The following is a 60948-nucleotide window of genomic DNA, read 5'->3' as shown; positions in this document are numbered from 1 at the left end:
GATGTTTTATCACCGAAATCAAATCATGTTTATTCCAACAAATAGTACTAGAAACATAGCATTTTATAAATATTGTAGGGGTTGACATGACTAGCCTTGAACATAGCTCTTAATCGTGTAAAATTGAAAATTTACGCGTAAGTTTTCCTAATTTCAATTAGTAGGGACTAAATATGTACTAGTTGCAAAAATACCACATACACAAAATATGTAATTCACCATTTTTATCCCGACCTTCACTGCTATTCCTCTTTCGCCGCCGCAAAAAACCACCAACGGACCACCGTGGTTATACACACATATTTTCACTATACATATACATACATATAAATTCATTTAATCAAATATTGTCATGTCTCAAATAGCAAGAACAAAGGTGAAATCCCTCAATCAGTTATTATATTATAATAATAATAAGGTATCATCTTGTTATTTCATTAAACCCCATTCTTCATTTCTACTTAATTATAATAATAATTATTATAATTATCACACTAATTCTTCTGCAGCAGCACTTAACACTAGTGACACCTTTGCCCCTTATAATGATACTAATTATAATAATAATAATATTAGTAATAATCATTTTGCTTATCAAAACCCTAATTTAGTCAATTATAATAATAATAATAATAATAATAATAATAATAATATTTATAATAATACTAATTTTAATGGGATGTATCAAGAAACACAAGGGAATTATAATATGAGTAGTGGGGGTGTTTCAAGTAATGAAATTTATAATGGGAATGTGAATTCGGATGAGGCGGGGCGGGTACGTGTGACAATCGAGGAGTTCGATGCGTTATGCAAAGAGCGGAAATCGAAGGAGGCGATTGAAATGTTGTGGTTACTTGAGGAAAAGGGCGTTTTGATTGATGCAGATAGGTGTTTCGTGTTGATGAATGCGTGCGGAGAGGGACAGGCACTTGAAGAATGTAAACGGGTTCATGAGTTTGTTGAGAGGATGACGAAGTTGGGGGCGATGAATGGTGGGAGTGCTCTTGTTTGGAATAAGGTTTTGGAAATGTACTGGAAATGTGGGTCGATGGAGGATGCGTATAAGGTGTTTGATAAAATGCCGGAGAGGAATTTGACTAGTTGGGATACTATGATAACGTGGTTGGGTAAAAACGGATATGGTGAAGAGGCGATTGATATGTTTACCGAGTTTAAAAAGGTGGGGTTGAAGCCGGATGGTGAGATGTTTTTTAGTGTGTTTAGTGCTTGTAGTGTTGTGGGAGATATGAAGGAGGGGTTATTGCATCTCGAGTCGATGAGTAAGGATTACGGAATTGTTCCTACTGCAGATCATTATAAGAGTGTTGTGGATATGTTTGGGAGTGCAGGTTATTTTAGTGAAGCGTTGGAGTTTATTGAAAAGATGCCCATGGAGCCGAGTGTGGAAATTTGGGAAACTTTGATGAAACAATGTAGGGCTCATGGGGATACAGAACTTGGAGACCGTTGTGCTGAGTTTATCGAGCTTTTAGATCCTTCTCATTTGGATGAACAATCAAAGGCGGGACTTATACCGGTTAACCCTGCAGATATTGCTAAAGAAAAAGAAAAGAAGAGGTTGTCAGGGCTTAATCCTCTAGAGATTAAAACGAAAGTTTATGAGTATAGAGCCGGAGATACTTCTCACCCTGATCACCTGAAGTTGTATAGCCAACTTAGATGTTTAAGACAACCTATGAAAGAGGCGGGGTATGTTCCTGAGACTAAATTTGTACTCCATGACGTAGACCATGAGAGTAAAGAGGAAGCGCTTCTATCACATAGTGAAAGACTTGCTTTATCTCAAGCCCTTTTGACCAGCCCAGCACGTGCACCCATTCGGATAATAAAAAATCTTCGTGTCTGTGGTGATTGTCATAATGCACTAAAGATTATTTCTAAGCTTGTCGGAAGACTAATTATTGCAAGGGATGCCAAGAGGTTCCATCACTTTGAAAACGGAGCGTGTTCTTGTCGGGACTATTGGTGATAATTTTACCTTTGACATTCAGTTAGTTTTTGTTAATCGTAGTGAGCATTATGGAATTTTAGTTATTTATATGTATGTGCTGATAATGGAAGTATTATGTGGTGTTATGCCTTGACATTTTTCTCAATGTTTTCTGTCCAATATTAGTTGTATATAATTTTCATATTACAAGGCCTCCCAGCATCATACTTTTCTGTTGTTTCTATAGCAACATTAATAACAAAGTAGACAATGGTTGTGGTTGAGGTTGGATGAAATGTGGACTTCTTTCTTAGTTAGATACTTAGATGTGGTTAAAACTTAAAACTGAAAAGCTTACTACATATATGACATGATAGTTTGTCTAGTAATAGCATCGTTTATATCATATTATCTCAAGACATAAAGATTTTGTATCTACTTTGTACATTATAGCTTGATTCCTGATACGATGTATTAGGTTTATATAAAAGGTTGTAGACTTTTTAAATCTAATTGACTGCAGGTGGCATCCTATTATAATCATTGTATAAACCGTTGAAAACACTACTTTCAAAGGGGATATATTATGCGATACTATCTCAGATATTAGACTTATGATGTAAACAAAAAAAAAAAAAAACAGTGGCATTGTTAACAGGCAGGTTGAGGAATCTTATTCGTGATTGCTCTGAATCTAGATTTTTCACTCCGGGATGCAGAAAGTGAGAAACTATATTAGATCAGTTAACGGCATAGGAAAAAGGATCACCAAAGAGCTGGACCATCTGGTGAGTCTCCTGAACTTGTCAAGCATACTAATTAGGTAGTTGTAGTTGTATATAGAGGTGTTTCCTTTTAGCTTATGGTGCCCTGGGGGGTGGGGGAAAAGGGGTAGTTTTTTTACAAGGCATGTAAGGTTGGGCAGTTCCGTATAATTCATGGTTTTTATCACTTATATGTGTGTCCCATTTGATAATAAAAATTGTTATTTCAGTTCTAGGAATAAAATAATTTAGGAGGTTTTATGCTTAAAAAGTACATTTTCGATAACTTTCAACCGGTTTCGGTTCCCTCTTAAGACAATGTTTTTTTTCTTCTTTTGCTTATAACCATAACCGGGAGCTGTCTCAGATGCTATCTGTCCATTGGTTTAACTTACTATGGAAGTATAGATATCATTGCTGGAACATACAAAGAGGTTGAAGCCCAATATGCTGACTCATTATTTGATAGCAAAAGCTGTAAGTTCGCAACTTTCGTTTGTCTTCTGTATAGAAATTTGGTAGTAAGAGCTTTTGATCAGTAATCTGATTCAACACTTGCCTTGGTCTCATGTGTCCATAACCCAAGAAGATATTATGAAAACCTGCTTCTATGACAATAATTGATTTGTCTCAAACCGTTGTTATGTAATATGTTGGCAACCAATTGGTTGATCATGTATTCGACACAAAATGTTGGCAACACTTTGTTCATGTCTTTAGTGATCATACATCCAATCTTATAAATCGCTACATATGTTATAATTGTTTGAACCCGACAATAAATGATTGAGTGGATCACAAAATAACTCTATATAGCTTGATTGTTATCACTGTAACTAAAGCCATGTATGTAATGTGTGCTGGGAAACACAAGACTCAAAGAATATCTATGGTTAAGTTTTGACAGATAGTTTTGGAAAAAGTAATTTTGGTCTGAGTTGTTGGATTAGTAGTCATCACTCATCCATAAGTAAATACGAATATGTTTCCCGCAAGTATTGTTATATTCGTAAATGTTCTTTTGTCAGTGTATCAGATTGGAAAGCCGTTTCTTTAAAGTTTCCGAACTTGTTTTGCATCCCTTTTCATATGCATTTTGTATTGGACTCGATTTATTTGATTTGATCCTGCAACTTGTTTCCTGTAATCTGCTTGTATGCATAGGCAATTTAGTGAATTTATATGCAGATCTGAGATAGTTTTATTATATGCGATTATATAAGTGCCTTAACTAGAAGAGAAAAATGCTCTTGTGATATATCACATGTGGTTAATCCGTCTTTGTTCCATTTCACATTCTTATAACTAGAGTTGACAGACAACATACAAGGCAGGAAACATTTTTTTAATGAAGTAGCATACATGAAACCATGCAAAACAAACTTGTGCACCGCACTCAAAATTTACCTATTTTTGAAATATAGTTATTTTTGAAGTGAATGCATGTCATGATCTTCTTCATTGAGGACTTTGTCCATTAATATTCAATTGATGTCAGAGGTGTTATTTTCAACCCATCTAAATATGAATGGGCTGATGCTGGCTGATAAGCTAAATTAGTGAAATAAAAAAGAGTTAGCTTAAAAGGAAACATGTCAAATGGGACGGAAATTACCTAAAGTTCTTTTTAACCTGCAATACTATCTTATTGAAATATTACTTTATCATCATTAGAATAATGTATATTTCGTAATCATATCTAACACACCAAATATAATAAAAGTTTCAATAAGTTGAGCAAATAGTGTTTCAGGTTAATTCACCATGACCTATTTACCCATATTAACGTTGACTAGATTTGACTCGTTACCCGAGCCACCCTTTTGTCACCTCTAACATATACAGTAACTTCTGTTTTTGGATATTAATGCAGCTATATGTTAAGTTGCTTCATCTTGTTGATCGATTAGGTCTAACATTGATCACAATCAACCCATTTATGTGTTAATTGGGCTAAACTTCCCACATCTAGTTTGTATTTACTTAGTAATGTTCATCTTTGTTGGGATGTTCAGTTACTAATCATTAATTATGTGAGTGGGTATGGCAGTCTATTAGACGAGTATGTGAGTAAGTACTATATAAGGAAATAAGGATGTAGGACCCGATATAGCGACCCCTACTTATAACATGCTTGCACACGTGGAAAATCTCACAACCTAAAAAATACATAAAAGTGAACAGAGAAAGTAGGATCGCCCAAGTTTCGGTTTGTTCTGTTTTAGGAAAACTATATTATTACAATAATAATCTAATTTGGTTGAATGAAGGGATTGGAGATTGCAAGCATTTGATTACACATAGCAGTTATACTTTTACCTTTCTGAAGGCATGTCCGGGTCTAGAGTTCTCTTAATACTGATACCTTGTGTAGGTTTTAGAACTCAGGTAACAAACAAGTTCTTTTGCAGCATTTGGGATCTCGTAATTACCTACAGCTCATTATGTATCAAGTCCAAGCCATGCTGTAGTAGAATGTTAGCGGTGGCAAAATGGTCCATGCGGGGTGACTTTGTCAAGGGTCCATGCGTTTAATAGGCCAAAGACATTTCCAGTATATTAATGGGCCTCGTTTAAAGACACTCCAGTATCTCATACAGCCTGGTTACCTGGTTACTTTCTGTATCTGCTCAAAGCATCTAACTATTCTTGAAATTTTATCATCTTTTGAAATGAAGATATCAAAAGCAGAGCTAAGATATAAAGATGTTCCTTACTAAGTTACTAAAGCATCTTAAACTGGGATCTATCTGCATCACAATATAGAAATAAGTTACCATTCGCAGATAATCGACTAGTTCCCCAAAATTGGGGAACCAGTTGCACCAGAAACTGTTAGACCCAAAGGGATATTCAGTACAATTATTGTTCAATTATCAATGATTGGTACAACCGAGGGAAAAGTTGGAAATTCTGTTGAAGGAGTCAGTCATAATTAACATAGGTTGGGAACTGCATGGTTATTAATATAAACTGCAGAAAAATGCACTCTTGGATCATCCAATAGATTGAAGTTGAACCCTAGAGGAATCAAGTCTTATTTGGGATGGAAGTGGTCAAATGGCATCAATTGGGACATCAAAGCTACAATGGGAGGATGAGTTGGCCTATTAACTTATTCTTTTCACGATCAATGATGGGGAGGCCCTTTCAAAGGAACATGTCAAAAAAAATCTCAAGCTTGTTGCACAAGGCAATTTTGGCGGCAATTACAACAAAAAAGCATGTGAGTGGTCAACGACCTCGTTTTTTCTTGCTGGCTAAATTGCATGTACAAAGAATCCATCTCTATTTTTGGGAACAAACCTTAACATAAGAGTTGGCAATTGGGCGGGTCAGTCGGGTTACATAACATATCAACAACGAACGAGTAGTGTTTTGGTACCGGTTGGGTTGACCCACTACAATTTCTGCCTGATTCTTTATATACAGTTGCTTCCAATGTGACTGCGAAAACCACATTATCTCAATCTACTTACTTTTATGTACCTAATTAGTTCAGTAGGTTCTATTCACTAAAACTGGATGCGACTGTTGACCCGTTTACTTTGAGCTGATTTTTTCCTTCCATTTTTCCCATATGACCATTTAAGATCAGCCATGACTTGTCTAAATTTCCACCTCTGTTTCAAATCAATGGCTAGAAGGTTATAATTTAAATAATGGGTAACCAGGTCAGTCTCTGATATAAACTTGTAAGTTGGGCCCTTAATTGTTGGCTTTGAAAGTTTTTCCTTGGACTAAAGCGTTTAGGTGAATGTATGTTTCCTTTTACATGCACTTGGTCTTCTTTTTTTTTTCGTGATCAAACTGATTTGGGATATTCCAACAATAACAATTAACATGATGCTGTTCAACCTAATGCCAAAATTGCTAAAATTCTTTTAGTTTTATGAATACAGGATTACGAATCTGGTATCAGGATCCGGACATGGCGGTTGTTCCTGTTAAGAAGAAATCCCAGCAGAACCGCAGGGAGAAGGTAACCTCTCAAAATTCTTGGCAAAATAATTTTTCTTTTTTCAAATGGTACGTGTGCACTTTTGGTGGCAAAACGGGCTGGACAAGTGATGCATCTAATATTTTGTCTGTCAACTTTCATAATAATACCAAACTTTTATATTCCAGATGTTTTTTTTTAAGTCCAGAAGGCAACCAAAATACATCCATTTTACATACAGATTATACCAAATAGAAAAAATGAGAGAAAAAAATCTAGGTAAAGCCGCGATACATGAATTGAGTTCAAACTTCAAACAGTTCAATGCTCCAACGGCTCCAATGAAAACAACCGTTCATGTCTCTGTTCTTAAGCCAAAGTAAACTCAGCCTTTGAATCAAATCCTCATCTCTAATTCCATCAGCCTCATTATCATTCGCCAATCGGAGCCTATACTGCTAGTTCCATATGTTCCAAATTACAATATAACACACTCCCTGAAAGCGCTTATCAGCATCCTTAATAGCAGGACCGATTTTATATCCACTAAGAATGTCAATCAAAGAAGTAGGACTCGAAAAACTTAACTTCCACCACTATAAATTTTATACCAAACACCAAGGATTCTAGTGCAGTCCAACAAGCTGTGACCCATGGTTTCAGGACCCAGTCCTCAAAAATCACATTGGCTTGAATCGGTAGGAACCCCCTACGGCAAATTGAACTTCTATGTGAGCTTCCAACCTAGCACACCCTTTGATGACATTCGACCAAACCGTTGCCTTGTTTAGCCATTGACCGAAATGAGAAAGTCCTCCATCAGGTCCATAAATACCATGTATTACTTTCCTCCAAAATGTATTACTTTGCACATGAAACCTCCACGCCCATTAACCTATAAGAGCCGAATATTTAACTTCAAGTGATCCAATTCCTAGAGACCTAGACGGCTAGACCACCTTTTGACTTGCAAGTTATAAGCTTAGATCATCTGACACAAACTAATTCAAGGTAGTTATATACATATGATTGTAAATCTATTGTCAAAAGAAACATCCATTTTTGGATTAACATTTAATCACGTCAAGAACTACTTATAGTATGTTTGACCCATTTATTAAAATGAGGTTCTAATTCTTCTGACACTAATTTAGGGATGAGCATAGAAACCGAAAACCGGCCCGAGGGCGAACATTCTTGTTCTTGCTCCCCCATATATTTCGTTATTTTCGGTTTTGGTTCAGTCCGATTCACCCCTGGAAAGATTTGGGCCAACTGTAAAAGACCAGAATATGTGTTGTTATTTTGGGTTTCTGAAAATTCCATACAGTTCATTAGTCCTTCCTTATCTGCTACATAGTACCTTTCATAATATTGTTTGACTGTACAAATCAAGGAAAGCTACTCTAACTTTGTCACAGGGGACTTGAAATGGGTCATGAAAAAGAGTTCTTTTGGTGTGAAATTGGCGAAGTTTTTGAGCACTAATAACCAAAACTGATCCACCCCTTCTGACCGAACCAAACCTAGTTTAGACCAAGCCCGATCCAGCCTTCAATGGGCCGTTGTTTGAACTGAGGCCATCCCTACTTCCCAGTTTGACCCGTGAGTGTTAAATTTAATCCAAAATCAACCTGTTTTCACATACGCGGGTTGAAGCTGCCACCAATTGTTATCCCCTTCTCTGCTGTTAAAAAAAAAAAGTTTAGGCCTTGGCTAGCCAGGTTGGACAGCAAGGACACACAGAGGATTATTTTTCTTAATCCCCTTCCACTGTAATGCTGCCTTGCTGGTGAGCCATTGACTAACACTGGTGGCACAACAAATCTGACCATAGAGTTGATCTACTTAATCCATTTTTGGACGAACCACATTTCTGTCAATAGTACCCTTTCCGAGTATGACAATTGTATCGAGTCAAACTTAGCCCACTAGCTTAATTGGACCACCCTTAGCCCACTAGTTTAGTTTCTGTATTATCTTGTTAATTTTACAGTACGGCTCCTAGTCAAAAGCTTCTCTTTCTCAAACTTGCTTTCCTAGTCCCACATTAAACAATATATCAAAAAGAGTTTGTTCTCTTAACTCTCAAAGAAGCCTATCTAAACACGGATAATGATAAAACTGTTTACATCTTCACATAACTCATACCTTACTAATGACAGGATTGGGTAACATTGAGTTGAGTTTGTTATCAGATATAGTAATCAGTAAATTTATTAGCTTATAGATCGCTTTTTAGGTGACGCTGGTTGATATTCCTAACCTTTTTCATTTTCATGGTCATTTCCTATATAGCTAAGAAAATGAAATTTTCATATGTTCTGTTAAGCTCGTGTTCATCTAGAGATGAAATTTGCTTTACCCGACGCTTTTTAATGATAAGACAGAAAGCCTGGACACAATTCTATGAATTGATGTTTATGATGCATATTCACTTGTAACTTATATAGTGTGTTATCTGACATACAATCACATGCCAAATGTATTTGAAATTATGATTGAATATGTTAGAGTGTAGCAAATTTTGATTTGTCTGCACTACCTTTCTACTTTTCCTTGTCATCTACAAGTATCAATCGTTTTTTCCTTTGATGTTAGATTAGGTCACTTAAAAGGCTTAATCAAATTTTGTTACATGTGAAAAGTATAATTAATCATCGGGGACATTTGTTATTCTTAGGGCCAAGTTGATATTTCTTCTATTTGGACAAAATCATGTATAAAATATATCAAAATTCTATTGTTCAGTTACAAGTTGTTGGGGTCAGTCTCCTCTTCCTAGAGCATTAGATCTGCCAAACGACTGATCTAAGACCAAGCGGCTTCGATATCAATCACTTCAACAAAGGGAGACAGCTCATTTCCATCAAAACTTTGAGGAAAGTTTATACAAGATATTGCATAAGGAAATATAAGTTTCAAATTCATTTAAAGTAGTTGGGTCTGCAATATGAAATGTCACTTTTTGAGACGAGATTGGTTATGAATCATAACTTATGATGTATCAATTTTTAAGATCGTTTTAGGTCAAAGTAGGACCGATCCAAACATGTACACATACAATATTGTTACACTTCCCTTCAAGGCAAGGCAAATGATTTAATGAAGTATGATATGTTTCATCTACGATCACAAAAATTGTATAATATATACCGATCGCGACATCAAAAACGTATTCCTGTTCAGGAAGTTTTGAGGGACGTGGTGTGGGTATGCATCATTTGTCATGTGATCATGTTTTGTTCGATTGAGAAGTTCAGAATCAAGTTTGTTACACGTCTTATGTATGTATATTGACAGATGATAAAGAGAAATCGGTTAGGTGTTCATGTACAATGTATTGCTTGCTTTTTATTACAACTTCAATTATAGCTTTGCTTGGACCTACATTGGGAATTATTTGTTACATTTTTTATTTAACACGTGGTTTTAATGTTTAGGAATTGTGATTTGATATTCTTTGTCAAAATGTCCAAGAATGGTTATAAAGGATAAAGATAAAAGATATTAACTCAACTTCTTTTTGTTTCAATTGGTTAGAGCTAGTGAGTATTGACACATATATTTTACTCCGTATGAAATTTTTGATTGGCAAATAAGAAAATATTACATTATGCTTTCAAACACTGTAATTTTACATTAACTTGTCTTCGATTAGATCATCTCATCCTGATATTGGCACGTTGCCTTTAGGGAAATCGGTATGGACCCCGTTAAGGACTGGAGGAGGAGTTAAGCACACATTTAGGCTTTTTCCAATAACTCAGTTTGTCCAGACACACCGGCCACATTAGGAAAACGGTCAAACACAATGAGTAAGTACATTGAACCTAGTTTGCTTTTACACCATCATACTGAATATCGCACACGGACCCCATTCCACATTTCCACCCCCCATTCTTCGCCGCGCTCCCAATCGCGCCCGGCTCGTGCGTCAGGTGACTCGGACTTGCTAGGGACCGCTGCGCTCAAGTCAAACACACCACGTCGGTCTTAGGAGAGGGTACCTGCCAAGGCCATTGTGCCATCAATGAAGGAAAGGAGCTTGGTCACCACAGGAAAGAAGAGAAAAAGTTAGGGTTAAATGCAATTTTTAATATATATTATAAGTGATAAAAAGGTGTGACAATACAGAGGTGCACGAATACAAAAGGCTCTTATCTCACTAAATTTATTCTGAATCTAAAGCCGTATTTTGAATAAGGGACCCATGATATATGCAATCTTTCAATTGAGAATCGACAACGCCTCCTTACTTAGTGAAGCCCAACCATTTTTCCCAAAGTTTGGTCCTACAAATAGCTTTCAAGATTTGGGGACATGTATCATGCTCGATGAACCTCCAAAGTCAAAAAGATTAAAAGGAAAGGCTAGCTACATTATACACAAAGTTGCGATTCGGTGATATAATGATATATTTCCAAAATGGATCCAATATATCCATTAAGTAATTGCCGCATGAAATTGACATTGACATTAATTACTACTAGCACGTTACCCGCGCAATGCGGCGGTGGTCGTGATAATGCCGTTGTAGTGGGGGGCCGAGTGTTGGTGGTGGAGACGGCGTCGAGTGGTGTGGATAATTGATGTAAATGGTTAATGGAAATATATTAAAGAATAAAGGATTGGTAGGGTAAATTAATCATTAATGTTATGGGGTAGTGTATGTTGAAATATTTTAAAGTGTACTAAGTGAAAATATTACATATTTTTAACACTTCCATAAATAAAATGAGCTATTTCTTTTATAATATAGTATAGAGATATGTTTTTCTTATTAGATTTAACTTTGTAGCATGTCACATTTCACATTTCTAATTCTTAGTTTTATAGTCGAGTTTTTAGATTTATTTATTAATATTTTTCTAAAGACGAAATTCTTAGAATTTATGTAACAATACAACATGAACAGAAAATACTCAACTGATTTCTTAATTAGTTAATTAATGTAAAAGGAAATAGCTCTCAGATAGCGTTGATTAATTTGTGTTGACTAAATGTTAAAAAAAAATAAAATAAAAATTGTGTTGACTAATACAATATTCCAACTAATAAATATTTAATATAAGTGTTAACTACTAAAATGGTTTGCACGACATTGCTGGTTTCATACCTAATGTTTCTTAATTACTTAAATAGTACTTAATGTTTAGTTATTAATTTTTTTTTTTTTTTTTTTCAAAAGATGAATTCCGCTTTAAGCCAATGTCTTAGAAACTGGTATTTTAGTCATACTGGTGTGGAAAAAATTCTGGTAGTATCGGTATTACCAGAAATACCGGCCAATACGACTATTTTTAATTTGTTTTTTTTTTCATTTATGAAATTTTTCCAAAACTTGTTACAATTTAACAAAAATAGTCAAAATACACTTATAATCCAATAAAAAATAATACCAAATAGGTTTTTCATAACAAAATATAAGTTTAATGTTCACAAATAACCAAAAATAGCAACAAAGTATCATAATAATAATTTTATAAAATAATCAAATTTCCTTTTTTGAAATTATTGGGAATACCGTAACGGTAATACTAGAAATATCCAGGAATACCAGAAATATCGGCCGGTATTTACCGGTATTAAAAACATTGTTTTAAGCTCGTGTCGCAGTAAATACTGACCAGTATTTTTGGTAATCCTGTAATATTCCGGTATTACCATTGCGGTATTTCCGGTATTTTCGAAAAGAAAATTTTAATTTTTTAAAAATTTTTTCTTTGATACTTTATTCCTATTTTTGGTTATTTGTGAACTTTAAACTTATATTTTGTTGTGAAAAACCTATTTGGTATTATTTTTGAGTGGATTATATGTATATTTTGACTATTTTCGTTAAATTGTAACAAGTTTTGAAAAAAATTTTATGAAAGAAAAATAAAACAAATTAAAAATAGTCGTACCGACTGGTATTTCTGGTAATACCGATAATACCATAAACTAAAATACCAGTTTTTAAAACATTGGCTTAAAGCGGAATTCACTTTTCAAATAAAAAAAATATAAAAAATTAATAACTAAACATCAGGTACCATTTAAGTAATTAGAAAACATTAGGTATGAAACCAGCAATATCGTGTAAACGTTAGGTACCATTTAAGTAATTAAGAAACGCGATATTACATCTTTACCCCTCACGTGCAAGTCACATTTGGGGGGGGGGGTTGACGGTCACGTGACGGCGTTAGCCTCCAGTATGGTCCGGGTGGAGATCTGCATACGTTGGAAAGGTATGAAACCAGTAATATGGCGCAAACATATTATGTACGTCAACGTAATTTCGAAATGAAAGATATGAAACCAGTAATATGATCAACGTAATTTCGAAAGGAAAGGTATGAAACCAGTAATATGATCAACGTAATTTCGAAAAGAAAGGTATCAAACCAGTAATATGGCGCAAACATTATGTACCATTTTAGTAATTAACTCTTAATATAATAAACAATGTTGACCAGTTTGTTAAATTCCATAACATTCTAGTCGAGTCAGGTGTATGGCACGTCATACCTTACATATGATCCGAGCTTTGACCCTTCATGAAAAAGAATTTGGTTCAATAATTATGTAACTCATTCCATCCTTGTACGTCTAAAGTTAATTACCTCAAATGATCATTCTTATATATCTAAAAAGTTACTAGTAGTAAAAACCTATAAAATTTTGTAAGTCAATACATGTAGTGTTTATCACCTATTAGACTTATGTCCGCGCAATACAACGGCAGTGGGATAGTGATGGTGATGGCGGAGGTGGTGGTGGTGACGGTGGTGGGGGCGGCAGCGAGGACGGTGAGGGGACAACGATGGTGGTGAATGTAAAAATAATTTATATTAAATGTGGTATTGTAGTTATTCTAAGTATTGAAGAATCTATATGTAAATTATTTCATTAAGAGTATTATAGGTATATTAGATGAAGATGTTTAAATTAGTGAATAAAGAAAAAAGGTATTTTTGGTTTTTCAAAAGCAGAAAGTTTAAGAAAAAAAGAGGTGATTTGTTTTATTAGATAGTATAGATAACTTAGAACTTGATAAATGATATAGTGAATTTTCAATTTTTTTATGACAGCAGAAACTTTCGAAAACTTGCAAGATAATTTGAATCATAATAACACTTCTAAATTACCTTAGTCGGTACGTTGAACACTTTTCAACGAATCATTACATTTTTTTAATAAACAACCGCTCAAAATAAGAAAAAAAAAAACTTACTAAGATTTGATCAAGAAAGTCATTAGTGCACTGATTAATTGTATGTTCCGTATATAAAACAAATCTCATGATCGACGATCTATAGATATGCAAGAACTACTTTTTAGAATGGTGAAGATTCACAACCATTATACACCTTAATACAACTTAACTTGATATATATATATGGGGATGGTAATATAAAGCTGTCGGGTATCTAAGCTTAGGTGTGAAACACTCACATACTAATTTTTTAAACCATAAATATCATGAGGGCCTAAACATTTATTCATTAAACAATAAATAATAAAATATTGGTATGTGAGGGGTTCCACACCCAAGCTTAGATGTCAGACAACCTTATATTCCCTTTTCCCATATATATATATATATATGTTATATATATATAGGACCCTTATTTTGAGAACCCATTTTTTTGTAAGAACCGTGATATCTCCTAAAGTTTATATCACATGTGAAACGTTATAAAAATATATGTTGTTAGAGAAATTTTTTTTCAAAACCTTATATATAGTCGTTTGTCAGATGTGAACAGATTATGTGTACAAATTTATTCACAAGTTTACAAAAGGCTACTTTGAATGTTTTTACAAAAAGTTTCTTCTACAACATACATTTTTATATCATTTCACATGTGAATAAACAAAAAAAATATGTGAACAAATATATAATTTAAGAATTCTTATGATTTTAACAAAAAAAAAATTGGTTCTCAAAATAAAAAAACTCTATATATATATATACATATACTTTTTTTAAAAGACCAAAGAAAATATGCTCAACACATGCATAGGATTATAAACATGACTAATCCATGTTACATAAGTGCACATTGGATCACACTAATTTTAGTTTATCATCTCTACTATTGATCTTGTCTTATGAAGTGATATTGTTTAAACGACAAACATATAATATATATATATATATATATATATTATATGATAGGCCCCAATCAAAACTGAATAAAAATAACAAAAAGATAAATGTTATACTTGGAATGAGAACAACCACAAAATTTCTTAACAATAATTGTATACCTTTCATTAACCTTTGCATTAAGATTTAATACTAAAGTTACAATAACCTACTAAGACTAGTAACCACGTGAAGGGATTTCCTCAAGCAATGGAAAAGCTAGAAACTTTTGAGTGGGGGTTAGGATTTAAATTTTTTTTTCTTAACGCTATTTTTCAGGTAATATGTTCAGGTCAGTGATTCGATTCGGGTCGGGTAAAAAATTAGATACTATTACTATAAAAAAAAGTTTCAATCACGGCAAAACTAAACATTTGTCCAAGACAAATAAACATTAAGAAGGAGACAAACGGTTGGTACCTGGTTCGATTCACTGAAGAAATTAGTGTTCAGTCTTTCGACCTTTAAGAACCTTGAATTCAGTGGGCTAAAATTAATTAAGTAATGAGTTTTAGTTTGGGCTAAGTAATTTTGTTGGCTTATGTAAAATGTAATGGATCAATTTTATTGCTTAGTATATAAAAAAAATTTCACAATTAAGATGGGGGGTCGAAACCGAATATATCAAAAATTTTCTACACGAAAACAATATACCCCCTACATCCTAAAAAAATTTCGGGGGTCGGGCGACCCTCCCGGCCCCTATGTAGCTACGCCCTTGATTGATTTCTCAATTTGAGTCAAGTTGGGGAAATCTTGACTCTTGAATGAAAATTAAGGGTTAAGATTCAAGTATCATCTTCGAATCTTGGCCCTTGATTTTTATCTAAGGATTAAAATTACCTTAACATGTTAGAAATAACTTGAGAGAATCTCCTCACATTAACCACTTATGTTGAGTAATTGTCATACAAATAAATAGCAACTAAATAATATAAAGTTTATGAGCTAAAACAAACTAAATTTAGTGGAGAATTCATGCATGAGTATACGTGTGTGAGAAAAGTACTTTGTGCTTATGATGTTCAAAGGAGGAGAGTTTAAATTGAAGTTCTGGGATGTTGTCTTCAAGCATTTATTGAAGATTTACCCAATTAAGTTTTCAACGATTGCCACTAAACTAAACTTTCGGCTATTAGGTCGTAGCCCATTCTGATTTGTCAATTGCCGTGGTTCAAATGCAACCCAAGTTTTTGACAAAATGCTAAACAACCAAAATTGCACCATTGTGGATTTGGAAAGGTAAGACTCTTGGTTAATTTGTGTCAAACCGTTATATTTTGAAGGTAATTATTGTTGTTATAAATATTACTTTCAACAATTCGACCGCTGTTATTTTTTGAAATGACTATTTTCATTAATCAAACAAAGAATGTACAACAATCTAGAAATGCAAGTACATAATATGAGTTTACATAAAACTAAAATTCCAATTCTTCCATTCTAACCATATTTTTGAGCATGATTTAGATCCAAAAAACCCCAAGACATTGAAACACCCGTTAAGCAATATCTCTAGTCAGCTTAATTATAGGCATAAATTCCCATCTAAGTCCCTAGTAGAAATGGCATAAATCGATGGAAAATTGCACCAAACCCCAATCTTATACCAAATCACTAATGCTAGATTACACGATGCTAATAGGTTATCAATGGACTCGTAGCATACCGGGCAAAAATTACATTTGCATTATAAAAAAAAGTCATTTATTCACACTTACTTATAAAAAGTGTGAAGACTTTTCTTAATTTATTCACACTTAAAAATGTTTAAAAAGTATTTATATTTAAAAGTGTAAATTTTTTTGAAAAATCATAACTTTTTCACACTTATATATGTGTTAAAAAAAAATTAACACTTCCAAGTGTGTAAAACTATATCAATTGTTCACACTTAGAAATGTAAAATTTGGATAATTAAAATGGGTCGGATGGAGTATTAGTATAAGTATGTAAAATTTCCAGCGCAACAACAAATTAAAGATATGGTGACGACCTAGTGGTAAAAGTTTGGTCTTCAAGGATGAAATATAGAGGTCTTAAGTTTTAAAACCAAAGAGCAAAAAACTATACCCCTCAACCCTCTTACGGTCAAGACTCTGAGGCCTGAGCTACTGGATTAGCCAGCCAAACGGTGACCTTTCGACGATGAGCCACTATCACTTCGTAGAGAGTACTTAGAGTGATTATGTTAGTTAGCCACCTTAAATAAAATTTTAAAGTTTATATAGCTTTACTTTTTTAAACAAAAAACGACAGCTTTTTTTGCAAAAATAAAAGAAAACCACAAAGCTAAGTTGAGAAGCACTCAACCAATTAAGTGATAAAAGTTTAGATCACATATAAAGAGACAATCTTTAATCCATTCATCTTTCGAAAGTTTATACTCGTATGTTTTTTTGCTCGTATAAATTACCAGAAAAACTAAATATACTGACAATCGGATCAAATTAAATAGCTCGTTATTTCGTTGGATTCCTGGATAAAAAAAAAAAAAATTGTACTGGTTGCAGCTATTACAATTGACATATATTTTTCTAAATTGAAGCTCGTGGGAAGAAATTGTACAAATTTATTAGTGCTGAACTGCTGACCTTTTTGAAGGGGGGCTTACTTAATCCTATTGGCCTTTAAGGGATGGGCTTGCATCATAAATGGGTGTAAAGGAAGTTCACACTTTCATATTTAGCTGGGCCCGATATCTTTCTTTTGACTAAATATCTATGATTAATGTTTAATTGTTTATAGAATTCTTATTTGACCATTTAATGTAGGCAATAATCGATTCACCTCAACCGATCCCAAAAAATTGGGTTTGGGTTGTGGAATTTTGACATGTTAACCCATCAACCTAATTTTGGGCCGGGTTTGGACTGACTATTTGGGTTAACAAGTCGATCAACCCGAAATTACTTTAAAGTTATATAATTTTTTTTTTCTTCATAAGTTGACCCGTCAACTCATTTGACTCGCCAACTAAAAAACCTATTTAACCTGAAATTAACTCGTACGTCAACCCAACGACCTATTTGACTCACCAACCCATGTTTTTTTGTTCATTCTTTTTGTCAGATTAAGCTTAAATGAATAAACATAAACAAGTAAAAACTTGTCGCTTAAAATCTACATGCTATGATTTTATATTTCTAGTTCAAAGCAAAAGTTTAATTGAGTTTAATTAGTTTCTAGAAAATCCTAATTAAACTCATTTTACTATCTATATAAGAAACTTCGAATCGAAATGACTCAAATATTGATCAGTGTAAGCCAAATATAATGTAAATGACCAAATGACATATCGAGTGGCTTTCTTTAATGTCGACCTTTCTATTGGATGGCCATTTGTGATTTCTTTCAAACTTTAATTGCTTTATGAAACCAATTTTACAAAGTCAAAATATGCCCCTTTGAAGAATTATGTGGCATAGAATTGTTTGATTCGACTCTAGTATAGGTTTGGGCTTCCTAGATATACTATATATATAAGTGTACGTATTCTAAGGAATCATATCATATCCTTTGAAACTTATAACAAATTCTTTAGGTCTCCTATAAATTCACATACATTCTTTCTAACTGCCATATATTTACCTCACCTACAATGTCAAGAGCTACCACCATCTTCCTTATATTGTCCCTCCTTCTCCTCTCCTCCACCATCTCGTCTGCACGTCCAGAGCCTACTACTAATAACGTGGCGACAAAAGCACCAAACACCGTAAGCGCCTAGCCAACTCGATCTTCTTTATTAATAAGAACCATATATATCAAGTTAATTAACAAATTTCATCATCATATCAATTATTTAAATTATGCATGCTAAACTTTGTGTTTTATGTTATTTGTAGGGTGTTGAGATTGAAGAAGGGTGTGAAGGAATTGGTGAACAAGAGTGCTTAATGAGAAGGACCCTTGTTGCTCATCTTGATTATATTTACACTCAAAAGAAAAATCCTTGAAATTAAAGTAACTCATCATATGTATTGTCTGGTTGTATTCATGTAGATTATGCATGTATAAATGTTTTTAAGGCTATTAGTTTGGAAAGGTATCTAACTACGTCAAAAAAAACTTTAACAGGTATCCACTTTTAAAAATGTCTAAATTGAGATATAACCTATGGTAAAGCTTTAATCTGGGTTTTTTGATACCCATATTAGAGATTTTATATTATCCACATTAAAGTTTTTTATGGTTGTATAATATCTACACTAAAACTTTTTTGGTTGTTATGTCATCTATATTAGATCTTTTTGTTAGTTTATATCATATCATAAACGTTTTTAGAGGATGGATACCTGCAAAAACTTTTTCGGGATAGTTATATGCCTTTCCAAGTCAATAGCCCATGTTTTTTACGCATTTATTTTGTTTAAGAGTAAGGGAGATTTTCATCTATCATTTAAAAGCGTGTAAATAGTATATATTGATTTGAGTTTGGCATGCTTTTTCAACTCGTTGTTGTTATTGTTATTGTTATTGTTATTTACAATGTATATACAAGTCTTCACACTATACCTGACAATCACAACCCGTATCATTAGAATTGTGTAAGTTTTGGCAAATAGTTTTTCACAAATCAGAAAGAAACACATGCAAAGAAAAAGAAAATTTAAATTGGGCGACCCGCATTGAACAGCACCCGTTTGACCCGCTTCCCTAAATTGACCCGCATAGACCTCCACCTGTTTGGACCCGGACCTGTTTTGACCCGTTACCCAAACCCGCCCGACCCGCCCATTTTGCCAGGCCTAGTTCACACATAATCCTTTCGTTCCTATCAGGGAATACGTATTTTGAGAAGTTAAAAAGTGTTTAATTAAGTGAATTTAAACTAGCTAGCTACATATGCTAACAAAGTTTATATATATATATATATACTCGGTATTACGTAGGCATTTTGTCTAGCTAGCACTTGGTTTGGCAGGTCTTAAGGTCTAGAACCTAGCTTGTTACGCCATGTTATGCATCATGTATTATGTTTGTCCATATAAGGATATATATGAACAGAAAATATAGGACCATTTGGTAGTAGAGTAATTGATGATTGAGAAAGAAACGTTGAATAGAACCAAGTAAAGGTAGTTGGCAGTTGAATAAGTTTGTTGGTTAATTTGTTGTATTTATCATACGTTTGTAAGATGTAAATCTTAGTAAACCTTATGTCTAAGAACAAACATAAACATGTTTTTTTATCAAATCTGTATATATTTATTTTCGTTAAACACTTGATCGAAGAACCAGCGTACGTAGTACACTCTAAATTTCATTTGTAGTACACTCTTAAATCTCATTTGTAGTACACTTAGTTACACTCTAAAATTTGGGATGTTTAGAAATTAAGTGATCGAAGTTCAAGAAAGAAGACAATGGGATGGATAAGATGATATTTATTGTTTAATTCATATTACATTTAGCAAACCCAGGCAACCTGCAGATGCATATATATATATCAATCCACTGTACCAGCACATAATAAATACATGCATATACAGGTATCTATGTCAAATCTAATCGATGTGTGGTTTCCTTCACGCCAAGCTTCACACCTCAACATGTATCACGAGTCAATAGATCGATGAATGCTAATTAAGCTTTTTCATCTTTGACCATGATCTTATGATGTTTTAAATTAAATTTGAACCCAAAGGGATAGGGATTAATTCTATGGTTCTTTAATAATGTCAAACAAGTATATATTCTTGAATGTGATTTTATTTTTTTTTTTGTGACATTCAACCTTTTTAAATGCCTTTTGCTAATTATTCTGGCCACTACTTCAACATAATAGTATGTGGTTTATGTTGACCTAATTATCCTCTTCAATTTACCTAATAATAAAACAATGCCTTGCATTATTCTTTTGAGTGGCCGGTTGCTATCAAAACAATTTTGTATAGATCATAATAGATATAACCGTTTAGAAAATCTTTCGAACCTAAATTAGATTAATTTTAATTTGTTATAATGATGACAACAGAAAGCTAGCTTAATGAGGTATAACTAAGCCACAAATAAATGAACAAGAAGCTAGCTAGTCTTCCCAATAAATCATGATGTTGTGACAAACTAATTGATATCCCTTTGGAAAACATAACAACCTCGATAACTAATTAAAACACTCAGGTTTTTTCCCTTTAAACCACAAGCTGAAACAGAATATATCTTGTTCGAGAATATGTTGTACTATATACGGAACTCTGACTACCAAATCTTTAAAACAGTACAACTTTTATGGTTTAGGCCCAAGTGAGGAAAACTGGAGGAGTTTTTTTTTTTTTTTTAATTTCTTTGTGGAGTTCTAAAATCGCATGAGTAAAACTATAGGGTTTTGCTAAAATGACTATAACTTGGACTACAAGATTTCCGATTTACGGACTAGTCAAAATGGACTTCACAAAGATTGAAACAAGGAGATGTGCAGAATTTTGTGGCAAGGCCTCGTATCCAAAACGCTGCATTTTATGAGTTTTTGTTTTTGAACGGTCATTTGAGTAACGACATGAGAAAACATCTCTCCATACAAGGGTAAGGCTTTTGCCAACATTACTTTTTCCCATAAGATTCAAGATATCGGCAATCATTTGAGAGGAAAAACCTCAGATCCAAAGAGTCAAATCCAATAAATGTGGATAAAAACTTGGGATGCATCAACCAATTGGACTGGAGCTTTATGTTTTGATTCATGTTTATTGGACTTTGTTAATGGCTAGTTTTTGGTCCGTTTGTAGTTTTAGGCCCATTTGAAGTTTTAGTTCTATTTTACTAAGGCTGCTCATCATTTTCTAGACAACCAATTCTAACTGACAATTGCATAATGGATGTTTACTATTGGCCTATACTTTGCTGGCACAACTTCATTATCCATAATCGTAACTAGGTTCACCAACACTTCTATCCTTCATTACATCTTAAGGGATTATATTATCTACCAAGACTTGGGTGTTTGTAGTTTAAGAGGACTAGAGGTAGTCAGGTAGATGTTTCAACTAATTTAGGAGTAGACGATTGATTTAGTGGATCAGTAAATAATTATGAAAATCTCAAGGAAAGTTATAGATTTCTGGCAGATTCAGCCATACCCAAACTGTTTAGACTTTCGACCCATGCTAAACATTTACACCCTTCCATTTCGTCACCTCAGTATTTAAGCTTTAAGTGGTGTCAGATCTAATATTTTGATTTGTGTGCATCTATTCGAGTATAACCGAGTCAGCCATGAGTCGACATTAACTTCATGCGACCTATCCATGGGAACATGGTGGTAATAAGGATGAGTTAGGCGTATTTATTATTTTTCGACGTAAATGTTAATTGTCCATCCAAACTCCATTTCAGAGGCTAGCAGATTTGATTCTAACAATTATGTCAATTCAAAAAGATTCGTTCTCATCACTAGCACCTTTTTGTACTTAGCAATTTACATCATTCACTACTTTGATGCAGGTTTGTTATTGGATTAAAGACGCTTTCCATTTAGTGCCACAGGTTCCCCTTTGTGGTTGTGTGCGTTGTCTTGATGGGCAAATCCGTATGAGCATTTTCATACAGCATTTGTTAAGTTACATCAGGATCATCTGCAACAGATGTTTCAGATTCTATGGCTTTCTATCCTTCTCCAGCTTGAACAAGAGGATTTTCCAGATTTGTGGGTAGCCATTAAAAAGCAGTGACATTTGTGAAATGTGGGCATCGTATATCAGATTACTTTTTGGTGGTTCAGAGATATTTAAGCATCCAATTCATAAATACAAACAAGATTTGTGCAGCAAGGTTATGTATATATTGAATAATTGCAAGTATTACATGCGTTGACTTCTACAGTTCTACACACATGTTTAAGCATAAAAAATCATTAATCTTTTCTTTGGCCAAAACGATTTTTTCAAATCATGTCCTATCATGAAGGCAGGTATATATAGACATAAAGTATATCGACGTTGTTACGCGTATACAGCATCTCTACAAAACTACATGCATATGTTCAAGTATGCATATACATATTGCGTATGTACACACACAAAGAAGTCGAGGGATGAAATTTCATAGATTATAATCAATGTCTCTGTAATCTGATACAAAGATACAAGCCCTGGTCTAATAAAAGCTATATCGCGAAAAAACAACTACAACAGAGACAATCAGACAATGAAGACTCTAAAGAGTTCATTTTTTTCAATTAACAAAATATATACACACATTTGTATCGTATTATATGAATTCAGGCTAAAAGATTTTTGTTGCACGCTTATGCTGAAACAAAACTCCATGGACTGCTTAATACGTGTAACCATACAGACAGACATACAGTCATGACAGTAAAAGATTTTGTACTCACGTACCTATAAACTTCACGCCCTTTGTCAATCGCCTCTTCGTGAACCACATCAACCTTTTTCTTCATACCCGTGGATAACTGGTCCAAGAAAAAATCCAAGAAAGATCTTACAGTTGCAAATGTCACCCGTCCAGTTACATCAAGAACAAGCCTTCTGTTACTAGGGACTGCTAAGGTCGATGAAATCCTGCTCACAATCCCATTGCTCTGGTTTTTCTTCAAATTCTTTCCACTCAACATCACTTCTTTTCCATTAGAATTCGTCATAACTTGATGAGAAGTTTTAACAAGTGTTTCTATAGCACCATTGCAAAAAGTAGTCAACAACTCCGTTACTTTATCTTCATGTTTAGGATTTGTCAAACCTTCTAAGATCTGATCATACGGGTTAACATCCATCGTCTTATCAAGATAAACCGTCACCAACGTACTCACAAACTGCTGAATACAATCCCCAATTAGTCTCTTACATCTCTCTTCCGCTATCACATCAACCCACTTTTGCACCGAACTCTCTGAACTCGTCGAACCACCATCAACAACCTCCCTACCCATATAAACCGCCATAACCAAATTCTTAGCAAAACTCCCAACAACAACAGAAACAAAACCCGACCCAGCTGGTGAAAACACCTTCTCCAAAACCTTATCAGTCAAACCGACCCCATTATCCCCTTTTCTCGGCCCAACCCTATTATAACCCTTCAAAATCCCGACAGTCAAAGCTCGAGTAACGCTAACTATACTGTCACAAACCTCATCAGACCTACTAATTTTCGACAACTGTTTCAAACTATTCGGAATTTCATCAGAATCAGACTGTATAAACTCTTTCAAATCCTTAGAAACAATACTAATTGTCTCTGCAGAATCACCCAACAATTCTGCAATCGAAACTAAAGCGCCTAAAACCCGAACCAATCTTTCCCTCTTTTTAACAACAGAAGGCAAATTATAAACCCTAATAGCACCATAAGTTGAAAACCCTAAAGCTGTTAATATAATTATCCATTTTTTTCTCTTTTGACCATAATCCAAGCTTTTTTTAACAATACCCAGATCCATAAATCTACTAAATTTCAACAATTTTGATTAAAAATTAAGTCTTTGACTTAACAGCTAAAGAATTCAAGAATCTTGGAAATAAGACCTAAAGTATGAATCTTTATTTGTAGACTTGGGATATAGATACAGATAAAGGCGTATGTATAGGTTTGGGAGGAATTTACGAACCTCGAGAGACAGTGCGCAGAATATTTGCGTCGTCGAGTTTTAGTGTGAAGGGAAGACCAGACCAACCAACCAACGTTTTCGACCGTATCTCTCTCGATCCAATCCACTAGTAAATATATATCTGTCTTTATATTTGGTTGAGTTTTGCTTTAACCGCCTATGGTTTTATGATATTACACATTAGGCCCTTTAAGTATTTACTACTAATATGTTTTCTATTTTTTTTTTAAACGACAAATTTGGCTCAACAAAACAAATTGTTTCTCTGTATACAAGGAACTTTCATTGGACTTCCATCTTAGAACCCAACTTTGATTCCGGGGGATACATATTCTGGGGAAACCCCACTCTACAGTCTTCGAAACATAAGCTCACGTCAAGATTTGAACTCGGAAGTTTTAAGTCTTTCCCACAAATACTAATCTATTTATTGATAGTTGGTATAAACATGTTATATGATCAAAAGATTTAGATGGCAGGGAAACCTTAATCGGGCATTAAAAGACATTTATTGTTACTGGACGAATCATTGTTATCAAAAGAAAAGTTTTGAACATTTTGTTTAGGAATTTTTGGTTTTTCTTTTCATTTATTTCATGTTATTACACAAGAATATGAAGATTCAAAGCACGATCCTTCATTAAGTATTTAAGATGTTAAAATATGTGTTTAGTTGTTAGTATTCGTTGCGGGTTGTTTTTGAATTGCCGTAAACAATATTTAGCATAATACTCCTAGTTTGTGTGTAAAAATTTCAAGTTTAGTGAGTCAAGCTCATCTAGTTGTATTAATGTTGCCTTGATGATCATGCCCACGTACGTAGCAAGGTTCATAGTCTAGATTTAGCCATAATGTTTCATGGTCGTTATATGATTTTTGAAGATCCTTGCATTATATGTTAAACATAGTCTAGATTACTGCACAGCAACAACAACAACAACTGTACTCAATCCTTGAGCGGGGTATAGGGAAATGAGCTGTAGACAGTCTTACCTCTACCCAGAGGTAGAGAGACGGCTTCTAATACTGCACATATAAATTTACACATTTGTTATTTTAATGAGATTTGTACGGATAACATTTTGGTTGATAAGTCTAACTCATATACCGTTTAGTTATAAGTTTTTTGGCAAACAAATACCAAGTTTTGAATATTAGTATCTCGATTGCTAATAAAACTAAAAGGTTTATAAGTAAAATAAAGGTTGGCTCTTGATTTTTTTTTTATGACTCATAATTAGTATCGTAAAATTGTTAAATATGATTTAAAAAAAATATGTCGTCACACACACTTATAATCTGACACATAAATCAATCTAAACATAAAGGTTATATTCTAAATAACTAGTCTTCAGCCCCATCATCGGACGAGTAGTTTCAAAATATATATATATATATATAAGAACGGTGAGAACACTTTTAATGTGTTGTTAAAAACTTTTAACGGTAACACTCCGGTGAGAACACTTTTAAAATAAGAACGGTGAGAACACTTAAAAAACATCATTTTGATGCATTAAAAGTCCATAAAACTAACATAGTGTTTAACTAATTATTATGATTTAAGTGTTTAACAACACATTGATCCTTCAAAATCGAAAAAATCACGTTTTTTTTTGTGCATCCATCTTGGATGCATATTCATCAATATGATGCATAAAAAAAAACGAGATTTTTTTTATTTTGACAGATCAATGTGTTGTTAAACACTTAAATAATGATAATTAGTTATGCACTGTCAGTTTTATGGATTTTTAATGCATCAAAATGTAGTTTTTAAGTGTTCTCATTTGTTCACATTTTAATTTCGTTCTCATTTGTATATATATATATATATTGGGGGATGGGAATATAAGGTTGTCAGGTATATAAGCTTAGGTGTGGAATACTCACATATTTTTTTTTAATCCATAAAAATCATGGGGTCCCATGCATTTATTCATTAAAAAAGAAATAATAAAATATTAGTATGTGAGGGGTTCCACACCTCCACACCTAAACTTAGGTGTCGGACAACCTTATATTCCATTTTCCCTATATATATATATATATATATTTATAGGGGGAAGTGAATGTGGTGCTGTTATGCACCCAAGTTGGGTGAAATTCATGTCACATGTTGATTTTTTTAATATATAAAAATATGGGGGCAATTATTAATTCATTATACATTAAATATTAAAAAATTAGTTTGTAAAAGAGATTTCACCCAACTTGGGTGCATAACAGCACCACCTTCACTTTTCATCTACATATATATAAGGGAATCAAAATGATAACATGTGTTAGATGATTATTAACATGTGTTGGGTTCAAATCTTCAACATGAACCAACGTTGTCTTCTTTTCATCTAACAAAAACATAACAAAATATATGTCATATTTTAAATTTAAAAAAGAAAGATGTAAATGCGAGCAAATAAATTAATAAACAAAATAAATTTAAAAGAATAAAATCTTTTGTAAAAGAAGACATGATCAAACTACAATTGAAAATAAAATAAATTTAAAGAGTTGAATAATAATAATAACATAACAATTCAATATCAAACAATGAACAAAACATGAACAAAATACTAAAATTAAATTAAAGTGATATCAAAAATTGTATGTTTCTTTTGTTTAGAAGATATATGACCATGTTTTTTTAAAAGATTAAAAGGACCGGAATGATGGAAATTGATTAATAAAAATATATTTAGGTTGTATATATAATAACTTCTTGTGAAAGTTTTAAGGATAGTATATATCTTTAAAACTTAAAAGTATTTTTCTTTTATAGGAAATTTTTATGATAGATTTAAATATAATTATCTATTTAATAAGCAAAAACAAAGCGCTAGATTAATTAGGAGAGAGAATTAAGCCTAAGAAGAAAAATTAAGGTATCAAGTGTACCTTTAACATCCTCTTTTAGTTATAATAATAATAATAATAATAATAATAATAATAATAATAATAATAATAATAAACTAATGAAGAAATTGGCAAATATATATTTCACACGTGTCACCCAAATTGTTGAATCTACCTATTCTTTATCTACTCGGCAGATGGCGTTATGGAAAACTCAAATGGAGGACCATACTTTGGACTAGATTAGGGTGGTTCCTATCTATGGGTTAGGTCAGACTAGGAATGCTAGGACCTACCGATGTGTATTATGTTATCGACTTAGTATTCCTCTTTTCTCTGTGCAGATGTCGTGCTCGGCTTGTTTGAGGGTCTTTATGAGGGACATATATGGGGACCATGTTGTATCTTGTGCTAGTTTAATTGGCATTAAACATTGACATAACATAGTTTGCGACACCCTTGTTGTCATATGCACTCATTCGGGGATTTCTGTTCGTTAAAAAGTTGATACTGTATTGGGCTTAGTGGAAAAAAAGACACACGCTTACGTCCTGCAGACATGTTGTTGTACTCATGGGACAGGGGTCTTGCTGTATCTGTCGATTTAACATGCTCATCTCCTTTGACGCAAACTGGTATGATTGATTTTTTGCCTAGTCGTGCAGTAACTGAAGTTGCGCAACGTAAGTGTGTTAAGTATTAGGCTAAGTGTACTGACATTGGATATGGGTTTCTCCTTTTCTCTTTCTCTTCCTTCAGAGAACTTGAGAAGGATGTTGTAGCCTTACTGAAACGAATTCGAAAGTTCAACGTGACTCAATTTAAGGCACGTGCTTCTACTCATATTTTTCATAGGATTAGTTTTGTTATAACTAGAGGTGTAGGAGCCCAGATAGTATCGCGACTCCCTACCAATTTCTTGTAAATCCTCAGAATTTTTAATGAAAGTGATTTTTAATAATAATAATAACTATAATAATAATAATAATAATAATAATAATAATAATCGTCACTTTCATTAAAAACTAATATGATATGAGATGATGATGATAACGACTTAGAGCATTTGTGGGGGTGGTGACTCATTGGTAGGTTTTTGACCTTAGAAGATCAATTTAGATTCGAGTTTCTTTTTTCACAATTGTGAGGTTGGATTAATAGGTCTTAGGTTAGCTAGTGTAACACCTGTGAGTTGACCATTTAAACTTTCGAGTCAAAATAAACCTTTTAGTAAATATGACCTCGTAAATTGGACTCATCCTCGTATTTTAAGTCGGCATTGTAATTTCAATTTGGCATCGTGAAATAAGTTTGGCATCGTATTTAGAGTTAGCATCATATTTTTGGTTACCCACCTTGTATGTGGGACGACCTAGTATTAAGGCCTTGTATTTGATATTCTATCTTATCCTAGATATAAATACTTCTTTTCCTCTACAATTCCTCATTTTCCACTAACCTAGACTCCAAGCAAAACACGCACACTTTTTCTACCCCATATTCTTTTACTACCCCACCTTTACTACCTCATAAACATCAAGTTTTAATGAAATCCAACCTTACTTTTGTTTAGAATTAGGGTCAAAAACAGTGTTTATACCTTCTAAGCATTATTACAAACATCTATTTTGGTAAAATTTGATGTAAGAATGAAAACTCTTTTTATGCTCTTCTTTTGAATATTTTTGGGTTTTTTTTAATACACACACTACACCCGCCAAGTACCAAACTTTTTATATCCAAAACATTTAGAATCATATACTACAGTTTTTGTCAAAGTTTCGTGTGATTTCGTTAATAAAATCTTGAGATATAAGAAATTTTGTCAACTTTTTATAAACTTTGTTCAAATGGGTTTTCGGGTTTTCATCCGTTTTAGAGTTTCCGACTTTAGTATTGTTTTTCTATAATGTTTGTGGGTTTAAAAGTACAATCTGATGTTAAAAACACCTTCCAGATCGAAAGAAACGATTAGGGTTTTCTAGAATGATTTTTAGGGAAGAACAACCCAGTTTGCGGCCCCGTCGATTTGAGACCTCGCATTTTCAATTACGACCTTGCATTTCAATTGTGACCTCACATTTTCATTTACGACCTCTCATTTCAATTGTGACATCGCATTTCAATAATGACATTGCATTTCCAATTGTGACCTCGTATTTCCAATTGTGACCTCGTATTTGATTTGTGACCTCGCATTTCAATGTGACCTCGCATTTTCAAAATAAGACACCAGATTCACTAGCCTTTCAAATTTAACCTCTTAAATCTAGCCTCTTAATTTCAATTTTGTCTTTTAGTGAAATAAGAACCCAAATTCAATTTAAGACCCCAAAATCAATTTAAGGCCTCGAATTTCAATCAAGACCTCGGACTTCGATTACTACCCCGATTTGGTCAACCTTAGTCAACTTTGGTTGGTTTAGTCAACTTTGGTTGGTTTAGTCAACTTTGGTCAACTTTAGTCGATTTGGTCAACTTAGTCAAATTGGTCAACCTTGGTTAAACTTGTAAAATCTTGTCAAAGTTAAACTAGTACGTTTTTGGACAACATGGTCAATACTTGGCGGCACGTTATGAACACGTTTACCTATAATGAACACATACTTAATTGTGATAACTTGAAACAGATTGTTGCGTGCCGGTTACTTGTTTTCTGATATCTTGGGTAGCTTAATCTTGTTGTTAGCAATTCAGGTGAGCTTCGTAGTCCCCTTTTTACATGTTTTCTCGGGGCTGAAAGGATACAAAATGTTTTCTTGTAAAGCTGTAATTATTTGATATGATATTGTGACAACCTATTTTGACTACACGATTGATAACCTATTTTGACTACACGATTGATAACCTATTTTGGATACATTATGATAACATATTTTAGATACATTTTGATAACATGTTTTGAATACATATATGACTTTCATAACTTGGATACCTATTGATTTACATTATGGATGCATTTGGATGCATTGGATACATGTTCTTGAGCACGGTTGGTTACTGAACAGTAAGTCCTGACTAAACTAGATGCAACGGCTGGTTGTTGAACCGTAAGGCCTGACATTTGACTACACTAGATGCATCGGCTGGTTATTGAACAGTAAGTCCTGACTACACTAGATGCATCGACTGGTTATTGAACCGTAAGTCCTGACTACATTACATAGATGAACTTGATAAGTCCATGGCGACCTTGTGATAACGACAACCTTGTGATTATGACAACCTTGTGATTATGACGACCTTGTGATTATGACAACCTTGTGATCATGACGACCTTGTGATCATGACGACCTTGTGATTATGACGACCTTGTGATTATGGCAACATTGTGAGATGGCCACTTTGAGTAAATGCATCACGTTAACCTGACAACCAAGACTTCAACTCTACGAACTCACCAACCATTGTGTTGACGTTTTTAAGTATCCTTTCAGGTGCACAGGTTAGAGGTGGCTGGGGAGAGTAGCATGGAGACCTTATAACAGACTTTGGACTCTAGGATTCCTTGTTGCTGCTATGTTACTTTATGTTCTCTTTTGTGTTAGTATGGCATTATGCCTAACCTTTGTTCCCCTGCGTGAGAGTTGGATTATGTTTTATTTGTGTTTGGATTTATGTTGAATGTTACGTTAATCTATGTAAAGACTTTCTATATTTGTGGATTCATTTAGTCTTTCTATGTAATATCCATGACGGGTGTACTACACGTCGCATCCCGAGTTTTCCGTCTTAGTCGGGGTGTGACAGCTAGCCATTTAAAAAATTAATAATAATAAGATGACTTAGAGCATTTATTTATGTATGTATATTAAATTAAAAGAAAGGCCGCCTTATTAACCTACTCTATGACTCTATGTTTGAAAAAAAAAACTTATGAAGAACATTGATTTTGCAAAATTTAAATGTTTTTCAAAACTTTAAGATGATTCACTAGTCAAATCCAAAATTGCAGTGTTTCGAGTATCTTACGTGAACGATAAAATTTCAAGTAGAACTTTTTGGTCAATCCACTTTTGGTGAAGTTACTATAGAGATTACTTCATTAAAATGATAGAAATCTTACTTCTTATGTACCTAGGAAAGTAGAAATGTATATTCCAAATTGCATTAATATATTTGAGGTAGAGGGGCTAAATTTTTCATTGAGATACCATAAAAGGGCTCACAATGTAATTTTTCTCATACAAGTTTGGAAGATACTACTTTTCAATTTCTATTTTGGGTCAATATGGATGGGTAGTTTTGAAACAGTATAAAAATGTGGATAATGGTCCATATAGTAGATGATTGCAAGGCCCCACACATATAATGCAAGCCGCCCAATCCAATTAAATACTTAAAAAAAAAAAAAATAGAAATCCAATTACCGAGTGAACCGAGTTAACTCATCTAGTCAAGTACTTGCTATGGTTTGACGACATTAAAAATATCACTTGTATCTAACAAGTTTCAAACATGCAATCTACACTTTTCGTTTGTAAGGACATGGGGTCATTTGGTAACGGTATTACTCCCAGCGTCAGCTCCATAGGTATGTTTGGTTAGGCCATTTAAGTCCTCAATTGTCAAGACCTTTAAATTAAGTTGTAATAACTTTTTCTATTATGATGTAATTCTTTATATATAATTAAGTTTAGTTTTGGGCTTTAAAGTCAACATAGGACACAGTAGATTACAAAAGCCTCTTCACACTCTACTCTCTAATTCGTGCTCCAACAAAGAGAAAATCGAATAATATGTGATTATAACATTTTCAAATTTGAAGAGATTTTGTAATCAAATAAGTTGATTTATCAATCTTCTCCTATCACTCTTTCTTAATTCTCGATAGTTGCTCTTGTAATCCATTTGTCCACCAGTATATACACAAACACATAGAACACATACGAATAACTACCATACCATATCTATGACTAATCATCTGTTTTCCACTTCTATTTACCCAGTTCATATATTTGTTTCATGTTATCCTCGTAGGAATTTGATCCCTTCAATCTCCGTATTATGCCTTAAAATGGGAAGACTTATGCTTTACTTTCATGTATATTTTACGGGTGATTGTTAATCACATTTATAAGTTTTTTAATATATCTTTTGTCGATCTCAAACAGAGTAACGGGGTATGATTTATATTAAATACCATAAAAAGACCCCAAAATTGATCTCGTTTAAAGTTACCAAAAATGTTGAGCTAGTCCTGACACGGGGGGTTATACCCTCTGGTAAAAAAAAAAAACTCAAATAACATACTAATAACCAATAAATAGTAGCTACACAACTATGAATGGGTATGCACACTGTTCCTTCCGTTAGCCGGCCATGACCACCGTTATCTCCCCTAGCCATGACCTTTTGACCACTACTAGTATATGTTAGATTTACTATCTTTGCGATACAATTATTAGTAATTACCTATCTCGAATGGTCGATTAGTATATTTCCTTAAGTTTCATCATTATACGTCCCGTCACACTCCTTCGAGAATGATATGTGTTAACCTTGCCACTATATTAGGTGCATTCATGCTCACCAATATATGTTATGCGAGACACACCAGACTTAAAATATGTTGTGTTAAAACAACGCATCATTAGCGTTGTTGAAATACGAGTAAATAATTTCACCAACCGGCCAAGTTTGGTTGACCGGTTTGGCTTCTTGGGTTAAAATATTGAAGTTCAGCAACCGTAATCCGACTCATTAGAAGTTCCACAACTTTATTAAAGTGGACTTGGCCCAGGTGACTAGATTAATTTATGGGTGAAACACGTTGGTGAATTAGCAAGTAAGTTTCTAGTTATATGGGTTATCATTGATAAATCTATATATACTATTTTGATAGACAAGCCAAAATGGTTTTTTATTTTCTTTTTTTAGAATTCAATATGGATGAATATAAGTAACTCACAATTTCAAAATAATATGGGATAGTTTATTACTGGGAAATGATAATAACAGCCCTAAGGGTTGTCATTAACAGCTTATTATTACATGTATAAAAAGTAGTACTTTATATATCAATAATTACCATTCTAAATTTTCGCAAGACAAAGTACAAATTCTAATGCATCAAATTAATTAATAGGGTTGTCATTAATAAAACTTTTATTCTAGATCAAATGAGTTAATTTTGAATCTAATGAATTTAAAGTTAATTTCTTATGATTTTGTAGATTTAAAAAAAAAAAAAAACGTTAAAAACACTTAAGTATCAAGACATACTTTTTTTTGAAAACCAGATTAAACAAAGTTTACGAAAATCGATCAAAAAGTCATTACCTGTACCGAATGTGTTAGCGAGTTGCGTATGTATTCATTTTCATAAAGAGTTTCATTTTCTAAGTATTCGCTTTCGCAAGTCGAAGTGCTAACTCAAGAAACAAACCTAAATCGACCCGACTTGAAAAATCAGGTTGACGGATTTATCATATCAAGATTTCATAACCCCAGCTTTCTTTCAACGACCTTATACAAAATTTTACGTATCTTTATATTTTTTGGGGTAATGATGAAGCACAAAAACTAGTTTTTAGTGTTAGAAGTTACGACTTGATATTTACCCCTAATAATTTTATATACTCGTACTTATTTTATGTATTTAGTCAATTCTCACATCTTAAATATTTATATTAGTACTTCACTATACATTTTTTCAAACTTTTATTTCTATAAATATATTTTAACAACGAAATTTCTAACGAGTTCTTAAATAACATATTCGAATTTCGAAAACCTGTCATATTGCGGAATAACTTTCTATCGAGGGTAATGGTAACATATGTTTTGTGACTACATGTTTAGTTAAAAAAAAAATGGCCCAATTTTATTCCGGGTAGATCTCATATAATCACACGTTTAAAATATACAACAAATATTCCGATATAATCGTATATAATCAATATACTATTCATATATCCAAATGCATGCCACTTTTGTTTCCTAGTAAGTCTTGGACTCTTTGACATATACACCGCTTATATACCTCGGTGGACTTTCCCCACGCACACACTTTAAGGAAACCCTTCATTTTTTTAACACTCGTATATATCATCTCCTCTCTACCATGTGAACTACTATTCGGAAAATCCTCACCAGGTACATATTTCGCCATCTCTTTTCATCAAGTTATTATTAATACTACTAATCCGGATGCAAGTGAAATTCTCATGGGACTGGAAACAAAAGTTTTCTCAGAAATAACCGAGTTTTTTTTAAAATTGAAGTCTGATATATGAAGAGCAATATTCAAATATGTTATTTTTCTTTTTTAAAAATCATATTGATTCTACTGATTTTGTAAAAAGGGAAACTTGGTATGCATAATTATTTTTGAACCTTTTAAAACTTTAAAAAGATGGTTTATTATATTTGCAAGACCTTTAAAATTGTTTTATATTTCATGTGAGAAAAAGGTGATTTCTTGGAATTCAAGAAACATTTAAAATAAAATTTCATATGAGATCAAACACCTAAAGAGATATATAGTAAAGCAATAACGGTATAGGATGAAAAGTATATACAACCTTTGATAAGTTTGCATGTTGTGTGTTTTAATTTACTAGGTAAATAGAATTTTGTTAAGCAACAACCATTACTAGCTCAAAGTATCTTTACAAATTGAAGACGTACGAAATGGACATGGGATATGGACCTTATTACGTTCATCCTGAGCTCGAGTCACTTGTCGATAGAATCCACCCTCCGAGGTTCTAGCTAATATATATGTATATATACACACACGTATTCGTATTTAATTTATTTACTATACAAGTTTTGTAACTTAGAAATTTCATGGCCTTGCAGGGTCTGCATTGATAATGATACATATGAAGATTGCACACTTGTGAAGGTAAGTCATGCAGTACTTATATATATATATATATGTTTTGACTTAATTATTCCTCTAAATTTCTTGAAATGCTAACTTAGCTTAAGTTATTTAATTACATATTAATTATTTACAAATGACATATAGAGTGAGTACATATAAATATCCTAATTAAGAAGATTTAGTCTATAACTCCTGATGGAGATCAATCAAATAATGCCACTACGAACATCGTTATCAACAATTCGTCATTTGGCATTCTTCTTCTTTTAATAAGATTAAAGTTTTTCGCTAATGTGTCTAATTGCGTAATGAATTGACATTAGATACGTCAATAGGTGACGGCGAAAGTTAGTTTTCTAAAAAGATTATCTTCTTTAAGGTCTAAAGAGAGGGTTTTTGATTCCAGCAAAGAATGAAAAAGACGTAGGAAGATTCAATGTAATTCTTATAACATTATTGATTCAATTACACAATAATATATTGAATTATAAATGGTGGTAACTATGATTTGGATTGTAAATATTATAAAATTATAGCTAGCTATATAGAATTCAGAGAGAAAGGGACCAATATCAAAAACAAGAACACGCCCACCCAAGTGGGAAAGAAGCCACTCAAGCTTCAAAAGTGGACAATGATAACATATCCAATGGTTTTTTTTTCTTAGTAAAGAAATTTGTTTTGTTATACCATTTCTTTTATACTCTAATGTACTTTTGCTTATCAAACATCTTTCTTTTGTAAGAGTGATATCATATCATAGTTGAATACATTTAATACATCATCGATCATTAGTTGCTTAATTGACATAGCAATATTGGATAATCGGCTCATTATTAGTATACCACCGACCGGTCTCACGACAAACATCAGAGAAAGTAAATCATGTACACCTATGGTTGAAAGGACATGACACGGGCCGGATTTGAACACTAGACCTCTACTTTTATTCTGCATGTTTACCGTCATCGGCTACTTACCATTGCCCAATTATTGTCATAACTAGACTTTAATTTCTTTTAAACTCAGAAATATACATATGAAGTTTTATAGTTGGTTTTGTTTGAATGGTGTAGGTTGATTGTGCAAACAGGCACGGGATATTGCTGGATATGGTGCAAGTTCTAACAGATCTTGATCTTGTTATATCCAAATCATACATTTGTTCGGATGGTCGTTGGTTCATGGATGGTTAGTCATCGACCCATATTCTTTCATTAATTAATTTGGATCCTTTTAATTTGGTTGTCTCGATCGATCTTATCTCCATATACTCACATGAACTTATGTTTCGCCTATTTGCATATAGTGTTCCATGTGACTGATCAACTTGGCAACAAGATAACAGACAAAGATCTAATTCATAATATACAACAGGTCTCTTTCATTTACATTCTTGAGTGTTTGTTTTAACATATGACAAACATATAGTAATATTTTATGTGACAACCTAACATGTATTATCAAATTCTATTAATTAAGTATTGAATTGAAGAGTGAGAGTGACATTTTGTTAATTTTTTGTAGTCCATATGTGCAAGTAGAAGAGAGAAAACACAAGTAAAAACAAGTAGTATAGGCAAAGAAATGAGACAAAGGCATGTACCGATGGAGCATATGACACTTGAGATGACAATAACTGATAGGCCGGGCTTATTGTCTGAGATATCGGCAGTACTAGCTGAACTAAGGTGTCATGTATCTGCCGCAGTAGTATGGACCCATAACACGCGTGCCGCTTGCATCATTCATGTAGAAAATGATGATTCAAACCATGGGTCATCAATAATGGACCCTCAAAGGGTGGATGAAGTACAATCCAAGCTAGTGACCGTGGTCAATGCGCGTCACACCAATCATGAAAGGCCAAGTGTCAAGTTAACCAGCCAGGCCACGGGTCAACCCCATACAGAGAGACGGCTACACCAGCTGATGATGGCTGATAAAGACTACCAAGAAAAGTGTATATATAGTAGTCGTGATAAAAGCTATGAGACAATTGTCACGGTTGAAAACTGTCGCGAAAAGGGGTATTCGGTTCTTAATGTAACGAGTCCAGACAGGCCAAAGTTACTATTTGACACTGTTTGCACCCTGACTGACTTGCAATATGTGGTTTTTCATGCAGCAGTTAGCTCTAAAGGGCCTGTTGCATTTCAGGTACCTTTGTATTTTTTAATTATTTCAACTACTAGAAACTCAATCCGTCCCATTTTAAATATCCTAGTTTGACATTTTGAGTCTTTTTATGAGTAAAACTTTGACCTTAAATATCTTTGTTTGTGGTACGTAACACTTGATAGAAAATATATGAATGAATTAGGATATAAATATATTTTTCAATGATATAACTTTCATAAAGTATTATGTAACACAAACAAAATTATTTACGGTCAAAGTTCAAATATTAAGACTCAAGCAGTCAAATTAAGACATTTAAAATGGGACGGAGGTGTATTTAGTTTTAAACTATAACCTTCTTCAAATCTATTTGAATTATACAGGAGTACTACATAAGGCAGAAAGACGGGCATACATTAAACTCAGAGATTCAACGACAAGCAATCAGTCGATGTATAGTTGCAGCTGTAGAACGAAGAGTATCAAATGTACATGTTTACCCTATATTGTTCATAAATGTACGGAAACATAATTAAACATTGATACTTGATAACTAATCTGAGACATATTATAAATGAACGTACAGGGGCTAAGGTTAGATGTGAAGAGTCGAAATAGGTCAGGACTACTATCAGATGTAACCAGGGTGTTTCGTGAAAACGGGCTCTCAGTTGCAAGGGCCGAGATTGGGATACATGGAGAAAAGGCAGTCGGGTCATTTTATGTCACAGATGTTGGTGGACGTGATGTGAATCTGCAGATGGTTGAAACAGTTAAGAAAGAGATTGAGAAGATTGGGGGCATGGTTTTTGTGACGAATGGATCATCATTGGATTCTTCGTCTCATAGATCATCAAGAAGTAACAACACAGAAGAAGAGCAGCCAGCAAGGTCATCACTAGGAACGCTGCTATGGTCACAAATTGAGAGACTCTCGAGCAAGTTTCAGACCCTAACCCCGTAACCCCATGTCCCCATAGGAGTAAATAATAGTACTTATTAGTGATGAAAAAAATCATTATTGTTCTAAAACATTGTAAAGATTAGAGCATTAGTTAGTATTTAGGATGAGTTTAGCTGGTATATGTAATTAAGCTGATTGTACATATATAGCTATACATTAGTTAGTAGCCATTATGGAAAAACATATATGGTATGATACTAGCTTGTATATATACAATTAATAAAGGATGTTGAATCAACCATCGAATCCTATGTTTCATCCTAGTTTATTTGATGTAATATTGCATATCTTGAACAATGGGTTATATTAGGCTTACTATATGCTTGGTCTCGGTTAATATTCAAGCTCTTTTTGACTACGTTAGGAACTTGGATAACTTGTTCGGGAACTTCTTCGCCCATTTCTACATACTGTGATAATGTTACTGTTAACATTTTTGCGGCTCTGCCAATCTGGTTTAACATGAACCGACCAAACATTATATACACTTCGTCTGAGATAAGGTTGCAAATAGTTAAGTCTGAGTTCTACATGTCTCCTCACGATCTGAGTATGCGCAATATTCACCAAAGGGCTTCTTGCATCTCCATTCGCTACTAACATTATCTATTCGCATTATTATACTCCGTAACTACTAGAACAGTACCCAGTGACGATGTAAATGGCGGCGTCGGTGATGAGTGGTGGCGATGCAATGGTGCCGGCTGTGGTAAAGACTATTTTGTTAAAAATTTAGATTAAACATATGAAAATTGGTCCCAATAATATTAAAATTGTTTTTTAATAGAGCTCCTAATGATTACGTACGTCACATCTCATTATTTTTGTCATATCAGTTACACCTCATCATTTAACCAACACACTACACCGATTTTCCGAGACCGACAAGGGGTGTCTCAAATGTCAAAAAAGTGGTCTACGACGTTTGAGAAGTGACGAACCATTTGCCGCCCGAAGCCAAATATATTGGTTTTGGTCATTTTCTCCCAAACAAAATATCTAACTTCTATCCAAGACAAGACACTTTTTGTGTTTTATTCTCCCCACAAACAGAACAATCAACAAAAATGTTTTTAATATCATCAAGAATTCGTCTCTTCACTCATCACTTCCTTCCATCCCAACCACCGTTATCATCATATTCATCAAAATCATTTCTCTCTTTCAAAACATTAACCTCTCACTCCGCCCATGTCTCCGCCGTCAAAACACCCTTTTCCGACCCCACCAAATCAACCCGACCCGTTCTCTTTTTCCCACCCGGAACCGACCCAGATGATTATACCGACGACATGATTTTACCTAATTCCAACATCATCCTCGGACCTTATGCTGGTGACTCTAAAGTCAAACAAGTTGAGTTTGTTGGAAGTAGTATTCGACCCAAAGATTGCCCGAAAGATGACCGACCCGAATTCGCAATGTTGGGTCGGTCTAATGTTGGCAAGTCTTCTTTGATTAATTCTTTGGTTCGTAAGAAAGAAGTTGCTCTTACTTCCAAAAAACCAGGTTTCTAAATTTTTATACTATTATTAATATCATCTGTATGTACAACATTTTACCGCAAAATTATTTGTTTATTTTTTATAGTAATATTTATATATATGTTGTTGTTATGATATGATTAGGGAAGACACAGCTGATTAATCATTTCTTGGTGAATAAAAGTTGGTATCTTGTTGATTTGCCTGGTTATGGGTAAGCTTCTTTTTCTTTTCTTTATGTTTTTTAGTGTTTGAAATGATACTAGTCTTGTCTTATAATCTCGCCGTTCCAAATCAAATGTTCAAGTTGAGAAAATGCATAGTTTTAGGTTTTTATAATCATTAAACATTAAAAAGTAGCTGGTAAGCACTTTTGCTCTTATATTTTTGCATAGATATTTAGAAACCTAATTTAGTAAAAGGTTGTACTCAGGGTATAATGGTAAAATGAATGTATTACTTCTGAAAATGATCACTTATTTTGCGACAAGTTAAAATAGAATTGTGAATGCTTCATTTCAGACGAAGTGAGTCGGAACTCAGTAAATATGGCTAAAAACACAAAATTCGAAGTACTCGCAATGCCTGTAGTGCTGAAATGATAAATCCCCTAGTTGATATATTATCTGCTTGATTTTATAGAAATCCTCGAGTTTAGGCAGTTTTCATTATAGACTAGACTAATGACAATTGTGAAAATGTCTTAAGTTTTGAGAAATTTGGAAATTGGAGCCTTAACTGCTAGAAGTTCGGTTGGAGGATGCTCCTCCTTTATGCACTTTGTGCCCTTCTGACTTCGGTGGACTGTTCATGCTTTTCGAACCGCACTCCAGCATAATAAGTTATGCATATGTTTCACACACTCTTTTCATAAATGTGTCATCCAAGAATGCTCGACTAGTCATGGTGGAGATAAAATGAAAAAGATTTATTAACATTGAGCAATTTATGATATTAAAGTAGTAAAGTTCTTTCCTTAGTTTCAATTGGTTTTGAGATGAAAACTCAGTAGAATTCTTGTCAATAGCCTGTAAGAAGTATGTGTTTGGTCAAGTAAACATGGCATATTAATGAACTCCAGTATGCTGTGACTACCTGCATTTAGTTGGTAAAGAGAAAAAGCCTGCTTGTAGATGAAATCATGAAAGTTTAAACAAGATATACCCTATTAACCTTTAAGCTGTCATAAAAAGCTTAAACGATAGTATAATTTAGCTAATAAGGAAACTAACCATAGCTTCGAACATGTGAAAGATGGCGTAAAATTATCTTTAATGCATAAAACCTCCCTGATCTTCTTATTCTATTATATTTAGATTGTTATTGTACTAATGGAGTTTCTATAATGATATCTTGTATGTATAAGAAATGCTCAAATATTGTTTGTGGGACATGTCAATCTGACCCATGCATAAATTATATGTTCTGCCCCGTTACTAACCTGCCCGTTTTGGCACCTTTTGAGATAGTAGACAGAGCTTACCTTCTTTTTTGGCTCAAAACATGGTTTTTTTAGGGTTTAATCACTGGATGAACAATGTACTTTACCTCATGTACATGGTTACCCATTAAACTGAAATATTGATGTGTATCACCAGCGGAACTTGTAAAATTTGTACATGGTTGACCAAATGTTAACTTGTTTACCTGCAATAACAGGTTAAATGGTCATTTCTCTAATTTTTCATTAATTTTTTACCTTAATACCCTTTGTGCATAAATCTCATCTAATAAACCGGTGTTTATTTGATAAAGTTATTTTCTTTTCCCACTTGGATACTTCCATCACCTCTGCTTTGCCAAAACTAATTAATAAGACATTAATGCCAAAATTTCAATTATTTATGTTGGCCGACACCAATTACGGGAGTGGAATAGTTCATGGAAATCTTAATCGAAGAAGATTAACGATTTTTACTTAAATCGATGCTTGTGTTACCTTTTTTTCTGGGTTTACATTTGTATTGTAATGGATTTTTGTGTTTAAATTAATTTGAGAAAATAATTAACATGTATGAAATTCGTGAGATATATTCAATGAATTGAAAAAATAAAGATAATTTATTGTAGGGAATCAATGGATTGTAAGACGTAATCAATCCGACTCGGATCGTGTTGTGCTGTTAGTATATGTAAGTGATGATATTTGTTGGAGAGAGGTGTTCTTTTCCCCCTTTTGTGATGATGTTAAAGAAGATAGATTTAAATGTGTTTATAATTACCAGATTTTGTATATGTATATGAATTGTTTTGTTTAGATTTATGTATTCTAAGACATGGTAATGAAAAAATCACAAATGAAGAAGGGAACGGTGATGAGAAAGGTTAGGGATGATGTATGTTCATGCAGAGAGAGGTTGGTGGCATTGGATATTGATTTTCCAGTGAAGTTCATGTGGTGGTGGTGGTTGTACACAATAGTTTTAATTAATTAAAAGAAAAAGCCAATTAACCTGCTATTGCAGGTAAACAAGTCAACATTTGGTCAACCATGTACAAATTTTACAAGTTTGTTGGTGATACACTTCAATGTTTCAGTTTAATGGGCAATCATGTACATGAGGGAAAGTACATTGTTCGTTTAGTGACTAAACCCTTTTCTTTTTATCGCTATAAGATCTGGTTGATCAAATAGAAATCGGTTATGTTGTAAGAGTGGGTTTTCCTACTTAAGGATTAAGACCGCAACTCTGCAAGGCATAAAAGAATTCGTGCAATAAACACAGTAATATAGAGAGCAACCAATCTTGAAGTTTAGTGTCAGATGTTAGGTTTTGGGTAGAAGTAGCAGACATTTGAGTGGTCTAAATTCGAGAGAAGTAAGTGTATGAAGGCTATTTTGCTTTCATACCCACAACATATAATGTTATTTTCCCAGCTTCCAACTGAGCTTTATTATCTATACATCATACAGTTTTGCTAACGCCCCGGAAGCTACAAGAATGGATTGGTCATCATTCACCAAAGGTTACTTTTTAAATAGGGAATCTTTGGTAAGCGTTCTGCTTCTTGTTGATGCAAGTGTCCCACCTCAGAAGATTGACCTTGACTGTGCCAATTGGCTTGGACGAAATAATGTATGATTTCTAGTAGCTATCGTTTTCTTTAAACTCTCACATTTTTTAATGTATTTGTGTTGGATTAATTCTTATTTCTTTTCATTTTTGGCCACATGTTGTAGATTCCGATGACTATTGTTTTCACGAAATGTGATAAAGTGAAGAACAGCAAGGGAAAACGACCTGATGAAAATATAAAGAGTTTTCAAGAACTGATTAAGGAAAATTACAAGGTTCATCCTCCATGGATAATGACTAGCAGTGCCACTGGCTTGGGTAGGGATGACCTCCTCCTGCATATGTCACAGCTCCGGAACTACTGGGATAATTAGGCTGCTAGAGAAGGTAATATGTATATTTTTTGTATTCTTTTACTTTCTGGGATTGATTTAGCTTCATCTTGGGTTCATTTGGCTCGTAGTCTCAAAGACGTCGGTGAAAATAGGAGTCTTGATTTATACAACATATGAGACTGACTTGGTCTGATTCAGTTTTTGGGCTCTGGTTCAACTTTTCTTGTATATTCGGTGAGTATAAAATTGCATCTACACTCATACAGTGTGAACATATATACATATGAATATCCAGAAATGGAATATGAATCATTGGGCTCATAATAAATGGAGTCTGGATTTTGAGGATTCAGTATTGTGAGGAAAGGTGTAGTCATGTTTGTTTTTTACTGTAATAAGTAATAAACAATAATGTTGACTATAATATTAGATTTAGAGTAAGAGCTTCTGATATGCCAGTTTTTATGCAGAACAAAGCATCTAAGTGTTATGAGAAGTTGAGAACGATAGATTAAATATATGTATTTTAATTCTATATCTTAGATGGATGTAAAAGATTCGATATGTTATCATGTTTCTTTGTGTTTTATATGTCAGATATTTAACATCAAAGTGAATTTGACTTTAAAAGCATTGAGATGGTCGGTTGTCTACTTTTTTTTGCTCATGAGGTGCTCTATTTGTTGTTACAACTAGATGTGTATTACGGACAAATCATATGTTTTCTCAGGTAGCTTGGAGTGTACAATGGTATGAACTGGATCATGTCGGCCTTTGGCACTGAAAATTGTGAGGTAGGACAGATTAGCATACTATATGGGTTGGCAACTTTTTATTTTCAAAGTGGAGATATCTTTTTCTTTCAAAAACATTAATCATACATGTTAACTTCAATGATGAATCTGGATACACAAGTTATCCACGTTTCATAGCAATTGAATTTCTTATTTATTCTTCTCTACTTGCCATCTATGTCTCTTGTTTGATCATGATGTTCTTCATCTTTGTTCCATCTTGCATTTAAGGTAATAAGGTGTACAACCTAAAAGTAATATCATTTCGGGTGCACAGAGTGCCTTTGTGACCAACTAGGTACCCATAGGAACACCCCCACCCCCCAAGTGGTGATGGTAGTGTCCAGTTTTTCTACCTTTTCACTCTATATTTCTTTTGTCTATTTCTTGTTTTTTGTCCCTTTTTAAGTGGGGGTGGGGGCAATGGGATGGGATCATGGAACCTTGCAACTTGCAAGTGAAGAGAAATAAACAAAAAGTGGAAACGAGTGGAGAGGTAGTTCGTCCACCCTTGCTAGAAGTTGAAATAAAAGCAAAGTTAACATTCACAAGTCTAAATATTCTATCAACACTCTTTTGCATAAATACCCAAAATTAAACGTATCATGCTTTCACGAAATAAACTTATCATATAAATCACAACCTTTTAAAACACTAATTGAAACCATGTTTTCTTTTAATTTGCGATACATGCAAAACAACATCAAGTAAAGAAACAATTTTTTCAGAAATAAAAGTCAAATCCACACTACTATATCCATGAGCAGGGTTGTTGATTCATTTCCCATGTGAAGAATTGTCAATTGACCCGTCACTTACTAAATCGTAAGTCTTGAAACAACTATCCTTGACACCCAGGTGATAGCTCCCGAGTTAGCCCACCATGCAAGTATGCAACATCATCAATTCATCATCCTACATAAAACAAGCCTTAAATATATCCGAAACATTTTAACTCTAATCATTAAATATATTCTGACCTTTCGAGTTTTGGTTGATGGAACCATTTCTCGAGTCGCTTGTGCTTGATACATTGGTATTTTGACTACCAAATCTAGCCTTACAATTCCGTTTCAAGTGTCCGAGTTGACCACACTTCCAACAAGTCATGTCAAAGTACTTCTTGTTGGGACCAACTTTGTTCGCCCCTATATCATGTGAGTAAATGAAAGCAAAGTTAATATAAAACTCGTTTTTGATCTTAGCTTCCAAGTTCATTTACTTGACGTTTTCTTGCATATACTTCTAATGGATATCAAATTTACTTAATAATTGATATATGTAAAAAAAAAAAAAAGAAAAAAAAAAAGTAAGTTTGCTAACCTAATATGGTTTTGGCTGGGTTCGTGGCACGTTTCCCATCAAGAAAAGATATAGAAGATGGAGTTGTTCTGTTGCCCATACCATTTGGTATGATTTCAATCGGTTCATGCTGCCATGCCGCGACACATGAGTACGTTGTTCCAAGGTCAATGCCGATTCCTGGAGCTTGGTTTGATTTTTCCTCCATTAAGTTTAATACTCAAATATGATTGATATATGAAGTCTTTTGATCTTTTTTCTTTCTATTTATATGAGTCATTTGCTAAATTTGATGTTAAAATTAATAAATACGTATAATTGAAAAGGAATGTCAAAGCAATAAAATAAGTAAAAGGTAACCATATAACACGAAGTCGTCTCATGATATTATATTCATCCATTTGCACTTATTGAGCTACTGTTCTTTTTTTTTTTTAACTCCTTTGTGACAAGACTCGTATATGGAAAGTGATTTAGTCAACAAATAAAAGTTCAAGAACAACACCTCAAAAACCAAAAGAATACCAAACCATCATTGTTAATCCAGGAATGGTCCCTCTGATTTAGTCATGTATCAATGTATCATTCTAAAACCGATTCTTTTTGCTATAAATTTGGTACCATATATACCCAAAACGACAGTGGCAAAGTTTGAAAATTTTCAGTGGGGGGTCGGGATCTAAATTTTTTTCTCCCAAACACTATTTTTTTTAAAATGGGGGTCGAAACCGATTATATCGAAATTTTTCTACACGAAAACCATATACCCCTACATCGCAAAAAAATTTTTGGGGGGTCGGGCGCCCCTCCCCGCCCCTGTATAGCTACGCCCTTGCAAAACGATATGTTTTGATCTTTTGGTATGTTTTCTCAGTTCATGATTTCATCTCATTTCCATGGCAAGACGAAATTTACCTAATTAGATTCAACCACACTTGATGTAAAGCTCTAGATACGAAACTGCCATCGGATCATATTGAGATATAAACTTCTTAAATATTGTACTAGATATAGTGACAAGCAGCTCTCGTAGTCATAGCTCAGTTTGTTGGAGCATGTTTATTAAGCTAGAGGTCTTTAGCTCAGATTCTCAACGAGAGCATTCAATATGTTTTGCTTTTGCATAAATTAGTCTCCTACTTTAACTTTTTTCTTTTTTTAAAAAAAAAACTTCGTTCAGATGATGTGCAATCATTCATTCATAACTATTGCCCAAATTTTACTTTTCGAGCAAATTAACGACGCAATTGGTTCATAAATGTGCTTGTTCACATCTAGCAAACAAGGGTTAAACTTGCATATACAGAAAACTATCAAAGTCTTTCCAACATTCATAAAACTTGCCATTTTATTCTTGCTGCAGACTTTTATGCTATATTACACAACATAGTGCTGCCTTACAACATACATTACATTATCATGTCTGCAAATTTATTCCAGTATCTACTTTTTTCATAAACACCCTTCCATATCTCTCCATTTCAAATACACCAGCCCTGCCCGATAATGAGTGTAAGCTCCCGCCACCACCAGCACATGAAAAAGGTTGTGACTGTGGCCAGCAATATCAAATTTCCCCGGCATCCATCTCTCTGGAATTCTTGTTGCATAAATTAAGCTACCAATTCCATAAAAAGTACCCATCAAGATTTCATATCCGGTAGTATGTACAGCCTCTGGCTGATTCCAGAACAAGATAAGCTTATGAAAGATTGGTCCTGCGCCTGACAAGCCCATCCCGAGAAATAACCCCGTCCTAATGTTACGATATTCTGGTCGGTCGAACACAGGTAAAAGTGAGACCATGATGGTGGTGATTCCCAAAACAGTTATGAATCCTAAGTAAAGATTGCAGAAGAAAGGATGGCACATGAAGGAGTAGTAGACTGGTGGGTAAAAGGAGGTGGAAATTAAGGCGGCAATGCCTGCATAATCAAGTCTGAGCATGATGTAGGATAGCCGCTTGGAGTGACAGCAGAGCAAGTGGCATAAGCTGCTTGCTAGAAGACAGAACATGGCCCCACCCAAGAAGGCAAAGAATGGCCAGCGTGTGATGGGCCGAGTCATTAGTGGTGCTATTAAGTTCGCCACATCCTCCTTCATGCTACGCTGGAAAAGAATCACAGAAATATTGAATGAAACATAAATTACAAGGAAAATAAAAGTGGAGGTTTAAGGTTTCATTCAGTACACAACCTCTATTTTGTGAGTCTCAGACTCCCAATCTTTTTTGTCAGCCCAATCAAGTAATATACGTAAAGAAATGTAGAAAATGGAAAAGGAAGTTATCATTCTAATTATCTAAACCATTATAACTATCATCTTTCAGAATTTGTATCCACAAAGGTGTGATCATGTTTACACTGCAATTCGAACTTCATATCCAAGCCACATGGAGTACTAATATAACTTACAGGATGTCCGGTTTTGAAACAGACACACACTGTTATATAAGTATATATAACTCGACGTGTTTAAATTTACTTCCCTAATTTAAGATTTATAATAATCAGATAATTAGAATTTGTTAAAGTCTAATTATCTTTTTTTTACTGATTATCTGCAGAAATAGAATGACCAAAACGTCATATTGTGGAAGCAATTACCTACAAAGATATTTACTTTTTATCAACTATAAAATATATTTTATAAATTATTTGTTAGCTAATATCTGAAAAAATCTTTGTAGTTCACTTTAGAACACAAGTCCAAACACCCCTTACACAGATCAGCATATCATCTAGTCACCAAAATAATAGAGAAAATAGAGTACTACTAAACATAACTTTTCTTGCAAGCATAAAACATTTCCAAACGACTATGAGTAGCAAACTTTAAACCAACGTCAAACCGCTTACCTGTGGCACGCTTTATTACAGGGCATAGAACTTTGATGTTAAAACTTAGCTTTTTGCTATTATCAGTCAAATAATATTTTCATAACATATCTAGCCATCATAATTCATAAAGAAGTGGGAATGAGCAAACATTATAAGAAAATTGGCATTACCAGAACACAAACATCGGTATGGTTGCTATGGGAGAACCGCTCAGGTAAACAATTACACAGGACTTCCACGATATGCCAATTAGATAATGATGGCAAGAAATCTGCTGATGCAGGGAATGAAGTCTTTATCTCTGAATGAAGTTTGTGCAAATTAGGCATATTTGGCAAAGAAGGAATACAAGTCAAAAGGTCTTCACGAAGTTTATGCAAATCTGCTCTCCTTAATACATCTGGTAAATGTTTTAGGGTAGGGAGATCAACTACACTTTTTGCGCTATAAATTGTTAGGGTTAGGAAGAGGAAGAACCCAATCAAGTGTCTGCAACAACAAGCAACATGATGTAAATAAAGATGAAGATTTAAGATAAGTAAGACAAATAAATAAAGGTTTGAATACAACAAAACCTTTACAAACTTATACGAATAGTACAACACACATAAATAAAGGTTTAAGAATAACAAAACCTTTACAAACTTATGTAAATATCAAACATAAAGGTGGCAAAACTATTCAAGAATATAGCTATAGCAATTGTTTGGATTTCTTTCTCTTATCCAGTTTCTTTCCGATTTCTTTTGTATATCAGTTATCAGTTGGCAATCTTCCTTGGATATATGCTCTTCTAATTCAAGAGGTATGATGAAATTTAGCCATTCAGGACCTAGCTTGAATCTAGTTCAAATCATTAACACACATAAATCCATGTGTTTGCCTCTTGTAACTATTGTTTTATGTGCAAATGTGCTAGAGATTATCTACCTTGGTACAAGTATCAATCAATAGAACCATTGGTTGAAGACAACCAATTTATAACAGTTTTACACGCAATAGAATACGATTAACAAAATGCCTGGTTTTCCGACGTTCAGTAAGGATATTGAAAATAAAAACAAAGGCTTCTTTTAAGGACATGAAAAAACTATGATAGTGAATTATTTTCACATGAAGGATGTGGATGTCATATGGTAAACTCATCCAACTAACACATAACGCTATCAACACAGCCATGGAACATACCGAATGTGTTAACACTTACGAACATCCATCCATTTCATAATTACACAAGAAAAACCTAAAAAGTATAAACGTACAAATTGTAAAGGTCACCAAGTTTGAACTACAAGCATTAACAGTTGTCCACACACACAAAAAAAAAAACACAATTCATAGGGCGTGTAACATGTTTGAGATTGCTTATTGCCTTAATTGGGTGCCTATTAGCTTAACTGTAGAGACTTATTGCATTCAAAATAAGCACTAATCTTGGTGATCATTTGTAATTTCATATTCAGGCAACAACAAAAAAACAAGAGCTATAATGCAGTTTTAGTAATAATACTCAAACAACTAAAAGCACTTGGTAGCTTTCAAATTTTGAAGTAAGCCATAAGTACTCTTTTACTCACTCCCCAACACCCTCTTACTTTTACGGAATATAAGCCATAAGAAACACTCTCTAGAAACTGAGCTGATTATAAGCAATTAACACTTCAAAATAGGCAGGTTGGTAACCGCATAATATTTATAACAAAATAACCCAAGTAACCCATATAAGAAAATTGTACATAATCCAAGAGAAACCAAATATCAATCAAGAAAAGAAAAACACAATTTCATATATTCTTAAACTAGAATACATAAGAATTTTGCTAACCATAGTCCTTGAGCACGACTATAATACGCAGTAAAATATTACACATAAAAATATCCGCCCATCAAAATAAACATCAACTATCATGTACAACATTTTTTAGCATACACCCGGGCATCGGTTAGCAAAATCCAAAAAATAAGCTAAAATTAATGAAAAGGGTAAAAATAGAAAAAATTGTACTTACGTCCAAACATTAAGGGTCTCATTATGAAGAGTAAAAATGCTGAAAAAAATCTGCTTGAGAGGCCATTCAGCTCTATAATGACCTAATATAAATTCATTATCTTTCATATAAGCAGGCAATGAATGATATTCAACTAACTGATACTTCACTTTTTTCCATAATTTCTTCCCTTTTCCTTCTTCTTTTGTCAATAATACTCCTCCATCATCCTTATTATTATTATCAATCTTTTTGCCCATTTCCTGCAAATTCCTTCAAGGGTTATGAAATTAGTACCTTAAATTACAACCCCTTTTTATCAATTGTTAAAATGTGAACAAAAAATGGCTTAAATTAAAGAAAAAATGAGGTAGTTACGTATACGACTATATGTATAGGTTTTATAAAAATGATTAATTAATTGTAATTACCTGAAATTGGAGGAAACCCAGATGGGAATGCTTTGAAAGATTATAAATTTTTGTGCAATTTACATAAATTTTCAGAAATTCAAGATTTTTAAAGTTAATTTGTGTGTATTTATTTTCTTTTTATTCGGTGATTTTTGTTCTGTTTAGGTGAGAAAAATTCCCAGGCGGATTGAATTAGGAATATGATTATGAATTCAAGGAAATGGAAATGAATATAAAATTATATGCACCGCCAAAATATATGTATATAATTTGGATTATTAAATTTAAATTTTGAAGATATATAAATTAAGTAAAAAGAATTAATGGGTGTGTAACGTGGACCATGAACATATCAGAAATGCTCAGCAGAGGTTGGTTTGTTGTGATTTTTTAAGAAAAACTCAAAATAGATATGCGAAGATGCCTTGATTATTCCGTTTGGCAAAATGATATTTATTTTGGTATTTGTCTTTTTATGTATTTTGGGTATGTTTGTTTGTCGACTTGATTTTTACTACTACTTTTTATTGAATGGGCTTTTGTTGAATACCTAGAGAATTAGGTATGGTTCAACGTAGAACTATCTGTTACTTCAGCGCCACATCAACTTTTATCAATTCATCAAGTTTAGGCTGTTATGGTCGACGCAAAACCACCAAGAACGTAAAACATTATTTTTATTTCTCATTTTTACTTACTTTTATAGATTACATAAATTATCTTTTATAAATATATATATATATCGGAGAGATATCAAATAAGAATGTGTCTTAAGGAGAGAAGGGAGAGAAAGTCCTATTAGCTAATCAGAACGCGACATGTGGCAAAATTTAAAAAAAAAAAAGCGTGGTGGCAATTTTGTAAATAAATGAAAGTTTTGTGAAGCTTGGTCAGCTTAGGATCTCAGTGGGTTGGGTCAGCTTGGGATGGGTCAGCTTGAGTTGGATCAGTTTGGTCAGTCAACTTGGGTCTGGGTCAACTTGGGGTCTTGTCAGGTTTAGGCCAGCTTGAGGTTGGGTCAGTTTGGGGTCTGGGTCATCTTTGGTCATGGTTGGGTCAGCTTGGGGCCTGATTCGGGTCAGTTTGACACAATTTACACATAATCTACACATCTACACAAATTGAAAGGACATGACTCGATAAACCGAAAATACAAGGCTTTTTTTTTAAACCCCACTGCGCCGCAGTGGGTTCAACATATCTCCCACTGCGCCGCAGTGGGAGGAACCAACATTATGTCCATGGGAAACCACTGCGCCGCAGTGAGCCACCTGACAGCAACCCTAAATACTCATTTCGACCATGAACGACTTGCGACCTCCAAATTTCAAAACGAACTTCTCAAAGCACATTTCAGAGGTTTCCAACAACAACGTAGACACATTTCAAACACAATCACAACATAACATGTTTCACAAATCCAAGAACAACCCTAACGGGTCATTTACCCGTTTTGGCAACATTTTCGCCCATAAACAACAGTACCATTTTTCAAAGACTTTACAACTTGGACATTTACAGAAATATTACCAAAACATGACCTCAAACAAAAATGTACCATGAGCCATGAGGTGTGGGACGTCTAAGCTTCTATACCAAAAGATCGTCATTCGCTCGAGAATGACCTAATTACCTTCAAGTTCTTCAAAGATATCTACAACTTCAAGCTATTCAACACACACTTAGTTCCTTCTTCCAGAACTACCTATAAAAGTGTAAACAACTAAAATATAAGCAAAGGCTTAGTGAATATACTTGCATACATTTACGAATACGAAGGAGGGCATAGTACAAGGACTTTCACATGTAACCTATGGCATCGTCATGTCACATTTACATATTCACCTTGCACATAAACAATACATATATGGATCCATATAAGCTAAACAATCATAACAATCATATCTATTGGGATTCTTAGGCCCCGGAGGTTCTTAGGCCTCATATCACATCAATTATCGGGATTCTTAGGCCCCGGAGGTTCTTAGGCCTCATAAACAATGCCCCACATGGGCTTCATGCCAAATCAATTACCATGCTTGGAATATTCACATCTCATGGTAATTGACCCAACGTAAACATAAGGGTATGCAAATATACTCACCTCCTCCGCAAAAAGGGACAATAATGTTAAACAAATAAGCACAAGCAAGCTTCAACCTATAATCATATCATAAAAGTGCATAAGCTTACATTCACAACTTGACTAGCTCAACCTAGTCATACTCAATCACTAGCCTTCCTAAACCCAAAACCCAACCCATTTGTCATTGAGCTACTTTCATCTTTAACAACAACATGGGGTAGTTCAACCTACCATTTTCATCCAGATTTCAATAAATAGAAAAATTCATCTTTTCTCATTAACTAAGATTTTCACATGAACTTATCAATTTCATAATCAAACACATCACATCGCTCAATGACAATTAAGTTAACTAAGGAATTGAGAAAAATTAACCATAATTCATATTCTTGCAAAAACCCCCAATTTGGTTCATCCATGAACCCTAATTCCAAAAGAAAGATAAAAACTAATTTAAGAGAATTCAATATCTCAAGATTCAATGAGCTAATTTAAGACTTAAATTGAAAATCCTCTTTTCCCCTTTCTTCTTTGAAGTTTTCAGCCACCACCACACAAAACCCACAAACCCTAGCTTTTCAATCTTGCTTGATAAGAATTGATGGTGATGAATATTATGATTTTTATTCTTGAATTAGAGAGGATGAGGCTTGATTTTGGAAGAGTTAAGAAGAATGCATGAAAATGAAAGAGAAGAAGAAGAAAAAGTGTAATGGAAGATGACTCAAAAGAAAAGGGGGGGCGACACTCCTTGGAGATGCCACGTCCCATCTAGCTTCTTGGTATTAAAATACCCGCTATTCGCTAAAGTTCTAACTAAATTAACCCCAAAACCAAATATAAAATACTAGGAAATTAATTTAATGCCAAAACTATAAAAAGGGGTTAATTTCTTTTACCTTAAAATCTTTGGGGTGTTACACAAATGTAGATTATAGGTTCTGGGTTCGGTCAGGTTTGGGTCAGCTTGGGGTGAGGTCAGGTTGAGGTTGGGTTAGCTTGACACAATTACACATAATCTACACAAATGTAGATTATGGGTTTTGGGTCAACTTGGGTCAGGTTTGGGTCAGCTTGGGGTCTGGTCAGGTTGGGTCAGCTTAGGGTCTGGTCAGCTTGGGTCAGCTTGGGGTTGGGTTAGCTTGACACAATTTACACATAATCTACACAAATGTAGCTTATGGGTTTTGGGTCAGCTTGGGTTCTGGGTTGGGTCAGCTTGGTTCAGGTTTGGGTCAGCTTGGGGTCTGGTCAGCTTGGGTCAGCTTGGGGTTGGGTTAGCTTGACACAATTTACACACAATCTACACAAATGTAGATTAATCTACACAAATGTAGATTACGGGTTTGGGTCAGCTTGGGGTTTAGTTGGGTCAGCTTGGGGTTCGGTTGGGTCAACTTGGGATTGATCAGGTTGGGTTTGGGTCAGCTTGAGCTAGAACCCAAGCTGATCAGATCCCAAGCTGACCCAAAACTAAGCTGACCAACCAAGCTGAACTAGAACCCAGGCTGATCAAGCTGACCCAACCAAGCTGACAGACCAAGCTGATCCCAAGCTGACCCAGAACCAAGCTGACCCAAAACCAGGCTGATAAAAGTTTGATTAATTTACAAAAATGTCACCGCGTTTTTTTTTTAAATCCACATGTTGCGTTGTGATTGGTTCATAAGACCTTCTCTCCCTTATCTCCTTAAGACACATTCTTATTTGATCTATCTCCTATATATATATATATATTATTCGATTGGCCAATTAATGTTAACTATTACAAAAAAAATTCAATAAATAGAGAAATGATTAATCCTTCTAACAAAATAGCCTAAAAATCTTCTTAATTATTGGATGATGACATGTGAAAAAATCATGGGGCAAAATTAGGAAAAAGAATTAGTGGATACCACATTTCACCTTCTTAGAGTGTTAGGAGAATTTTTAGCAAGTGACATAAGGGAAGATAAACTTTTAAATCTAGCAAGTGAGTCTTCGAAATCAGATTAAAATCACACAAAACCTAAATAAAATTTTCAAAAAAACAAAAATCACGATGTAAAAAGTACTTGTATTCATAGCCGATAATAACATATTATTTTTCTTACTATTCAAAATAATGAACCGGATTTGTATTTAAATGAAACCTATTATATATAAGAAAGAAGACAACATTAATAAAAGATTATAAAAAATAACTCATCATTTTCAGTCAATAAGCTTTCATCCATGAAATTATAAGAAAAAGGCTAAGGTTAAAAAAGTAATGTAAAAATAAGGAGATAAAATATTTAAAAATAAAATAAAATAACAAAACATGTCATGATATCATGATTTTATAAAAGGCAATTAAGAATGAAGCTTGAATTAACACATTGGCTTTTTTTTTCTAGAAATAATTTATTAAAATAATTTTGTTTTATTAATACAAGTGAGGATTTCTAAGCATATGCATTTTCCAATATACAACTTTGGAGTATACAGATCACAACACACAATTGGTGATCTTAAACCCATTTGACTCGAAATTTATACGACCCATAATCGGCCAGCCCACCAAACTTATTTTACCCATGCACGTGTTAATCAGGTCACATGGGTTGGACTCGGGCTTGTAGGTCACTCGTCGGAGGATTAAGATTTATGAATTGAAACTTTTATTGGGCTGGGTAGGTTTGCAAATTTCAACCTATCAACCCCCAAATATGTCATCTTGAACCCAAACATGTCAACCCGTTCCGAACCTGATTGACCCCTTGTAACATGGCGACTAAAGATATTATGAGACTTTGAACTCAGAGCGGGCCAACCTAATTACTATATATACTAAAAACCATGCATCTTTTGCATACGCTACACATTTTCAACACTTTTAGTCCTTGTTGTTAAATTTGTTGCAGCAATGGTCCTCATCAGCTAATGGATGTTAAGTTTTTCCTGCGATTATAGTCCCTGTCGTTACATTTGTTACAACAATGGTCCCTATCAGCTAACTTTAACCTTTTAACTTTAGGTTTCTAAATCTTTACCATATAACTTTAACCTTTCAACTTTTGTCACATAACTTTAATTTCTTTTACTTTTAGCATGAAATTTTTGTTTTATTTAGTTTTTAAACATATGTTTTTCTAAATTTTGCCACGAAAGTTTATTTTTTTTACTTTTTATGACGGAAATTTTTAACTTTTAAGTTTTTTGTCACATAAATTTAATTTCTTTTACTTTTGGCACGAAAGCTTTGGTTTATTTAGTTTTAAACTTTTGTTTTTCTAATTTCTGTCACGAAAATTCATTCTTTTTACTTTTTTATCACAGAAACTTTTAAATTTTACTTTTTGTCACATAACTTTTATTCCTTTTATTTCTTGCACGAAATTTTTGTGTTATTTACTTTTAAAACTTTCGTTTTTCTAACTTTTGTCATGAAAGTTTCATTCTCTTTACTTATTATCACACAAATTTACGAAGTTTTGTCCTTTTACTTTTTGTCACATCACTTTTATTTCTTCTACTTTCCACACAAAATTTCTGTTTTATTTACTTTTTATACTTTTATTTTTTCAACTTCAGCCACCAACTTTTCATTTTCTTTACTTTTTATCACATAACTTTTTACTTTTTAACTTTTGCCACGAAAATTTCATTTTTTTTATAACTTTGCACATGTTTACATGTTACGTAATGTCTCCCGGGGACAAAATAGCGTTACTTGAAATCCGTGCGTCCATGTTTTTCAACAACATCAGTCCCTGTTGTTTAATAGTTTGCAATAACAGTCCTCTTTTTTAACGATCGTTACATTCTGTTTGAGTTTTTAACGAATTTTTCAGCATTATTAGTCCATGTCGTTTAATATATTGCAACAGTAGTCCTCTTTTTTAATGGCCGTTAATTTTTGTTTGAGTTTCTAACGGTTAACAATAACGGATGAAAATGAGGTCCTTTTTTCTAACTAAGAGTTAAGTCTTTTTTCTCAAATGGGTGTTAACCATCGTTGGATGGTATTTTAGTGTAGAGAGTTACAAAAAACTAATGCAAATCATGTCCATTTTACTCAAATGAGTTTGTTTATTTGTTTTACGTTTTTACTTTTGCTTTATACTTTTAACTAAAGTTGTCGTTCTTTAAATTGTTTTTGGCTTTTTACAATATATTGTACAAAGTTAATATGATATCCGCGTTAATCTGTCTTTCTATTTTGTACAGTTTCTACATTGATTTATATGATATATTCCATTTCTTTTCATATTTCACATATAATATTATAGTTTTAGTATGTTTTCATTTTTTTTTTTTCCGTTTTGCCACATTTTTTTTTCAATTAAACATATATATTTTACATTTGTACTCTATCATACATTTTCGGACATGCGTTTAAACAAAAAACAAACGAGTCTATCTCCCGTGTGTACAAGGTTTTCGAAAACAACGTTATGTCTTCCGGGGCGAAGCCCGGGTAATGTAACTAGTTATGTAGAAGATACAACAAAGGCTAATTAAGTTGAATGTATGATAGGATGACGCTACCGGCTTTTTTTTTTTTTTTTTTTCTTTCTTTTTTTTAGTTATTTCAATTTAGAGCATCACATTAAAGAGGAAGAAGGCAGTGTGGCCATGCTGCCGTGCTGGGTAACATTGGTTCCATAGTTTACCATTGTGTAGCATTATTGCAATCAACTTGTTCAAGATATGCTCTATAAAATTGATAGAGCATTTCTTATAGAGGTTCACGACGCTTGACTGTTGTCTTGCTATACTATATTTTGGCGGGATTGCGTGTCTTTGAACGATGTATCAAGGAAGATTATTTATAGATTCTAAAGTTCTTGTATTAACACATAGTATCCACTCTACAAACTAAGCAATAAATCCTAACAACAATGTACTAAAATTACAATGTAATTCCAAACGGACTAGAAATATGAATCTACATGATTCCGAAGGTCCAAGTGCGCCCAAAACTCTTTACCTGGATAAAACAAAAATTATAACAAGTTTAATTGTATTGCACAATTTGGAGAAAAAGAAAAACATGTTCATTACATACCTTTTTCTAATAACAAATTTCATCTTCCTATATATATGCATCTTTTCTTGTTTCTGTTCTTTAAGATCATATGCTCCCATGCATCAAAAATTGCATTGAACCACATTGGTCTTCCGGTTGACAACATGAAATATCCCATTACTAATCCAATTAGAGTCCCACAGCCATATCCCAACGTCACCACTCTCCATGTAAACCAATTCTCTTCTTCATCGTCATCTGCATCACCTTCGACATTCTCATGGCACCTTTTAGGCAATGGAAGACCACAAAGTTTTGGGTTCCCGGAAAATGAGCTACTTCCAAATGTGTTAAACTGATTTCCAACTGGAATGCGACCCATGAGATGGTTTTGGGAGAGATTTAAGTATTCAAGAAACGTCAAGTCCACAAGGCTTTGAGGGATCTCTCCTGTGAGCTGGTTACAAGACAGATCTAATGATTCAATCTCTGAAAGATCCCCTAGAGCATGTGGAATTTGACCAGTGAGACTGTTGCGGGATAAATTGAGCACTATCATTGAGTTAAGACTTCCGATAATACTTGGAATCTCTCCTTCAAATCTGTTATCCGATAAATCAATAATTGTGTATTCAACTAAAATTTTTTGAAAACGCTGCTCTACTCCTTTCACTGTGAAAGTGATAGAATAATACAAATATTCTTGTTTTGTTCTCTTCATTCCTAAAACTTTCATGGCATTGAAGTTTTGGAAGTATTTTTGAGGGAGTTGGCCTACAAACCAATTTTGAGAAATGTCAAGAACTCGTAAACTTTGGAATGGCACTTTTATTGTAGAAGGGGTTTCAATGATGCCATGGAAGTTGTTTGACTTGAGGACGACAACCTGCAGTTTTGGAAGAGATCCTAACCAGTACGGGAATGTACCATTTAATTGATTGTTTCCCAAATCAATTACTTCCAAGGATTGACATTTGGACAAGGAACTTGGCAACCCTCCTTCTAGTTCATTTCCATTCATAATAAGCCCTTGTAATCTTCCACAGTCCATGAATGCATTTGGTATGGTTCCTTGGAAAAAATTATTCCCCAGATTCATGACACGAAGAGAATGGGTGATATTTCCAATGCATTGTGGAATCACTCCATCGAAGCTATTATTTGACACATCGATAAACATTAGATTGCTCAAATTGCAAATTGATCGAGGGAATGGTCCCTGAATCAGGTTGGATGAAAGTTGTAGTTCTTGGAGTCCATACCACTGAAAAAGTGGCAAGCCTGTTATAAAGTTATTTGAGAGACTCAAAACCTTCAACTGGCTACCTCCCATCACCCCAGCCCAGTGAGGAATGTGGCCATGGATTTCGTTCCTGGATAGATCTAAATATTGAAGATTTCTCATGGATCTTAGGGAATCGGGAAACACCTTTATCTTGCAAGAGGCTAAACTTAAGACCTCCAAATTTGGGTTGACATGATAATTAGCATCATTGGTCATAACAGACACGCCGCTGTAGGAGAGAATGAGGTTTTTAAGGCTTGTGAGACTCGATAACAATGCATCCAACTCCCAGCGACCGCTCAAGTTATTATGTGAAAGGTCTAGGGCAGTGAGGTTGGTTAGTTGACAAAATGTATGAAGATTGGGCACTTTGTCATGGACATCAATATGGTCAGCAAATTGATTATAAGCAAGGGATAACTGTTCTAATGATCGAAGAGAAAATAGCGAAGATGGCAACATCCCATTGAGTTTGTTATTTGATAAGTCTAGATAGATAAGATATGAGAGGCTACCTATAGATTGGGGAATGGACCCGCTAAAACCACAATGTGAGAGAACCAGGTACCTTAAAGACTTTAATCGTCCGATTGAGTCAGGGATCTCTCCGGATAAGTTGGTGGATGATAGACCTAAGAATGTAAGAGGAGGGATGGTTGTGCTGGGGGTAACTATGGACAGTGAACCAGTAAGGTTAGGGTTTCCTGACATTTCGAGCCCTTCTAAATACTGAAGATTGAAGATGTTAAGAGGTAATTTCCCATGCAAACCAGTACCACGAAGATTCAATGTTTTCAAAGAGGAAGAAGATATAGTAAGATATGTTGGCAAGATACCTATATTAACACCAGTAACCCCAAGGTGTCTCAGTAGAGTAGAATTTTGAAGGAGACCGTTAAAACTATGAGGTTTAATGCTCAAATTACAATACAGTCTCCCACAAAGATCAAGTGAAACTAATTTTGGAAGAAGTGAGACTTCCCAAGGGACTTGGCCTGCTAAACTGTTAAGGGATAAGTCGAGTATTTCCAAAGATTGAAGTTTAAAAATGTTAACAGGTAAGTTTCCTTGCAATCCAGTCTGGTGAAGATTTAGTATTTTTAAAGAAGAAGAAGATATATTAAGATTAGTAGGTAAAAATGAAGATATATTGACAGATGAAAGCGAAAGTTCTTCCAAAGTAGTAGAATTTTGAAGCAGATTAATGAAAGCATGAGGTTCAAAATTGAATGTATTCCAAGACAGATCGAGATACACCAACTTATGAAGAAGTGTGATGTCCATTGGAACTTGGCCATAAAACCCACCATAAGACATGTCGAGAAGTGTGAGAGTATTTGAGAGCTTACCAATTTCACGTGGAAGTTGAGAACCACTAAAATCATTGTAACCCAGGGCGAGTCTTTGAAGGCGGGGAAGATTGAAGAGGGACGTGTTGGAATGGATGGTACCTTGTAGCATACCACATCTAAGGTCTAGACCGATAACATCACCGGTAGAGTGGTCGCAAGTCACTCTGTCCCACTCACAACAATCTGCGCTAGTGTTCCAATCCATCATAATTGGATAATAACCCGTAGAACCTAGCCAAACTTGACATGGAGAATATCTGGGACTATCGATTGAAAAGTTGATAGAGGTAAGGCTTTGTTTAAAAAGAACCAAAGTAAGTTTTTGCTGTGGAGAGCATTTATAAACAGTGCTGGTATTCAGATAAGAAGAAGAAGAAGAAGCACAACAGATGAAAAGTGCTAAAAGAAATAAGTGTAGCAACATATTTAAAGAACTCATTCTCTTTAATTGAACATATATGTCTACTTGCTATAATAAACCATTCACACTTGTAACCAATATATATACTCGCATTAGCAGGTATCAGATGTACGTTTGTATCTGGGCTATCGGTATTTCTAACCGTGAGACTAATTCAACTTGAACAAGTCTTTCAATCGGTAGGCCTTATGATTTCAACTTTGTTGTCTGGTTATGCAAAATTTCTACAAGAATCTTTTGATGAAATGTCTTCAAATTAATTTGATATATATACTAGTGGTCCATAATAATGCTTCTCAACTTAAGACCAGCGCGCATATAGTGATTATGGTTATGCAAATCATCAAATGGGAATGGTATTCAAATAAAGATCAATGTACGAACTTGCATGGTGACCATCAGTAAGTCAGAAGTTAGTTTCATGATTACTTATGAAATCAACAAAATTTAACTTCTTCCAAGTAAAGTGCTTTCCGGGGAACTAATTTCAG

The 60948-nt window shown here is 33.9% G+C and overlaps 8 protein-coding genes and 1 long non-coding RNA gene across 13 annotated transcripts; 5 read left to right on the top strand and 4 right to left on the bottom strand.

Moving 5' to 3' along the window:
* The first annotated feature begins 223 nt into the window (after positions 1 to 223).
* Positions 224 to 2158, top strand: LOC122578768 (pentatricopeptide repeat-containing protein At4g32450, mitochondrial-like). The gene has a single exon (XM_043750799.1). It carries the CDS (start codon positions 353 to 355, stop codon positions 1991 to 1993), a length of 1641 nt encoding a protein of 546 aa, XP_043606734.1. The 5' UTR covers positions 224 to 352; the 3' UTR covers positions 1994 to 2158.
* A 3243-nt stretch (positions 2159 to 5401) lies between these two features.
* Positions 5402 to 9997, top strand: LOC122580436. The gene is made up of 3 exons (XR_006320793.1): positions 5402 to 5944; positions 6621 to 6700; positions 9410 to 9997. It is a non-coding gene; the product is annotated as an uncharacterized LOC122580436 (long non-coding RNA).
* Positions 9998 to 18290: 8293 nt separating this feature from the next.
* On the top strand, positions 18291 to 19252 carry LOC122579205 (phytosulfokines 3). The gene is made up of 2 exons (XM_043751320.1): positions 18291 to 18516; positions 18647 to 19252. The coding sequence occupies exons 1-2, from the start codon at positions 18400 to 18402 to the stop codon at positions 18755 to 18757; spliced, it is 228 nt and encodes a 75-aa protein (XP_043607255.1). The 5' UTR covers positions 18291 to 18399; the 3' UTR covers positions 18758 to 19252.
* Positions 19253 to 22826: 3574 nt separating this feature from the next.
* Positions 22827 to 24456, bottom strand: LOC122578570 (protein PHLOEM PROTEIN 2-LIKE A10-like). Its single transcript, XM_043750551.1, has one exon. It carries the CDS (start codon positions 24199 to 24201, stop codon positions 23047 to 23049), a length of 1155 nt encoding a protein of 384 aa, XP_043606486.1. The 5' UTR covers positions 24202 to 24456; the 3' UTR covers positions 22827 to 23046.
* A 9821-nt stretch (positions 24457 to 34277) lies between these two features.
* On the top strand, positions 34278 to 38390 carry LOC122579856 (ACT domain-containing protein ACR1). Its single transcript, XM_043752108.1, has 8 exons — positions 34278 to 34323; positions 34791 to 34934; positions 35032 to 35077; positions 36136 to 36250; positions 36369 to 36436; positions 36587 to 37219; positions 37564 to 37668; positions 37767 to 38390. The coding sequence occupies exons 2-8, from the start codon at positions 34861 to 34863 to the stop codon at positions 38142 to 38144; spliced, it is 1419 nt and encodes a 472-aa protein (XP_043608043.1). The 5' UTR covers positions 34278 to 34323; positions 34791 to 34860; the 3' UTR covers positions 38145 to 38390.
* A 770-nt stretch (positions 38391 to 39160) lies between these two features.
* Positions 39161 to 43941, top strand: LOC122578926 (GTP-binding protein At2g22870). Of its 3 annotated transcripts, XR_006320566.1 has the most exons (6): positions 39161 to 39653; positions 39773 to 39842; positions 42543 to 42705; positions 42810 to 43032; positions 43109 to 43214; positions 43711 to 43941. XR_006320566.1 is itself a non-coding variant. In XM_043750978.1 (5 exons), the coding sequence occupies exons 1-4, from the start codon at positions 39212 to 39214 to the stop codon at positions 43017 to 43019; spliced, it is 885 nt and encodes a 294-aa protein (XP_043606913.1). In that variant the 5' UTR covers positions 39161 to 39211; the 3' UTR covers positions 43020 to 43032; positions 43711 to 43941. The 3 variants fall into 3 exon arrangements, 1 of the variants encoding a protein (XP_043606913.1); XR_006320565.1 differs by having other exon boundaries at positions 42810 to 43214; XM_043750978.1 differs by lacking the exon at positions 43109 to 43214.
* A 442-nt stretch (positions 43942 to 44383) lies between these two features.
* LOC122580675 (heat shock 70 kDa protein II-like) lies at positions 44384 to 45352 on the bottom strand. 2 transcript variants are annotated; one of them, XM_043752942.1, is made up of 3 exons: positions 45098 to 45352; positions 44755 to 44922; positions 44384 to 44689 (listed from the first exon to the last, which is right to left on the bottom strand). In XM_043752942.1, exons 1-3 carry the CDS (start codon positions 45282 to 45284, stop codon positions 44685 to 44687), a joined length of 360 nt encoding a protein of 119 aa, XP_043608877.1. In that variant the 5' UTR covers positions 45285 to 45352; the 3' UTR covers positions 44384 to 44684. The 2 variants fall into 2 exon arrangements, with proteins under 2 accessions (XP_043608877.1, XP_043608876.1); XM_043752941.1 differs by having other exon boundaries at positions 44384 to 44922.
* A 1054-nt stretch (positions 45353 to 46406) lies between these two features.
* On the bottom strand, positions 46407 to 50679 carry LOC122578089 (heptahelical transmembrane protein 4-like). Of its 2 annotated transcripts, none has more exons than XM_043749964.1 (4): positions 50336 to 50679; positions 49926 to 50177; positions 48087 to 48405; positions 46407 to 47185 (listed from the first exon to the last, which is right to left on the bottom strand). In XM_043749964.1, exons 2-4 carry the CDS (start codon positions 50162 to 50164, stop codon positions 46529 to 46531), a joined length of 1215 nt encoding a protein of 404 aa, XP_043605899.1. In that variant the 5' UTR covers positions 50165 to 50177; positions 50336 to 50679; the 3' UTR covers positions 46407 to 46528. The 2 variants fall into 2 exon arrangements, with proteins under 2 accessions (XP_043605899.1, XP_043605900.1); XM_043749965.1 differs by having other exon boundaries at positions 49926 to 50167.
* A 6504-nt stretch (positions 50680 to 57183) lies between these two features.
* LOC122610133 (receptor-like protein 6) lies at positions 57184 to 60241 on the bottom strand. Its single transcript, XM_043783127.1, has 2 exons — positions 57439 to 60241; positions 57184 to 57360 (listed from the first exon to the last, which is right to left on the bottom strand). Exon 1 carries the CDS (start codon positions 60239 to 60241, stop codon positions 57458 to 57460), a length of 2784 nt encoding a protein of 927 aa, XP_043639062.1. The 3' UTR covers positions 57184 to 57360; positions 57439 to 57457.
* Between the last annotated feature and the right edge of the window lie 707 nt (positions 60242 to 60948).

Source organism: Erigeron canadensis, chromosome 8 (genome assembly GCF_010389155.1).
Source record: "Erigeron canadensis isolate Cc75 chromosome 8, C_canadensis_v1, whole genome shotgun sequence".
Taxonomy (NCBI): domain Eukaryota; kingdom Viridiplantae; phylum Streptophyta; class Magnoliopsida; order Asterales; family Asteraceae; genus Erigeron; species Erigeron canadensis.
This window is presented reverse-complemented; position numbering and strand designations above follow the sequence as displayed.

Coding starts and splice junctions, on each gene's coding strand:
- LOC122578768 (XM_043750799.1), top strand. CDS start 353: ATGTCTCAAATAGCAAGAACAAAGGTGAAATCCCTCAATCAGTTATTA.
- LOC122579205 (XM_043751320.1), top strand. CDS start 18,400: ATGTCAAGAGCTACCACCATCTTCCTTATATTGTCCCTCCTTCTCCTC. Junction 18,517..18,646: donor CGACAAAAGCACCAAACACC/GTAAGCGCCTAG, acceptor TGTTATTTGTAG/GGTGTTGAGATTGAAGAAGG.
- LOC122578570 (XM_043750551.1), bottom strand. CDS start 24,201: ATGGATCTGGGTATTGTTAAAAAAAGCTTGGATTATGGTCAAAAGAGA.
- LOC122579856 (XM_043752108.1), top strand. CDS start 34,861: ATGGACATGGGATATGGACCTTATTACGTTCATCCTGAGCTCGAGTCA. Junction 35,078..36,135: donor AAGATTGCACACTTGTGAAG/GTAAGTCATGCA, acceptor TGAATGGTGTAG/GTTGATTGTGCAAACAGGCA. Junction 36,437..36,586: donor TAATTCATAATATACAACAG/GTCTCTTTCATT, acceptor AATTTTTTGTAG/TCCATATGTGCAAGTAGAAG.
- LOC122578926 (XM_043750978.1), top strand. CDS start 39,212: ATGTTTTTAATATCATCAAGAATTCGTCTCTTCACTCATCACTTCCTT. Junction 39,654..39,772: donor TCTTACTTCCAAAAAACCAG/GTTTCTAAATTT, acceptor TGATATGATTAG/GGAAGACACAGCTGATTAAT. Junction 39,843..42,542: donor GTTGATTTGCCTGGTTATGG/GTAAGCTTCTTT, acceptor TACATCATACAG/TTTTGCTAACGCCCCGGAAG.
- LOC122580675 (XM_043752941.1), bottom strand. CDS start 45,284: ATGGAGGAAAAATCAAACCAAGCTCCAGGAATCGGCATTGACCTTGGA. Junction 44,923..45,097: donor CCCAGCCAAAACCATATTAG/GTTAGCAAACTT, acceptor CACATGATATAG/GGGCGAACAAAGTTGGTCCC.
- LOC122578089 (XM_043749964.1), bottom strand. CDS start 50,164: ATGGGCAAAAAGATTGATAATAATAATAAGGATGATGGAGGAGTATTA. Junction 48,406..49,925: donor GAGACCCTTAATGTTTGGAC/GTAAGTACAATT, acceptor TTGTTGTTGCAG/ACACTTGATTGGGTTCTTCC. Junction 47,186..48,086: donor ATACCGATGTTTGTGTTCTG/GTAATGCCAATT, acceptor ATTCTTTTCCAG/CGTAGCATGAAGGAGGATGT.
- LOC122610133 (XM_043783127.1), bottom strand. CDS start 60,241: ATGGATTGGAACACTAGCGCAGATTGTTGTGAGTGGGACAGAGTGACT.